Here is a 55,086-nt window from a genome sequence, read left to right on the forward strand (position 1 = left end):
TTAGTAAATAATATCTTAATTCTAAAAATAGTAAATAATTGGATTGTATCCATAAAATAGAGATGTCTATATGAAAACAGATTAGTGGAACCATAAGTGTGTCTCACGACACCTGATGACTAATGTGTCTCACGACACCTGATGACTAATGTGTCTCACGACACCTGATGACTCCACCAGACCATTCTGATAAGGATTATTGTTTCTTTTTTTTTTGGGTATTAATGTTGAATTTATACCATTTTTGTTTGTATCTATCAGACGGTTACAAAGGATATATATAAGTAGCAGAAAATGACCGAAAAACTATAAACAAAAAGAAAAAACAACAAAAAAAAAAAAATCTACAAGGCATAGACGACAAGAAAGACCACAGAGATACACGGGGTGACGGGAACATAGATTAATTGGCGGTTTTAGCATACTTTGACATTAAACTATTTCTGATATAACTGACTTGACTTTAGAAAAAACAATTCACCAACTCTTCAATTGGAGTTTGAAAACAAGTAAACGTGAGCAGATTTTTCTCTCCATGATTAATTTATACCAGTTAAAAGCTTATGCATGCATTCATTTACTATGTGTAACAAATAAAAATTAAATTAAATAATTAAACTAAAAGAAAAGTATTATTATTTTAATTTGGAGCGAGAGACTCTCAAAGGTCATATTGTGATGACTTACAAATGTCATAAGCTTCTTAGATTCAACCTTTCGCATATTGGTTTTATATTATTCTTGGCAATGAAATAATAATCCTTATTAGTTCACCTAATCTCGAGATTCATCCTATGAAAGATAAAATTAAATTCTAGACCTTGAAAAAAGGAACATATGATTTTAACCTCGACTGTTTACGCAGTTTATGTTTATTTTTGCATGTAAAAATGCATTTAGTTTTCTTAACATTTTCAATATATAGAACATGCATATTCATTTTTCCATAGAATAGTTTTATAAAATCTAAAATCATACGCCAAATGAAACTCTTTGTCTGCGTTTATATTAAGTGACTAGGATTCAACCCGCGGTTCACCGCGGGCCTCGGTTTTATGCGGTTTTCTTATAAGGGATTTGATTATGTTTTATAGACATAATTTATAAAATATGTTTTTTTTATTTTAGTCCTTTATAAATAATGATTGGGATTTTATATTGGTTGGTTGTTATTTAGTGATTAGAAGAATGTGTTTTAATGTGTTTAAATATGTGTATTAATTAGTAAATGTGTATGTAATTTTAATATAGGTAAAGCAGTTATTAAAATGTGAAATAGTAAAAGTGGTGCAATTGTTTTTGTCGTGTTCTTTTACTATATGGAATTTTATACTTTTTTTTTTTTGCATAACAAAGAGTATAACATTTATCCAACCCGCGGTACACCGCGGGTATCGGTTTTGATTAAGTTTTCATATTATATATTGAATAATGTGTAATTTATAATTTAAAATATTGTTTATATATTTTTGTGGTTGTTAAATTTTTAGTATGAGATAACATTTTTATGTGGTTAAACATGTGTATTATTTGTGTTTTTTGTACCAAAATATTGTATTAAAGTAAAAGTTGTATTTTTTTGGTATTGTAATTATTGTAATAGTGTGTTAAATTCAAAAAACAATTATCATAACCAACAGTGTTATTTACTGTAAGAACATAACAATTTAATTAAGAAAATATATTGTAAGTAGCTTTGCTTGTTTAAGATTTTTTTTGTAAATTATAAAATAATAAGATTACATTATAAAGACAAAGTAAACAAAATAAAAAATAATTTGCGTTTAGTTAGTGACATAAGTCTTAAATCGGTTTAGTCGGTTTAGTCACTTGGTTAAATTACATATGTCTTTATCTCTGTTGGTAGTTGGTACGGACGCAATCGTACATGTAAGGCATTTGCCAAATTCAGGAAACCTAATCAACCAAAATCGATTTCATCGTCTTCTCTATCTCTTTCTCTCTTCATCGTCATTCATCATCATCATGATCATCATTCATCATCATCAACATCAGCATCATCATCATCATCATCATCATCATCATCATCATCATCATCAAATCTCAGGATCTTCAAGGTGGTTCTTCTCGTTCGTAGCTACCTTCTAGACTGTGATTTCCAATCTTTGAACTCTCGGTGAGTTTCTAGGTTGGGTTTTATCTTCCTTTCGGAAATCCCGTCACACCTCCGCTTTCAGAATTAGATCAATTTCATTAGCTTATCAGTTTTAATCAATTTGGGTAACAACAGAGGATTGTCAACCTAGCAAATCCCTAATCAAGAGTTTCTTCAAATTCAGTGTGTCAATATAATCGAGCAATTAGTGAAGTAGGCGAGATTGTTGGTGAATCCTATTTTCACGTTTTACTACATGAGATATATCTTCACCTTCGATCAATTCATGTCGTTCGGAATGTTAACTATTGTGGTTAGTGATAGCATCTTCCTATCTCAGTTCTTCGATTTGTGGTTTTTTACATATAGACCAAAGTCACGGTCTTTTTTTGTTCTTTTCACAATTTGTTTTTTTATCAGAATTTGCAGATATTTAACCAAAGAAACAACAGATAAATGTTCTGTTTCTTGAAGGTGAGTTCTTCACAAAACTGGATGGTTCGATATGAAGCAGATAGTACGCTCTTTATATTCATACATCAAATGCCTTTTGGACCAAGAACTATAAGGTTAGTTGTCGACGAAGCTATATTTTAATACAACTTTTCTCATGTTATAATTCGTCTAATAAACATCTTGGCAAACATGCATCATTGGTTTAGGATCGGAATAACTTTACCTCAATCATCTCAAAGACCCCTTTGATGGTTTCTTTTGTTCCCTGCCAAATTACAAAAATAAATATTTTCATTTTAAAATGATACAAATCAATGTTATACAAACTTGCTTTTGAAGGATTTATTTAAAAAGCTTACATGTCGAAGGTTTCACCAAATTTTGTGGTGTATGTCTTTCAGGTACGAAAAACTATCACTTGGATTGGTCGTAAATGTTTTCCATGTATGCAAGACACTGACTTGCACTTACCAACCCGTTTTGTACGGCTTCACATCATCAATGAAAGCAAAAGATGAGACATTGTCAAAAGGAGAAGAAAGAGACGTTTGCTGTGAATAGAGGTAATTGCTGGATGAAAATGGTATATGAGAATGACGTTAATATATAGTGTAGAAGGAGGGTAGGGTTTTTGGCTCCAGTATCTTCGAAAATCTTGGAGAGAAACTTAAAATATCTTAAATATTAACGAAAATATATTTTTTAGAAGGTATCGAAATGAATGATACACGGATTTAAGGAAAGTAAGGATATTGAGTAGTAGGTTATAGTTAGGATTTAAGAAGAGAGAAGATTTTAGAAATATTTGATTATCAATTAGGCGAGATTCATAGATATCTTCTTATAATTAGTGCGAATATGCTTTTATAAGATACCATAAACGATGAATGGTTAGGATTGCATGTTATATTTTTGTAGATGATCAAACCCGATTACTTATCCGTTTTAGTATTTGAACCACTAATCACCCGTTTAGGAAACGCGGATCTCCGAAGGTTTAATGAATTTTTTTGACCAAATTACCCTTGGCGATTTTGATTAACAAAGAACAAAATCCAAAATTGAAATTGAAATTGAGGCCAAATTTGACCATTTTTCAATTTGTACTTCCCTTTTAATAATAAGGGGATTTAAAAAAAATTAAAACACTAAAAGATTATGATATCATTTGAAGGACAATAGTTTTGTAACATATAAACATCAAATATCAAAATTTATTATAAACAGCAGAGAAAATGAGAAAAAGATTAAAGACGAATAGACGATGAGCAAATTTAACTCTACGTCTTCATGTGTCCTTATGCTCTAAAAGTGTGGACGGAATTGGCAAGAGGGATCCTTAAGGATAAATTCTCTGCGAACTGGAGGGAGATTCTGAAACTATCTTGTGATACAAACCTAGACAAGACTCAAGACTTTATCTTACGGTATATACTTCAGAACACAATACATTCTATTTGGCAAGAAAGGAATGCTCGAAGACATGGGAACAACCGTCACCGGAAGAGAAGCTGGTGAAAATGATAGACAAGAACGTCCGAAATCGTTTGAGTACGATCCGAACGGGAGGCGACACAAGATATGCAGCGGGCATACAAGTCTGGTTTGCCACAAGGAATTTTCAAGAATAACTCTTTCAGTTTTGCTCTATGTGTTTATTAAAAACAGTCTGCATTAAGCTGTAACAAACGTTATTTTCTTTTTGAATATAATTTAACATTAAATTCAAAAAAAAAAAAATTAACTCTACGTCATGCAGTTTTTTTTATATTTGTTTTTGTCAACCTCACAACTAAATTAAAATAAGTACGATTGGTTTGTCAAACTAGATGAGAAGAATTTACAAAACAACATCAACAAACCAGATTTTTTTTTTATAGTTTTTCTTTTTCTGAAGGATTTTAAAGGAGAAATTTTTTTTTTAAAAGGTACGAAAAAGCTGGTGAATGGATAGGGGATTGTATAATCTTGACCAACTCTATAAGGTTCGTCACAAAATCTTGACAACAATTCTTGCTCAGAGAGAATGTTCTCCATATATACGAATGTAGACTACTATATACAGCCCCGGCTCAATATATTTGAGAGCCCTAGGGCAAAAAAATTTTTTTTGGCCTATTATTATATACAAAGAGAAAATTTACCTAATTTTTAAAAATTTTGCGGAGTTTTTATAGTAAAAATTGTTATTTTAAAAATTTTGGGTCTTTTTATACATTTTCTTATAAATAATTAGGCCTCTTAAAATATAATTCTCATATTAATAATATTTTTTAAAAATATTTGGGTCTTTTTTATATGTAAATTTTTTTATAAAAAAAAAAGTTCCGGGCCGTCGCACCTCTGCCCTACCATCTGAGCCGGGGCTGACTATATAAACTACAAATTCCGATTAAATCAACACAATTATTGAAACGAATTTCAGGTCAAATTTAATGTATAATAATGGGTAATTGGGTATGATTATTTGGACTCGAATGCAATATGTGAATGAGAAACAAAGGATTACGTGCCTTTTTCTCAAAGCGGGGCTGTGGACTAAAAATAATAGAAGATAATTTTATGGGAGAAAACAAACAAAAACAATTATGACAAATAGATAAGAGGAGGGATGGGGTTTGGTGAGAGCACCGTGATTGGTTGTGTAAGGTGCCACGTGTGAAGATTTTGTGTTCTATCCTTAAAGAAAAAAGAAATCATTCTTGTAATAATTAAAAAGTAGTTGAAATTTGTGTTCTGTCCTTATAAAATTGGTTACAGTTTCAGTGTTTCGCGCAATATTGAAGGTACCGCTAGAGATTTGTTAGATGTTTTTTTATTCGCACACCCGGAAGAAGTAATTGAAGGAATTAGCAACGAAATCGATCTATTCAAATCTAAATGAAATGCAATTGTTTTGTTCAGGTGAAAAAGATGATTTTTGAATATTTTAGACGATTTTAGTATTTCTTATTGTTATTAATTTATTATTATCGAACGAGTACTTTTTTCGTATATAAAATGTTATTTATCTATGTAGATATTCAATTTACCGAAAAGAGTTGTATTGTACCAATTTATTCAGATTTTCTGAATATCTAATTTATAAAATGTATATACATTTACAAGCCTACCAAATCAATAGACAAAGTTTTTGAAAAACAAATTATTGCATAGCAAATATATGGGTCATATAGTAAAAAATATATTTTAGAATTCTATATAATTATATAACATGTTAAATATTTATATATTCAACCTTGTTAGTCTCTCAATCAAAATCAGGGTCATCTCAAACTATATTTAGGTACATTTATATAAAGTATATTTCATAAGGTAAAATAATTTTCAAAATGTTATAGGTCCATTTATATGTATTTTTATATTTTTTAAAAATCACACTCTTAATTTTTATCTATATTTTTTTCAGAATCTTATTCTATATACATAATTTATTTTTAAAATTGAAATCATGTTTAACTGCTCCACTTATGTCAAAAGTAAAAACGCCCTTGATTAAAACTATCCCATTACTACTTTACTTAATTTCCACCTCCATGATCAATTGGTGTTCGACCTATAAAAGAATTTTTTTTTTTTTAATAAAATGTAAAATTTATTCGAAAAAATATTTTTACATTGCAACAGATCTTCAATCAATTTTGATATATTTTTGACGAAAAGATACCTTTTTGAAGTCTAGTGTTTATCTTAATGCGTACCAAATCATCACATAATCTTCATATTTTCCATCTTCTTGCTCTCGGATTGAAGAAAACCTATTCCGAACTTGCTCATCAAGTCATTTGACTAGTTGGTCTCCTGGAATTTTTAGTTTTACGGTGGCTTCTATTATTTTCAACCCACACAACATGTATTGAAAGGTGGAAATCTTATTATAACATTTCTATATATCTTTGTATATCTTTTGACCTTGAAAATTTCTCTAATTAACGAAAGATGTTTAATACTATATCTATTGCATGTCTCCACCGGATTAGGCAGTTGAATTTGTTGAATATATCTTCTAGTCGATTATTCAAAATTTGCAGTGTCAGTGTATTTGTTGAACGGCTTGAACCATCTTTAGCAAAAGTAATGTATTTGTTTTAAATCAACCGGTTTAAGTTTATGCATAATTTTTTTTCTTTCAAAAAGGCTAAAACATTGACTAAGTCGGTGGTAGATAAATAAATAAAAGAAAAGTTAATGATCTTCTCGAATGCATGCACTTTTTGAACTTAACAATATAAACTCACCCAATGTCAAAAGCCAAGTCTTATGACTTTTTAACTTTTACAACATTAATAAATTTTGTAAGTAGAATTCAACAAAAGTAGTTGGAACTTGGAAGTTAATTAAGTAATGGAACTTTATGATCTGCATCTGTCTATGTTCGTCACTTGTCACCACTACCAACAGCTAAAGAGTCTAGGACATGATCATGAGCTGACCTAGGAAGAATATATAGTGGGTTTCTTGTAATATTTAATAGGCTCTTGATGGACCTAACTAGTGTAAATGAAGCCCATACTTAAAAAGACTTGTCTAGTCACCAAAATAAATTTGAATCTTTAGTGATATCCTAAATAATTTTGAATCTTTAGTGAATATTATGATATTTTTAATCAAAAATCTGGGAAAATGCCTCATAAATCTTAATCAAAAATCTTACTTTTTTACCAACTATAGTATGTAAACATATGGATATATATGGTATTTTCTGTAACTTAAAAAACCCTAATTGTTGAACAAAAAAACTACTAATTAATTTGAAGAATATAAATCACTAGATTTTTTTTTCTCTAATAACTTTTTGTTACTCTCTCTCATCACTTTTTTTTTTTCTATATAAAAATTGGTTGTGCTTATTCGATCACTGTTATCTGGAAAATACTTTTTTGTTTTTCTAATGTTAAGCTCATCATAGCTGTAACAAAAATAATTTCTAGATGAAAAGATTTCTGTATAATTGACCAAAAAAGGTCCAAAAACAGGAAGAAGATAAAATTTACCAAGACATAAAAGCAAAGCTCCTCCGCCGCCGTTAGATTAAAAATCTGTAAATTTAGAGCCGTTGGGTTATTATCTCTTCGACGAATCTATAAATAGATTTTAAATTTTATTATCTTTTTTAAAAAAACATTCTTTTTTTTTTCCTTCTCCGCTGTTAAAGCGGGAAAATTCTGAGGTCGACGTACCGGTTTATTCCGCCGGAAAATTCGGGATCTCCGGCAACAGACACGGCGGAGTCCAAGATTTTGTATCTCTAACTGTTTCTCCTTTGTAATTTTGTTTTCTTTGACCAGAGAGAGATACTGAAATTGACCCAAAACCCTAGAATTTGTGCTTTTCGTTCTCCGACCTAATGGAGGAGTCTCGAGGATCTTCTGATCAAGAAGATGAACAAATTGTTCAAGTCAGGGAAGCTTTAATGTGTCCCGACGGTGAAAAGTTTGAATCTTTGCGAACGGCGAGGTTCTTAAACTACACGACGACATCTATTGACGACGATGTTTTCGACCTCCCTTTGGATGCGTTTGTGTGTAGACCGGAGGGGTTTGATCCGGCGGCGAAGATCTCGTTTCCCGGTTGGGGATCTCCGTCGTTGAACTGGATCGAGTGGGTGAATGTAATGGCGGAGTCACACGCCACGGTGTGGAAGAAATCTGGAGTTTACGACGCGATTTTGGCGTCTCGGTATCAGATTAAGAGGCATGATGATTTGATTATGGCATTGGTGGAGAAATGGTGTATTGAGACGAACACATTTGTGTTCCCTTGGGGAGAAGCGACGGTGACGCTGGAGGATATGATTGTTCTTGGAGGATTGTCTGTTACAGGGAACAATGCTTTGGCTCCGATTAAACGAGACGGTATGAAGGAGGTGGAGGAGAAGATGAAGGAGGCGAAACGTGATATCGAGGCGAGTTTGGAGAAGAAATGTGGTGTTAGCTTGTGGATGAAAGAGATGATGAACTCAGGGAATGAGATTGAGCATGAGGCGTTTATGGTTTCGTGGCTATCGCGTTTTGTATTCCCTAATTCAGGGGATGCGTTGAGAGAGAAGCTGTTTCCGGCTGCGATTCAGCTTGCTAAGGGAGTTAGGTTGGCTCTGGCTCCAGCGGCTTTAGCTAGGATTTACCGGGATCTTGGGGTTTTGAAGGAGTATCTCAGTGGTGATAGTGAGATAGAGACGGTGGTGGTGAAGTCTCCGTTTCAGTTTGTGCAGGTTTGGGCTTTAGAGAGAATCATGGAGTTGCAGCCACCGGGACAGCCAAGCCAGTTAAAGACTGGTGAACCGCGGATAGCGCGGTGGCACCATCATGGTGGTGGTCAGGATGTGTACGGCTATCCTGAGAATATCAGAGCGGTGTTGGACTCGGCCAAAGAGAGTTTCGACTATCGTCCATACACAAAACCTGTGAACAACTTCAAATTCCCAAAGTTTTACATGGAAGATGACTGTTGGGTTCGAGTAAGACCTGACGAGACCATTGTAGCTTTTGGTCGGTGTTTGAGGTTTGCTAAACTGGTTGGGTTGGATTGCATTGAACCTTATTATCCCCACCGTGTGGCATTGCAGTTTGGTTATGATCAGGATGTTCCCGGCGTAGTTCCAGCTAGAATTGAGACGCCAGAATTGGCCTGGAAAGATTATATCCGTCCAATTGCTGATGGAATGTTGTACTTTCCTGCTCGGCTTCACGAGGCTGATGTTACGGTTGGGTACATTCGGTGGTGGAAACTTTCTGTTGCGGTTTTGCAGTCTGAGGCTAAGAAAATTTTCCACATGCTTCAGGCTTCACATTCAGAACAGAAACCTGTGACTGCAATGACCCCAACAAAGGCAACATCTTTTTCCCCAGGGAAGTGGAAAACATCAGCTGCAAAATCTGAGGGAAAAGATCAAGAAGTGGTAAAGAAGAGGGAAATGGAGACAAAACGAGAGACATCTGTAACTGGTTCACAGATCGAGGTGAGTAGAGCAGATGGTCGGAGTCATGGCAGTAGTAACTATGCAGGGAGTCTCACGGGGTCAGAGCAAGCAACTAAGCATCCTTCAAAGAAGCCTGAATGGGTTCAGAGATCATCACCTAGACCCAAAAAGAGCCCTGATAGAAGTTCTGATAAGCCTGAATGGGTTCAGAAATCATCAGCTCGATCGACAAGGAGCCCTGATAAGCCTAAATGGGTTCAGAGATCATCATCTAGATCGACAAAGAGCCCTGATAGAAGCTTGGGAGGAGCAGCGGATGATGTTAAGGATCTTAAGGGAGCTCTCAGGGGCTCGGGGGGAACAAAGGGTCAGGGTCATGTCACGTTTCAGCTTCCAAGCTCCCCTGGGAGATCTCCATCCAATGCGCATACGTTTTCGCCAAAGCAAAGCGGTAAAATAATATGCTCTCATGTTCAGGTCTCAGTGTTAATTCCCTTGTTTCTGGATTGACGTCTTGCTTTTCTATAACAGATTCTCCTGTCAAAAAACCGAGAATGTTACCTCGGGTAGCAGACTTAGCCAAACAATCAAGCTCTTCTCCTCGGGGTCCAAGAGATACATCGTCTGTTCCTCGTCCTCCCAAGCGAGAGAACTACATAAAGCACCACAATTCCACAAGCTCCCGAGTTTCAAAAGAATCAAACACGTCACCATCTTTTTCTGGTTCTCCTTTAAAGAGGAAGAAGTCACCAAGATCTCCTGAAGCTATTAACTCTCGTGGTCAGAAAAATCCCCCAAGCCCGCGAGTTTCAAAAGAACCGTACAGGTCATCTTCTTTATCTGGTTCTTCTTCTTTAACTAGGAAGAAGCCACCAAGATCTCCTGAAGCTGCCAATTCGCGTAGTTACAACCATCCCCCAAGCCCGCGAGTTTCAAAAGAATTGAACAAGACACCATCTGTTTCTGGTTCTCCTTCTGCAACAAGGAAGAAGTCACCAAGATCCTCAGAAAATGTCAACTCGTGTGGTAATTCATCATCTGGAGGCAATTCTATTGTCAAGAGAAATACTGACACAAGCATCATAGTTTCCAAACAAGATTCACCAAGAAAAACTCAACTCGATATCAGCAAGGCTAATAAGTTACTAGAAGAGATGGTGACTTTGCGGGAGCAAGTTGGCGAAGATGGTGAAGTGACATATCAGATACCAAAGCAACAGTTTGAAGATCTAAGCAAAGGGGTCCATGATGTTCTACATGATCTACAGTCTATTAAATTCGCATTGAACATACAAGATCACGATGATGAATAGTTCTTGATCTCTCAGACTCTGACTAATAGACCTTTAAAGTTTTCATCTTTTTTGTTCCAACTCATTCAATACAAATACTTTGAAGTGAGATCCAAAAGCTAAACAAAAGGGTAGACACAGTATAATCCCAACACCGCAAAACAAAGACATTTTCGAGTTCTCTTTCGTTTCAAACCTGTAAAGAAACATTCTTTCGAACTATAATCCTATCAACTAAAGCTCGAAAACCGCTAAATTTACGCATAACAAGCTGCACACTGCATCAACAAAAATGTCACAAAGACTTACTGTAATAAACAGTAACCGGGTTCGCTTGTTTGTGTCACCTGTTCACAACAAAGCATCTTCATCAATAAATCAAGAAAAGCATTGTGACTTAGTCAAATTAGCAATGTGTGATCTGTTCTTGAAGCTTTTTGAGTTCTTGATGTTCGGCTTTTCTTCAAGAACAAGTTAGCAATGTGTGATCTGTTCTTGAAGCTTTTTGAGTTCTTGATGTTCGGCTTTTCTTCAAGAACAAGAGGAGCTTTGGATTGAATCGATTTTACAGAGATATCTGCAGATTTCAAGAATCAAAATTGGACAATCGAGTCAATACAGAATCTCCTATTGTTCTTACGAATTCGGTGACTACACACTCCACAAGCAATTTACCTCAAAATCCAAAAAACCAAGACCAAGAAACCAAAATCGTTGAATCAAAGATGGAGTACATCCACTCAAGGATCCAAAGCCTTGGCTATCAGATTCAGCTCCAAAAATTCGCCGGAGAATTCTTTTTCCGGTCTCAGAAAGATAAAACAATGTTCTTCGTCAAAATGTGATTGTGAAGGTGAAGAGACTAGAGAGATATATTACACGTGGCATATAATTCTGATGTTTTTTTTAGTCAAACTTGGACTTTTGTTTCTATTGAAAGAAAATGTGATTAGTTTAAAGAAAATTGGAAATAAAGGACAAATAATTAAACTATTGTCTATCTATGCATTTTATATTCGTGATTGGTCATATATACTTTAATATTGGTCATATATGATTTCATATAATTAAAATCCCAATATGCCTCCAGTCTTTTAAATTATTACTAAACTATTAAAAAAATTCAAAATTAAATTGATTTCTTTCTAAAAACAATTTGAAAAAATATAGGACAAAATCAACATTTATTTACATTATATTATTTGTTTTGCCGTAGATAATTTCATATCTTCTTCTTCTTTGATTCTCTTGCTCATCAAAGTTAAGCTTTCGTAATTGTTCTCTCCTCTCTAATAACCCCATATTAAATAATTTTTTTTCTTCTTCTTTTTCAATCTCTCTCTATCTCTCTCCCTTGGTTTCAATTTCTTTATGGAGCGCAACTATAATTTTCCGGGTTTTGAAACAAGAAATTAAGCGTAATCTATAGGAAAAAGTGTTAAGTATAAAGAAAAATTCTAATTTGTGTTATAATTTATTCACTTAGGTATAAAGAATTTTAAAGTATTCAAAATTCAACTAATTTTCCGGGTTTTGATTCACTTAGGTATAAAGAATTTTAAAGTATTCAAAATTCAACTAATTTTCCGGGTTTTGAGACAAGAAATTAAGTGTAATCTATAGGAAAAAGTGTGAAGTATAAAAAAAAAATTCTAATTTGTGTTATAATCTATTCACTTAGGTATAAAGAATTTCAAAGTATTCAGAATTCAACTTTTGTAATTTGCAGATGTAATCAAATTCACTATATTCAATTTCCATATTTTAAGATTTTTTTTTTAAAATCTAAATTAGATAGAATGTACAGAATAAAAAAAATCTTAAGAATATGTTTTCTAACATTCTTAGAACATGAGTAAATGTTAGAAAACATATTCTAATTTTTGTAGAACAAAGAACAAAATATAGAATATGTATTCTAAAAGTCTTAGAAACTAGTATTCTAAATACCGTAGAACAGAAATGACTTCTAAATTTTGTAGAACATGTAGAGTGTGTAGAATACATAATCTAAATTTTGTAGAACATGTAGCGTGTATAGAATATACATTCTAATTTCAAAAGACATATTCTAAACTTTATAGATCAAATTATATCCATCTAAAACGAAAACAAAACAATATATTTTTGACATTTTATATATCATGTCTTCTTTATCATTTTAGGAGGGGTTATTGGTTCATGGATTTATAAAGAATTAGAAATCCAAACAAAAATCATTTGTTATTCAATCATTGAATTTAAAATCTTAATTAAAATCATGTGTTATTGGTTCTATGATTTATAAATACTAATTAAAATCCTATGTTATTCGTTTAGTCATTTGTTTTTGGATTTGAGAATCCAAATTATGTTTTAAATAGATTTGAATGGAATTAAAAGAGAAAAATAGAAGGATTCAAATCCATGGGTAAACACATGTTATTTCAAAATCCATATATCTTGATTTCATAATTAATAGAGATTTTCAAATTCTATATGGATTTACAAATTAATAAACCAATAACACCCCTTTAGTACATATTTTTCTTAATTATTTTTGAAACAATTGGTTCAATCTTATGCAAAGGGTAGTTTAGGAATAGTTGATATTTGTTCATAAAATTAATATATGGACAAATACTTAAATATTTATCATTTATTTCCAATTTTCCCTTAACATAATTAATGAGCTCATCAGAAATTAAAAAAATCATTTGATAAGAAGATCAGATTCTCTCAAAGGCTCTCTCTCCCATGTGACATGTGAGGGATGATGAATTTATTAATCTTCTTTGTATCATTGACCTATTATTGCTCTCCTTTTCTCTTCAAACTCAAAAAAAGGTTTCACTTTTAATCCTCTTTAAGAATATTGTTTTTGTTCAGGTTGATCCAAATTATTTCTTTCTAGGGTAAAGTCTAGATTTTTATGTTCTTCTGATCCAAAGTTCTATTTTTGTTATCTGGGTTTTGTTCTGTTTGTCAGTTTCTTCACGTGAGTGAAGTTTTTAGCTACTCTCAATAGCTTCAAACTTTGACCAAATTTGTTTGTTCTCTCTTGTTTTCATCGACGACTCTTGACTTTGCTGAGAAGAAGTGTTTATCTTTGATCGAAATCAACAAAAGAAGAAGAAGAAGAAGAAGGAGGAGAAGAATCTGATCTGCAATTTTCTTACAGGGTATATATATACTCATCTCTTTGGATTATGGGTTTAGAATCTGTAGCTTTCTCTTGATATTGAATGTTTTACATCTAGATCAGGAATTGAAAGAAAGATGGGTTCTTTCAAGGGTCATGCTTTGCCAGGTACATTGTTCCTTGTGGTTGGAGTATGGCACATTTGGAGCTCAGTGGTTCGATTCATATCGAATCCTAGTTCATTTCGGGTTAGAGTTTGGCACCCTGTTCCTGGTTTTAATGATAGGATCAAGTACTTGGAGCTTTATGTTGTTACTATTGGCTCGTTCATTGACTTGTGCATTGAGTTTTTGTATTCAACTCATCTCAAGTTCTTTGTTGATGGTGTTTTGAATCCTTCCCACATGAATGATTTTGAGCACTCTGGGATGCTTCTCATGTTCTTCATCCTCGGATTTATCGCTTTGCTCTCCGAGAAAACAAGGTATTAAATGATTGTTTTATGATATACCATTGGCAACGCTAGGTATAGGTTGGATTGAGAAGTCAAAAGTTGGGTTATCAGTAATTATGGACTTAAATTTCGATGAAGAGTTCTAGAAATGGATCTAGATCGTTGATAATATGATTCGATTATTGATAGATTCATCAAGTTTGGTATTTTTCTTTGAAGTTAGGTTGGATCCTTGGTAGTTTTGAGAACTCAAAAGTTGTTTATTAGTGATTCTCAACCTAGTTTTCGATGGAGACAATCCTAGAGATGGATCTTGATCATTGATAAAATGATCTGATTATCAAAAGATAATGGTATATATGAATCTTGATGATCTTTGGTGATTTTGAGAACTCAAAAGTTGTTTGCTAGTGATTAATAACTTCATTTTTTGAATGAAAACAACTGTAGAAATGGATCTAAACTCATTAATAGTATGATTTGACTATCAACAGATTCATCAAGATTGGTATTTAGCTCTGAAGTTAGGTTGGACTTTGGTGCTATGAACTCAAAAGTGGTTTACTAGTGATTCTTGACTTGGTTTTTAATGAAAACATCCGTAGAAATGGATATAGATATGGATCTATATGAATTGATATATTCACAACGATGCTTTCTTTATTTGTCATAGGTTACTTCCTCTGCCACAAGAAGCTCTATGCTTAATTGCTGCAACAGCCTTTACAGCTGAATGTCTTCTCTTCTTCTTCCACTCCACAAGCCACAAAGGTCTTGAAGGTTATTACCATCTCCTCCTCGTCTTTCTCATCGGTCTCTGCGTCATCTCCTCAATCGCAGGAGCAATCTGCCCTACAAGCTTCCCAGTAGATCTATGCAATGGCATTGCAATGACTCTTCAAGGACTCTGGTTTTACCAGACAGCTTTCACTCTCTATGGCCCTATGATGCCTCAAGGCTGTAGTTTAAAACAAAACTCTGTAGTTTGCAGATCAGTCGATTCCGAAGTCTCTGGAGAGTTTCTGGCTAATTTTCAGCTATTTTCATTGGTTCTTGCTGTTCTTGTCTGCGTTGTGGGTTCATATGTATTTGCAGCTTCGAGATTTGGAGTTAGTAGATGAGAGATTTTAGTAAGTACAAATTAGGGATTTTGTTGTTTATCTTCTTCGTCTTCTCTTTATCTCCTAGTGTTTTTAGAAAAATATAAAGAAATAATCTTTTTTTCTTCTACTGCTTTTGGACGAGTTTGCATTTGAAGACAAAGAACACACACTCCTATTCACCAGTTTTGGCAAGACCAATATATATATAAAAAAAAATCAATTCGGTTTCTAATGCCTAATAAAAAGAAAAGTAACACGTTTTATACCTTGTTGTGTATGAGTCTGAACTAAAACATGGGCTATAATGCCAACAACGCCAACATAGACAAGGGAGAATGCCGATACAACCACAAGTGTAACCAATGATCCATACTTGTGGATGCTTATCTTTTGCCTGAACCATAACTACAATGGCTGCTACAATCTGGACCAAAGTTAGAGCAAGATCAAAAAAATTCCAAACATATTCATATGTAACTGGACCACACCGCTGAACACCCTCAGCCTCATTTGGTGTTTGCTCATCGGTAGTTATGTCGACGATGTGTTCCTCATTCGATGAAGAATCACCATCATTCTTGCTCAACAGAGGGTCCTCCATTTCTCACTTTTGCTTTCTTCTATTACCTCTAATCCAAAACACAAAGCATATATATACACCTTCCAAACGGTGCTATGTTATTATTATTGTAAGACCAAATCTTTAGTCTTTTAATATTATTTGGTGCGAAATTACTGTGTAAGATCAAACTCTACACCAAGACCAACGTAAATTTTAGTCTTTTACCAAGTGGTGATTGATTTGGTGCTAAATTATTATGTAAGAAAAATTTCTACACCAAGACCAATTCAAATTTCTTCAGTAAAATATAGTATTTTACCAACTGGTGCTAAATTAATATGTAAGACCAACTATACACCAAGAGCAATCCAATTTCTCAAGTAAATTATAGTATTTAGTATTTACCAAGTGGTGATATTTGAATAATTTGGTGCTAAATTACCACTGTAAGACCAACTCAGCATCAAGAACACAAAATTCTTTAAGTAGATTATAGTCTTTACTCTAAACAACTCTATAAATGCCACTTAAAAAAATTACTTTTGTCATAATTGATTCATTTAGGAAAATGCCAAATAAAACAAATAGTGAGCCAAAAATGGCATTTTAAAACAATAATCCCTTCAAAAGGGAAAAAAGAAAGAAAAAAAAACAATAATCCTTTTTGTTGGTTCCAACTCTGGCTTGCTAGGGCGACTACAGATCCGGCAAGTGCAACTACAAATCCGACAAGTACGATTATCTCGACGGAATAATCAAATAGAAAATGGAGGAAGAAACCGTTAGAGAATCTGCGTTCAACGCTGACAGGTAAGCTCTTCAATTCCTCTCTTTTAGTGTTGTGGGTTCGAAACTTGAAACTTTCTCAGTAGTATTGTGGGTTTTAGATTTTAGTGTTGTGGGTTCGATTTTGGTCGTATTAGAAGAGTATGTGAACTTGTCCCCTCTGTTTGTTTGTTTAGAGTGCAAGATATAGTTGAGTCAGTTCCTCTTCTTTCACCAGCTAGACCTCAAAGATTATTCTTCAATCAAACAAGTTATCAACAAAAATTGAGATTAGAATCGAGGTGTTCTATTGAACAGACGGTTACTTTCTTAAGGAATCAACTTTTAGCAGATGAGCTTGGATGGTTCACATAACACCCACAATTTAGACACATCGTCCATATGCATTGGGACAATACGCGTAAATTCACGGGTATGTGGACTTTACTTCTTCGAACAGCTGACATTATGGAGATGAATGAATGTTGGTTCATCGTGAATGGTGTTCCCATTCGCTATTCAATCAAGGAGCATGTCTTGATTAGCGGGTTACACTGCCATGAGCTCCCAGCAGATTACGAAAACCAATCGGACAGTACTGATTTTTCTGATAGGCTGTTTAAGGGTGAAAAAATAAATTTGGCAACTGTGTTAGCAAAGCTAGAATAAATGAGGTGATGACCGTTTAAAGATGACATTGTTGTACTTCTTAGGGACTGTCGTTCAAGGAAAGAAGAAATTCAAACAAACACTTGTGAGGCCTTTCTTGTACAAGATAGTTGTCAATCTAGAGTTGTGTAAGTCTAATGAAAAATTTTGAAGGCACTGTGAACAACTCATGGGCGTTTCCTGGTTTCATGATACCACTTGAGGTAAATTTTTGCTTCTCATGTTGAACAATTTAGTTTTGACGAGTCTTGATTTCCATATGTTCACTTATTTGTTTTCGTTTTCGTAACTATCTATATGATGCTTGCGATATTGCTAACTGTGTAGATGTTAGCATTTGAATCTATTCCAAAACTAAAGAACGAGTGCCAAGAAGATGTCGAACACGCAAACAATGCATGTCCAAGGATGTGCAAGAAGAAGTTCATAAAATCAGGTGGTACTGGATTTCCGTTGGAAAAATTTTGTAATGCTCTTGGAACTACGAAGGTTAGAACTCACCTTAATTTGAAATTACTTATCTTAATCATTATTCAACTATAGGTTTTGTGTAATTTATAGTTCTTTAAAGGATATTCATAGTATATTGGTACCTGAGTTGGATGAGCAACCTCTTCTGGCTCACATCGTAGAAGACACGACAAATGTTGACCCTATTGTTAGCAGTTGGATGCAGCTTTTAACCATAGAAAAAGTTGATATTCTGGAAAGATCTTTACGAGAAAGATCAGTCAAACCGAGTAGTGAAAAAGAGAGCCCGGCCTGAGTCTGCGACATGTGCTTCCAGAAGAAAAAGAAAACGTACCACAAACCCATTACCTGTGTTGCAAGAAGAAAACAATGCGCAAGTTCATGGAGCGTTAGCAGAAGAGCAAAACGTGTCGCAAAATTATGAATTGAGAAGAGACCTTCTGTTATTGAGAGAACAACAACGAAAAGCTGATGTCAAAATAATTACCTTGGAAAACAAATCGAAGCTACGGAAGCATCTGGTTCCGAGTCTCAAGGTTGCAGGAGTCAGAATGGTAACGAGACTCAAAATGGTGACCTGACTCAAAATGGTAGCTAGACTCAAAATGGTGACCTGGCTCATGTGCTGAATCAAGATGGTGAGCCGGCCGTAGATAATGTGCAGACTCATGTGCTGACTCAAGATGGTGACCTGGCTGTAGATGATTTGTAGACTGAAGACGGTGGATGTCCCCAAGATTGTTATCGGGATCGAGCTGACACTAGGGAGGATGGTCAAGATGATTACATATGTGAAGAGTTGATTAATTCTAGAAATCATGTCGCTAATTATAATTACTGTAACGATGATGGTGTAAATAAGCCCCTAAATGAGCCCATAGAAAGCCGGGATCAAGCTGCCTCTAGTGACTACAAGGGTGAAGAGTTGAGTGATCCCAGAAGTCTTGTCACTGTTGATAATGACAGTAATGATGATGGTGGCACCGTAAAAGAACCCCTAAAAGTGACTGAAGAAGAAGAAACCGGGATCAAGCTGCCTCAAGTGAAAACATGTTCGAAGAAGAAGAGTCCAAAGAAGAGGAGTCTGAAGAAGAAGAAGACCGGGATTAAGCTACCTCTAGTGACAACATGTTCGAAGAAAAGGAGCCCGAAAAAGAGGAGTCTAAAGAAGAAGACGACCGGGATCAAGCTGCCTCTAGTGACAAAAGGTTCAAAGAAGAGGAGTCCAAAGAAGAAGAAAACCGGGATCAAGCTGCCTCTAGTGACAGAAAGTTCGAAGAAGAGGAGTCCAAAGAAGAAGAGCCTCTTGAAGTGTCCTTAGGTAGACCAATAAGGATGAAATGACACTTCAACATGCTCTTCTTCTTCAGTCATGTTTCTAATTTCTATCTACATGCATGGAAAATATAGAAATGTGGCAAACTATTATTCTACTATTCGACCACTTATTTTATACCTAAACATTATTCGACCAATTAAATAAACTGTAAAATATAAGTAATTATAAAACAGAAATAATTAATTAAAATAAAACCATATTTTTTTTTGGCTAAACCATCACTTAGGCCATGAATGTTTGGTAGTTTTTTATTGGCTTTTAGATTCTAGTTTCTGGATTTTGGTTTTTAGTTTTTGATTTTTTTTTTGTTTTTGATATTTGGTGTAGATTTTAGTTTTTGCAAAATCTTGAACGGTAATTTGTTTAGTTTTTAGTTTTTCTATATAATAATAATTTTTAAACGTTTTTAAGTTATATATTTTAAAATAGCATATTTAAAACAATAAAAAAAGAATTGACAAAAAATGTGACGTAAATTGTTGAAAAAACCCACAAAACTTGGTTTTTGGATTCTATGAAGAAATAGCTAAAATCTGGCCAAATCTGGTTTTTCTATTTTTTAGAAAATCCATTTTTTATAAAATCATGAATGGTTAATTTTTGCATTTTTGCAAAATCATAATCTAAAAACTGGTTCCATTCAAAGCCTTATTAGGATATGATGGAAGGAAGTATAAGATAACCCTATGATCAAAACAAAAATGATTTTGTTTGTGCTCTTGCATTACTCTATAGCTGAAATAAAAGTTTTAGCAAATGCAAAATATGTAGACATTCATATTATAAAAAGTAATTCGCAACCGTGGATCAGATGCAAAATATGTAGACATTCATATAATTATAAAAAATAATTTTCAACCGTGGATCAGATGCAAAATATGTAGACATTCATATAATTATAAAAACAAATTATCAACCGTTGATTACTTTTTCAATCTAGAGTTTAGATATGTAGAAAAAGCACATATCATTACAAAAATTAGTAAGAAAAAAGAAGAATTAACAAATTACCTCTTCACTAAGACAAAGCTGGAGCATATATTATTTTTCATCTTCAAATATTATATTTAACAAACTATGTAGGTGATAGTGTTAGGTAGTATGTGAGAAGAAAAACAACTACTTATTTATAACAAATGAAGTGAACTAATAAGATTTTGGTGGGTCATGAGTTTTCATTTTAGAATCCATACGTTATCGTAGTAATTGCACAAACCTTAACTTTAAATTGAAAGTGGAGACAATCAATTAAGAAAACCATAAGTTAGATAATAATTAACATATTAAAGTCTTTTAAGCATACATATATATATACACACACGTTACAGTTCTATGTGAAGAAGAAAACGTCATCTAACTGCATTTAATTTTGTAAAAGTGATTAATTGTTGTCTTTCACAAATGATGGTAACTGAGCAATTCCGTTTTGTATATGGGTATTGATCTAATTAAGTATTCATTTCTGTAATTATGATGTAATTAAATTTTTTATAAACAATATTTTTTTTAAATGAGATGCCAAGTGGACCAATAAGTAGAGAGTAAAACCTTACTTATAATATATATATATATATATATATATATATATATGATTTTCCTAAACGAATCAATTATGACAAAAGTAATTTTTTTAAGTGGCATTTATAGATTTTGCCAATTTGTAAAATTGTAAAGACTATATTTTGTTGGGGAAAAATTTCAAGTTATCACATAATTTACTTCTACTCCATCAACTAGCTCAAAATATCAAACGATAGTTTAATATTTTCGTTTACATGTATAAAACTCTTTTTTTTTTTTTTTAAAGTTGGATATACAGTATAATGGTTTGATTGTGATATTTATGAAACAAAATAAGGAATTAAGAAACCCTCCTCGAGGCTCAGCTGATTTATTGTGAAATGGACTGAAAATTGATTACCATAATAGAAGAATGTATCTGCTCTCAAGAAGTAAGTGACGAACGTAATGTTTTCACTTTCCAATTACATTAGAAAGAGACTCAAAGCAAACCATATATAGAAGAGTACATATAAGTATAAACCCCAATGCCTCAAGTCTTTGACTTCACCTGGAAGACCTTTTTAAACACTGATCCAAGCAAAGTTGGAAGATTAACACGATAGAAGAACCAGTCCCAATGTGGCTTGATGGTCTGGTCTGGTTGTAACCTCTCTACAGGTACTTGATCATACCCCGACCTTCCACGCTCACCTTCGTGGCTTGTAACCGCTTCTTCTTTGTTCCTTTTAGCTGCTGAAGTTTCTTGTTCATCTGCAATTATAACACAAAAGAGCCAGCTCAAGGACTATAAGAGAAAAGGAGTAACAAAAGTGTTCACCATACCAAATCAGTAATTAGATGGTGTTTTGTTTGTCAGATATAAAAGGATAAACGGAAGAAGTATTTTACCTTGACCCGACGCTGGTCCTGAGAGCCCTGTTTTGCACGGGCTCTGATCTCATCCGGGTCAATCTTGGATTGAGGACGGATCAAAAAGTCCAATGGGGTTGCTTCCGGCCTCATCGTCATTTGCCTGTCTCCCCTTGAACTCTGACCAGAAGTCAGACCAGTTTTACGTTCCCTGCATATTTATCAACAAACAATGAGTAGTGTTAAACATATCTTTTAGAAGTTCATATATCTACAAATTCGGAAGATTTTTTCCATACCGAATCTCCAAGTCAAAGTCACCATCTCTGGACTCCATTGTCGCTTTGTTGCTAGGTCTATGTGAACCCCAGTAGAACAAGAAGAGAAGCTATGAATCAGTATATGAAATGTAAAAGCTAGTGAAATCGAAAAATTAAAGGTTTTGGGATATACTTCTTCACTGGTGGCCTTCTATAGGGAACCCTATCTTCATCGAGATTTCTCATGTCCTCAAACCTAGTACTCTTGTTGAAAATTGGACGAGACTGCAACAGCAAGAATACAGTAAGCAAATGATTGGAATTTGATTCCAGGGATTGGAGCTATTGGAAAAGATGTTTACCCATTTATCAACCAAATCCTTAGCAAGTCGTCTGTTGGAATTAGTTTCCTCGTCAGACTTTGATAAGAACATAATGACCTGCCAAGGCCAGAACAAATTTAAGTTCCCGAGTATAAATCCTACATACCGGTTCGTCAATTTGTATCAGGTAATGTATCCTAACCTTTCCAAGCCCACTCTTTTTCAATTGCTCCCTTCTATCATACTGGTCCAAGTCAATCGGAAACTGCAAGACAAACTCAGGAATTAATAAAGGAGCTAGAAAGGGTCAAAATCCCACAAAATCTCTCTACTCTAAACAGGAGCATACATCAGTAAGAACTCTAAGAATAGCTGCACGGATGTTTATATTTGGCAAGCTTCCATCTGGAAGAGGCTCAAGCCAATTCTTCAACAGAGTTAAAACTCCATGGTCCAGGAATTCTGTTTGAAGCTGCTTCCTGGATAAAGAAGAATATACGATATTACAAAATAGATCGTTACAAAGAAACTGTATAGGAAAACAGTAAGTTAGCAACTTACTTTCCAAGTACATCGGTAAGAAGCGAAAGTTTCTTAAGCTTGTTAATAGCAGGCTTCCCCCGTCTATTAAGTTCGGCATCTTCCTCAGCAGTAACCTCAAGCTCAGCCATCACATTCTCGACGAAGAGTGCAATTTCCGCAGGATTTCTTTCAGTCTTTTTCTTTTTCTTCCCCATTTTGAAAAGGTTATTCACCTCATCATCGTCCTCACCCTCCTCTGCCTGTTTGTTCATAACAAAAGCATTATGTATCATCAAAAAAAGCTAGACTCAGAGATGAAAATTGAAGATACACTACTCATACCTGAGGATAATGAGTTGGAGAGCGGTCTCCAGCATCACCTCCATACCTCTCAGAAGGATCCAAACCAGTATCATCAATGAAATTATCGTCATCCATAGTCCTAACACCTTCTTCATCATTCTATAACAGAAATTAAACACTTTTATTAGTCGAAAAAAAAAAAAATTCTGTCTCACACAATCTTATAACTATAACCAATCTACTGCACCTCAGGGTTATGAGCAATAGATTTCCACATCTCATCAATCTCTTCTGACTTCCTCTCGCCACGATTCGGAAACTTATGCCTTTTCTCCTTCCCACTACCACTACTACTTCTCTCTTTCTCCTTCTTCCTCTTCCTACCAACCTTATCATCATAATCAGTACCACCACCACCACCTCTTCCTCCCATAAACTCATCAAACTCCGCATCCTCCACATCCTCGTCAATCAATTCAGGAACTTCAATAGTCTCACGTTCACTAGAAGCTTTCTTCACCAACCTCTTCCTCAGTTTAGCTACTGAATCATTATCATAAACAGGTGTTTGTGACCCTTCACCATCCCAATCCCCAATATCATCAGCCAAATCTTCATCAAAATCCTGAAGTGGCTCTGTTGATTGCTCACGATCATTTTCAAAGTCATCAAAGTCCACTATTGGCTCTCCATCTACATCACGGTACCTGGAAACACAAAGGATTTCGAATCAATAGGAGATTAAAAAAATCAAGCTTTTCGTCTGCCCATGAATCAAAATACTCTCTTTGCACAAAAACGAAATCGAAATTTGGAAAATTGAAAAGAGATCGATTTCGGTAACCCTAGATTCAATCAAAGGTGGGATTTTTTTTTCTGAACAACGAAGCTAAAAATATGAAATTGAAGAGAAAGGAGGAGAATTTACGGATCATCCTCGAAACCCATTTCTTCTCAGCTTCCAGAAAATGATTCGAAAGAGAGAATTTACGAATACTTTGATCTTCGAGTTGTGTCGTGAGAGGCGAAGAGGAGGAAGGGAAGGAAGAAAGAATTTGGGATCGGCTACTATGGAAAATTCGACGGCCACGATTGAAGAATGATTTAACAGTTTAGATCTCGCCACGTCATCAATCACTGAGTTAGCAATTAATAAGAATTGAGTATTGACTTCGTGTTAACACAAGTCAAGTCTCTCTAGTCAAAAGAGACAAAACATTAGATTAGTACTTGTCGTTTGAACCGACTACAAAAGACTTTTGATTAGTTTTTAAGTAAATGTTGTTAAGGGTTGGAATCTGCAAAACCAAATTTGGGGAAGTTTATAATCTATATCACAAATGGTTAGGTGTTTTTCTGAATGATTCTATCGTTTAATCCGTATTAAGAGTCTCCATAACTGTTTCCCTTAAGAATGCAATATTGAAATCCTCATGAATATCTATAAAATCCTAACCCTCTTTCCAGAGATGCATATATTATTAGACCAGAGTCAGACAGTCCAATAAATGCATCTACGTGATCTTTTGGAGTTTGGAGTTCCACCAAATAATGAAAAATATTTATATGTGATAAAGTTTTAGTTTAGCATTTCATAAATCATATAAGGTTGAGTCAATATTTATCTACATATTCTACGAAGAAGGAAAGAAAATTGTTTGGAAATGTATAACAAAAAGAAGTAAATAAATTGATTTATTGATAGTGTTCAAATCTTGGTCTGATCTCATGTGTCTCCATTGCCCTGATCTGGAGGTCCAAAACAAGGCTAGGAACGACCATGAGACACACTAAACAGAGGATAATAGAACATTTTGCATCTGGCCCGCAGATTCTGTCTCTCCATTGACTCATTCATCTACATTCGTCAAGTGTTCAAAGTCCTAGTACTCGTGAGTCGTGACTCGTCATGATCTTGACAAATCTAGGAACCTTTCATCATATAATTATCTTGAACGGTTTAGGCTCCTATCCGTGAAACAGTCATGGTCGTTGTCTCTATACCATCTCTAAGTGTAGGAACTGATGAATATAGCATTATGGAAAGCAAAATCCATGTTTAACTAAAGAGAAACAAAATTAGTATCAACTAGTCTTGTTCAGAGGACATTGCAAAAGAAAAGAAAGCAAACTAATCAAAATAAAATGCAAAAATGGATATAAGCTAATATCGTAAAAAAGGGGGTAAGTTAAAATTAATTGTTAGTCTTCTTTTTTCCTGCGCACTGGTAGTGAATTACACCTTGTTGGTTCGCTTCCTCTTCTTATCTTTACTTTTGTGTCCTGCAATTTGGTTGATTTGCACCAAACTTGGAACATAATAAGAGCTGCAGGAGCACACAAGTGGCAAAAAACAATACAAAGATTCTTGGAAGTTTGCAGCTTTTTCAAGATCCACTGTTTTCAAATATTTATTATCTCTAATGATATAAGCAGTAGAGGTTTCAACTTCGTCTGAACTAAAAACCACGGCGACTTTCTTCTCTTCGTCAATGAAGAAACTGTCATCACGATTAGCAAACACAAAGCCAAGACCAATGGGTGGTTTCCTATCAACTCTTAAGAATTTGCTCCACGACGCGGCATTAGGATCAATCTTAATTGTCATCCATATCTCTATCACATATGTATTTTCCCAACATAACACCGCGACTGCGAGTTTCTCTTCTTTGACACAAGATAGAGTCCAAATATAATGTTTAAACGGCAGAGGAAGAATCTGTCCAAATCTCTCTGTTGTAAAATCAAAACACAGTATAAAATCATATCCAGCCCCTCCATTTTTTTTAGCAGAGATAAAATAGGTGTTTCCTTTTAACGACGTGTAGCGCTCACAACAATATATCTGCCAGTTGGGAATGACATTAGATAAACTCCATGAATTAGACTTCAAATCGTAAATTTCGTAGTAGCCTTTACGATCGAAAAACCTTAAGATTTTGTGGTTCTTGTTGTTGTCGTATCCAAGAGCATACTTGGCGCCTTCGCGGTAATCGTTTTTAGGTTGGATCCACCTGGTTTGTCCCAAATACGGGTTCCAAACTACGAGCTTCCTTTTGTTGTTCATTGTGACACATAACCAATAAAAGTTATTTTCACGTTTAGTAATAAAATGAGTTTTTCTCTCACCATTTGGCAAAGTCAAATTGAACTCTCACTATTTGGCCATTTGAGTTTTTTCTGACAAAAATGCCCTCATAACTGTGTTGGTTATAACAGTGTTGGTTTAGTTTGTTCTACAACTAAACTACGTAAAAGACAAAAATAGTTATATATATATATATATATATATATATATATATATATATATTTTTATTTAAATATATATAAAAGTTTAGAAAATCAAAATTTATGTAAAAAGAAACGAAATAGCTCGAGAACAAAGGAGAGTTGTTCTTTATCATAAAATTGAAAAAAATTTGTTTTAAATCTAGAATTAGATGGTGAAATAATTGATTTTACTTCATTATCAACTAGAGAGATTAGATCCTACCAAAAAAAAAAAAAAAACTACAGAGATTAGAGTTAAACAGATTAAGAGATTTCCTGCAAGTTGGAGGAAAATGAGAAAATTGTGAAAAATTAATTGTTCTTCCAACGTTATCGATTTAACAACGAACAATTAAACAAAACTCAAAGTGTTTAGCTTTTCAAACATAAATTATGCTAGATTTACAATACTTATATGTAAAAAACATTCAAAACATAAAGAAAACAAGATTATGAGATAACTACTAACGATGGCTGCAAAATTAGGGTTGCAGAAAAGGATTCTTAGGTTGAAGATGACTGTCAAATTACAATTTTGTCCTTCATTGAATATTTTCTGTGTACGTATGCAATTTAAGGTGTACGTAATATTTATTGAATTAGTACATTAGAAATCTTTGGTTATTTTGATTAACATTTCATAACATAGCTTACAAGAATGTTAATGTTATGAAATGTTAACATAATTTATACTCCAACTACCGAGTATGAATAACGATTACATCATTTACAATGATTTGACACTGCTAACTTAGTAAACAAACACTTATGTCTCACCATTCGGACATTAGTTAAATCGTCTAAGACGACTGAAGCTTCATCATTATCGAGTATCTCCGTCTCATAGTTAAAAATGTAGATAAGTCATTATACACTTCGTAAGACTCTTTTTCACAATCTTCGAATACCAAACTCCACACCATTACCATTCACTTCACATATACCATGCTCATCTATATTCGTGTACGTCAAACATTTATCTTTACATATTTTATCAAGTACACAGTCAGTAGTGTACGTACATTCTTACAAATCATATCTTACCTCCCAGTTAGAACTAATAGATAGTTGAATGTCACGATTCTAGTGATATTTTTTCAATTATGTAAACGTTAATTAGGGAATGTACACGTTTGTAATAAACGATTGAATTTTCCTATTGGTCCCACGGTCGGTTGAGTGTCACCAGCGTCTCCGAAATGTCCATATTTCTCAACAACAAAATCAGTCCACTTGTGTAATCGTAATCTTTGCCATTACCTTCATTACTGTCCATAGTCGGTTTTATGATATCCATCGTTTCCTCGTCTTCTTCATCAATATTTTAGCCATCCTCCTTTTCGTCGTTATTATCCTCTTTCTCCTCATCCTCTTTATCGTCCTATACTTCTTCTTCTTCATCTACATCCTCATCATTTTATCCACATTTGAAACCTTAAATATGGTTTTTGTTGTGTTTTCACCCTGGTCTTCGGGTAGTTTTATCACCATGGTCCTCTATCGTGCACATACTATTTACATATTTCTTAACGGTTGGACAAAATGACAAAAACATGTTTACACATCCCCACTACGGATAAAAAAAAATGCATTCAAGCTCATTCGATTGTCAATGTAGACAGAAGGGCATTTATATTAAATCATGATCCACATCATTCTAGGCATCCAGTAACTAATTTTTGGAATAAACTCAGTAGAGTTCAACCTAAACACCTCACATAACGTGCATGACTGACAATGTACGTCATATTTTCTATAACACGTACACACCTACTTAAAAAAAGTTCTCAAGTAAAATTTTTAACTATTCTTCTTTTATGAATCTCTACTCACTAACAATAATAAATACATGAATTTTCATTAACACATGCATCATATATTCAAAAAATACTTTACATTTATATAATTTTTTAAACGTGTACGTACACATAAGCATAATCTTTATTATGTACATATACATACGTACATGATAATTTTAATTTTAAATTTTTTACTAACAACAATTTATAGTAAAACAAAAAATTATCATTCAAAGTATATAATTTCTTTTTTAGAATATGGATCTTAAACGAAAGAAAAAAATTAATTATAAACTAAAGTACAAAAATAAAAATAGTGAAAATGTGAAAAATGTGGAAAATAAAACATGGTCTTCCGCTTCACCACCATGTAATGAAAAAAACTCATTATATACTTCGTAAGCCTCAACTGTGGTAATTAGCCGATTATCATTTAGTACTCCACTTGCTGAACCTCTAATACCACACTCGAGAACATCATCTCCAGTAACTTCGTCGCTACCATTAATATTGGTATCTGTGTACGTAACAAAATCACCTTCGCATCATGTCTCTTGCACAAAGTCGCTAGTGTACGTACATTGGTACAAACCATGTCGACATGTACGTGTTGGAGTCACGGTTGGTGTACTCTCACCGAAATGAAAAATGTTATCTCTTCCAGGTACACGCTGACTTGTGTACGTACACTCATGTATGTTCAACAGTCTGTTGAGTGTGAATGACATCCTCCTAAACATTCCCAATTCTATATTCTTCTACAATTATATCATTCCACTTGTTGTAATCGTAATCTTCGCCACTACCTTCACTACCGTCTATAATAGTATCGAGGGTACTTTCCCCCATAGATCCATCGTCGCCATGATGATCATCATACACTTATACACATCATCCTCTTCGTTGTCCTCATCCTCTTCATCCTCATATATTTTATCGTCCTCAACGTCGTCTTGCTCATCTACGGCCTCATTATTTTTATCCACATTTGAAGCCTCTACAATGGTTTTTAGTTTCTCTGCACTTCCCGACACACGGTCACTTTCAGCATCGTGGCCATCAGTCCTAACGACAGTATTCCCGTCTACCTTGACGGTTGTAATAAAAGAGACAAACAAGTTAACACTATGATCCCCACCACGAATCAAAAAGAATGTACTGATTATCAATGTAGACATGAGGGCGTTTACTTTCTATCATCATTGATATCTTTCTCGACATCCAGTAACTAAATATAGGATTGTATTCAGTGGACTTCAAACTGAAATCCTCACATAATGTACGTACAAATTCCGTGTACGACATGTTTTTCTTAACACGTACACACTGACCAAACCTGCCTTCCTCTGGTTCGAATTTCCATTCTTATTCTTTGCATCTCCACTCACATGCATCATAAATTCATCAGAACCCCATAAAAGGCAACTGAAATCATGATTTATATCTACAAAAACAAAAAGAATTTCCAACTACACACTTTAAAAATACTAATACAGTAGAACATATATAAATCAATACTCGATAAATTAATAAACACTATAAATTAATAAAATTGTCCGGTCCCAAGTCGGGCCAATGTAAAATTTGACAAAATTAGATAAGATAGTAAGATAATAATTTTTTTAGAATCTCTATGTAAATATATGGTCCCATTAATATCCTAAATTAATAATTATGTAAATATATATATATATATATATATATATATATATATATATTTACAAGTTGTTATAATAAGGTATGCTTTTAGTTTTTTTTTATTAAATGGAATTTTCGTTAGAACATATGTCTAACTTTTATTGAATAAAACAATTGGTCTATTGTGATTTTAAATTATAGTGGTGTAGTATACTCTATAATTGTATCATAAAATAGTCAAAATTTTCTGTAAGTTTTTAATTTTTGAATATGCATCATTTTCATTACAATAGTCTTATAGCAGTTAAAATATGATAATTGAGGTCATTAATAATAAATTTGAATTTACGTATATCGTTTTGTATAAATAAATTCATCTATAGTCTTTGTAATTTTATTGTCTAATTTATTTTTGAAAAAGTTTTTTGAAACTGTTAAAATTTCAAGTCCAAAACTATAAAATTTATAAATTCATTTCTTTCTAAAATTTTAAGAATTAAAACATATCTCTTTATAATTTAATAAATATTAATTTACAATAAAAATTAATAAATAGATAAATTAATATCATTATAAATTAATAAAATATCATGGTCACAACCCATGTTTAAAAAATCGCTAGGCGCTAGTCGGGCGGTGAGAGTGGGCCTAGCGCCTAGCAAAAAAATCGGAGATTAAGCAGGGATTAATCGGGGACTAGTTTTAAGGCTATTTAATATTTTAAAAAAATATTAATCCATTATAAATAAGAAATTTATATAATCTTGTTTTTAAAATTGCATTAAACACATGAAAACAAGAATTTAAGGTCAAACTTATGAATTTTATACAAATTATAAACATAAGTGGGACGTTTTAAATTTTAGATCCAAAAAAAATAAAAAATTGGGCTAGGCGCCGTCTAGGCGGACGCCTAGGCGGTCTAGGCGGAAAAAAATCGGATCACCGATTTTTTTTACCGATTTAGACAAAATCGCCGCGGTCCCCACCAGATCAGCGCCTAGGCGGCCGATTTTTAGAACAGGGGTCCCAACAATATTAATTTATAGAGGTTTTACTGTATATCCTCATTTAGCATTTGCAACAAAACAAAAAAATAAATAAAATTTTCTAGATTTTTATAATAAAAACAATGTTGTTTTCGTACAGAGTCAAGATCTAAGTGTGTTATAAAAAAAACTTCTTAAACGACTTCATTACTTACACTATCAATGCTTTTCTTGTCTTCAAACTTTGTAAAACAACAAAATCAAAACTTCTCCAGCATCACATTCGTTCATATAAATTTGTTTGATTTTTTTTCTTGTTTATCTCTTCCCTAAAATTATTCATGTACGTATAAACAAATATTACAAGAGGTAATGATGAGTTTGCATTAATTAAAGTGGGCAATAGTCATGTCTAAACTTTTTGGGCATTTAATCCTGATGTCACATAGTTTTTTAATGTTATTAAGGCTCCATTTTCACTGTACAGTCGCAAAAAATAAATAAAAAACGAAAATATCTGATCCCAACGATAAACACTGTACATAACTGAACCGTGTAACTGAACCGCGTAACTGAACCGTACACGGAACAATATATCGTTACGCTGGCAGGGGTATTTTGGTCAGAATTTGGCATAATTGTCAAAACGTGAGAGGTGATGCTCACTTTGCCAAACCGTGAAAATAAAACATGGTTTTATGCCCTGCCCTGAAAATTATCCTAACAATAAACCGTCACAATAAAAGATTTTAGACATCAAGACTTGATTAAGTAAATTGCCTATTGGCTTTATTGACGGATCAACAAACTCTTCACCGTCTTCGTTGAGGCCTATTCTATGGAGATTGAATCTCATTGAGAAAAGCCTTTGATCCATCATCGTAAACCCTAAAAACTGATGCCTTGCTTCTGCTTTACATAAAATTCGATTTTTCGATAAAGTGTTCCATCCTTTGCAAGTGGATCTCACTGCTCCTAGAGATGTCATCGGAAGCCTAGACAATATCTCTTCTACCAAATCCTGTGAAAGATCGGACATCATCGCCATTGTTTTCAAATAGAAAACTAGGGTTAACGTTGACGCTTGCGACTCTTTTACACGATTGTATATGCATAAGAAGACTTGGCTCTTTTTTTTTTTTTTTTAATATATAACTTTCACAAAGATAAATATGTGGTTATATTAGATTAACAATTTGGAAAACTGTTTCTTTCTATATAAGTAAAATGGAAATTTCCATTACGAAAGCCTTTTTTGAATCTTGCTCTATTTTTAATTTCTACAACACAACAACCATGTTATGAAAAAGAGTAACAATTGTTTTTTCTCTACAAAACCTCTTAACATATCCAAGCGCCTATATCGGTGTTTTTGAGAAATTTATTTTTGTTGTGGGATAGAAGAAGTTAATTCAAGTGGAGTAGAACTTTCTCGAACGCGTAATTTTTCTATGAAATTATTCTTAAGTAAATTGTGTCTTTTTAAGTGGTGAATTCAGAGAAGACTGGTTGTTTCAAATGTAGTAATATGATCAAAATTGAAAATAGAGACCAAAAAGGAACTTTTCTACAGCCAGTTTCTGATCAGCTAGGACTGTAGTTTCGCTAAATAGAAACAATATAACAATTGATTAGTCTTGTTCAAAGGACATTGCAAAAGAATAGACAAAATACCACAATATTAAAGAGTTGTATAAAGATTACAGAGCCTATGTAAATCCAAAACAAACTTAAGTCAGTAACAATAATTCTTATTGCTAATAATGATCAATTTATTTGTTTCTTCCATTGCTTATCCCGGAAGCGAGCCCACTGAATACAAATTTAACAATTCTCAAGAACGGTCTCGATATCAGCGACGTTATTCTTGCTCGGTTTTGTTTTCAAAATATTGTGAGGCGGTAATAGATACTGTCAGTAATGCTGGTTAAGTGAGGATGTCATTATTGATTAAGCCCCACGCAGCTTCTATCAAACTACATTTACATTACTCTTAATCCTACTCAAGTAAGTATGTAAGTTCCACTTTATCTCTTCCTACTGACTGTTTTCTCAGCCCGATGTTGGTTAGTAGTCACTTTGCGAAAGCATTCTATTTCGAATGCAGAAATCTTAATCCTCTTCTAGTACAATTTCGGTTTTAGAATGGAATAAGTTCGTTTCCTTCTAACAAAAGAGATGCTGTTCAACCATAAATGTGACCAACAACATCCTGTGACGACAGCTGAATTTCAAGTGAAGAAAGACAGCTTGTAGTGTAAGAGAACTGATTTTAGACCCTCGTTACTTTCTGTTCTTATCATTGTTACGTTGCTTCATTATATTCTTTGGAGACATTTTTTATGGTTGTGTCCTATTTTTTTAGCACATGGTTCTGATTCAGAAACAAAGTAATAATTGACTATTAATCTTGTTCAAAGGACATTGCAAAACCAAAAAAAAAAAACAATAAGATGCATGAAAATGAAATGCAAGAATTATCATCAATTAGTCTTCTTCTTTCCTTCAACTGGTAGTGTTACACCTTATTGGTTCGCTTCCTCTTCCTCTTCTTATATTTCCTTTCATGTTCTGCAATTTGGTTGATTTTCACTACACTTGGAACATAAGAGCAAGAGCACACAAATGGCGAAAAATAAAACATGCGGTCGACCTCGACAGATTCTTGGGGGTTCACAACTTCATCAAGATCCACTTCTTTCAAGCATCCATTATCACCAATGATGTAAACTATATTGTAGCGTTCAGATTCATCTAAATCGAAAAGCACTGCGATTTTCTTCTCTTCTTCAATGAAGAAACTGCCAACATCATCGTGAAACTTAAGACTAGTGAATGGTTCCATATCAACTGCTAAGAATTTGCTCCACGACACCTCATTCGGCTCAATCTTAGTTGTCACCCATATCTCCGTCTCAAATGTCTCGTAGCGGTGATATAATGCCGCGAGTTTCTCTCCATTAACACAAGATAGTCTCCCAGTCTCCGTAAAATCATGCGAAAACGACAAAGAAAGAAGCTGCCCAAATTTCTCTGTTGTAAAATCAAAACCGAGTAAGCAATCACACCCTTCCATAACTTTTCTTGCATCAGTCAAAAAATAAGCATTTCCATTTAACGACGTGCCGGGCTGATAAATTTTTAACCCCCTGATGGGAATGACATAAGACAAACTCCACGAATTAGACTTCAAATCGTAAATTTCGTAGGAGCCTTGTCCAGCAAAAAACCTCAAGATCTTGTGGTTCTTGTTGTTGTCGTACCCTAGAGCGTATGTAACGCCTATGTGGTAATCATTGCTAGGTTGGATCCACCTAGTTTGTCCCAAATAGGGGTTCCAAACTACGAGCTTGCTTGAGTGGTTCCTTGTGACGCATAACAATAAACCTTCGCAATAAAAGACTTTAGATATCTCGACCTGATTAAGTATATCACCTATTGGCTTTATTGATGGATCAGTGAACTCTTCACCGTCTTCGTTGAGGCCGATTCCATGGAGATTGAATCTCATCGAATAAAGCCTATGATTCATCATCGTGAACCCTAAAAACTGATTTCTAGCTTCTGCTTTACATAAAATCCGGTTTTTGGATAAAACGTTCCATAGTTTGCACGTGGATCTCACTGCTCTTAGAGAAGTTATCGGAACCATACACAATATCTCTTCGACCAAATCATGTGAAAGATCGGACATCTTCGTCATTGTTTTCAAAAAGAAAATTAGGGTTAACTTTCACGCCTGGCACTCTTTTTTACGATTGTATATGTGCATCAGAAAATCAGAAGACACGCCTTCACCACTAGCTAGGGTTTTTCTTTTATTTTTATTATTCTTTTTTTTTTGGCTCTTATTTTCATAAAGATTAATGTGGTTTATTTTGCATAAAAAATTATAGTTCTCCATATTAGATTGTGAAAAACTAAAAACTTTCTTACTAAGTTAGTAAAATGGAAACTTCCGTTTATGAAAGCATTCTTGCTATATTTTTAACAAGCCACGATACCAATCGAGAAAAAGAGTAATTAACTTACAACTGTTTCTATCTAAGTGCTACTCCAACCAGTGACTTATAAGCTTTGCTTGAAATATTTTATGAGTTGAACTATTGATACTTGATATTACAAACATCTTCACTTTAACAATTTCAAGCGGTTGTTACTCTATACATGTGTTTCAAGATCTCGAGTTTAAAGGGGGAGTACTAATTGGTATCGTGGTTTTTTAAGCATACAAAAGTATTTACATTGAAAAATCTTCTAACTATACACGATTATTTTTCCATCTTACGCCTTCATATCATATATATATATATATATAACGATAAAAGTAGCATGTTCTTTCTAATCTATAAATCCTAAGAAACTAAACTGAGGATAAGAAAGAAGAAAAATATACAAGTTTATGATTCTTAACTCAAAGTATGATAAAGTCAATCATGGTTTGGAGGTGGTGGATTTGAAAGAGCGTCTCCGATGGTTTATAACCCCATATAGATATCTAAACATTAAAATATTAATAATTTAATTTAGTTAATTTAGTTATACAATGAAATTTTAAGTTCTTAAATTTATATAAGAACCTTGAGGAAAAAAAAAAAAAAAAATTATATAAGAACCTCAACTCACTTAGATTTCAGAATCAAGTTAAATAGTTACAAATCTGATAATTTCATCAACAGAATAGACTCATCCGACTCTTCTGCTTACGCAAGAAGCAAACATGTTTTTAAGCTATAAAAAATGCACTAGACACATTTGTACATGTAGCAGTCGCTATAGCTAACAGTGCCAGTTCATCTCTAATCGCCCTATCCTTATCCTCATAGGTTTCAAAGCCAACAAGAATCAAAGGTTGGTAAGTAGCATAACTTCTCATCTAAGGCATCTACTGATGCAAACAACCAAGTCATTTAGAGTCAAAACTAAAGTGGTCGCCTCTAGGTTAGTAAGTAACATAACTTGATCATCCTGTGAAATAAATCAACACATGATTAAGAACGAATAAGTGTGTCAAACATCATATGATTAAGAATCCCTATAAGCATACTTAAGATCTTAATGATAGCCTAGATCCGACACCAAACTCTGAAGTTTCTTCGAGGCACACGATCCAAAAAAAAAATAACACGATCCAAGATTCGTCTAATCGTCTTACGTTTGCCTTACACGCAAAAAGGTCTCCAGTTCGATCCTGGGCAGCACCAAAATTAAAAAAATAAAAAAAAATCGTCTTACGCTTTTGCAAAAGAGAAAAAACAAAACTCACGTGTACAAAATTGATAGGACAAATAATCAAAAATGTGGGTACAAAAATGTTATCGAGGGATTTTACGGGGTTAATTTCATAACTAAGATAAAGATCTGGGGTTAATTTTAAATAGTATATTCCCTGTCAAGCCCACGCAGCTTCCTCCTCCTCTTCCCCGTCAGAAACACGACACCAAAAAACTTGTACCTCTAAAATTCCCTCTTTTGATTCTCTCAATCTCACTCTAATTTCTGCAAAATTAAAGCTTTTTGATTCATTTCACATCTCTATTTTTCCTCAGATTTCTCAAACATTGCAGATCTTCAGGTAAATTTTCCACCGATCCATAGTTTTAATTAAGTTTGAACAAGAATTCAATAACAGTCTAGTTTCTTACATTGCACAGATTCTGGAATCGTCGTAGTTCTTTAGATTTTGTGTTATTGTCTCTTTATTGGCTTCTCTGCCATTATTAACTTAAAAGCGAGGTTTTTTATTTGCATCCTGAGATAAAAATGTAACCTTTTTAGCTTCTGGGTTTATTAGTTCAAATATCTGATTGTTTGTATTTGGTAGGTTTTTATTTATAAGCAGTGAAGCGTTCACTAGTTGTTTAGAAGTTGGTGAATGTGATTAATGGGTAGTAGTGAGATGGAAAAATCAGGTAAAGAGAAAGAAACTAAGACTCCACCGCCTTCGTCTTCTTCTTCTGCTCCTGCTACTGCTGTTTCACAGGTTTGCATTTGGTGTAAATTTGGTATAGCAAAGTGGTTGTGTTAGTGTCAGGCTTTGATGTTTAATGTTGTGTGATTGTAGGAACCTTCTTCTTCTGTGAGTGCTGGAGTGGCTACTCAAGATTGGTCTGGTTTCCAGGTCTAATACGAGATTATTCTTTGTCTTTCTTGTTTCTTTGTTGCGTTTAGGTGTTATGTGACTCATGTTTTTCTTGTTGAACAGGCTTATTCTCCTATGCCACCTCATGGTTACGTAGCATCAAGTCCTCAACCTCACCCTTATATGTGGGGCGTTCAGGTATATCGAATTGTTTTTAGATGGTTTTAAGCATTCTTTTGAGCTTTAGGGGATTACTTGACGAGTCACAAAACTTTTACTATATTTATTTGCATATTTGGGAATTGGGATACATTATCTTGGTCACTTGTGTAGATTTAATGGAGAGTTTTTTCTACCATATATAGTTCGTTAGGTTCTCCATAACAATTGTGCTGATTAATGGACGTAACATCAACTTAAGACATTGTTATTTCCTTTTGTAGCATATGATGCCTCCTTATGGAACACCGCCTCATCCATACGTTGCAATGTATCCTCCAGGTGGCATGTATGCACATCCTTCATTACCTCCGGTACTGTTACAGTTTGGATCTCCGGTTATGTACTCAAATAGTGAATGTTTTTGTAGTTTCTGTTAACATGTTCCGTGCTGCAACAGGGGTCTTATCCATATAGTCCCTATGCAATGCCTTCTCCTAATGGAATGGCTGAAGCTTCTGTAAGTTTTCCCCTTTATCATTTTTTCGTTTAGAGTAGTCTGGGTCGGATGGGATCTTGTTTGAGGAATGTTTTGGATTCAGGGTAATACTGGTAGTGTTACTGAGGGTGATGCCAAACCATCTGATGGGAACGAAAAATTGCCTATCAAAAGATCAAAAGGAAGCTTGGGAAGTTTGAATATGATTATAGGAAAGAAGAATGAAGCTGGAAAAAACTCAGGAGCATCTGCTAATGGAGCTTGTTCTAAAAGGCATGTGACTTATGATTGCTAGCTATGATAATGGTGCTCGGTTGAAATTGTTGAATTGTCTGATTTGTTCTCGGTTTAACAGTGCTGAGAGCGCTTCTGATGGATCAAGTGACGGAAGTGATGCAAATTCACAAAACGTAAGTTTCCATCAATTCATTATAAATCATTGCGTTGGATTTCATTTGGGAAATAAGGAGCATTTATGAATATGATCATGGTATTGATTTTTGTAGGACTCTGGCTCTAGACACAACGGGAAGGATGGTAAGCTAATATAGCTTTTTCGTTCTCATCGCTTAACATTTAATGATCTAAATGTTAGATTCTGCTTATTTAGAGATTGGTCTTTCTTATTTCGTAATTCAAGGTGAAACAGCTTCAGAGAGTGGTGGTTCTGCTCATGGACCACCCCGTAATGGAAGTAATCTACCGGTGAACCAGACCGTCGCAATCATGCCAGTGTCGGCTACAGGTGTTCCAGGCCCACCAACAAATCTAAATATCGGAATGGATTATTGGAGCGGTCATGGGAATGTTTCTGCAGCAGTTCCTGGAGTTGTAGTAGATGGGTCCCAATCACAGCCATGGTTACAGGTTTGTGTAAGTATATCCTCCTCTTACTTCTTCTCTATGGCTATTCAAGTAGCGTGTTTGATTGTTTTGTGAATTCAGGATGAGAGAGAGCTTAAGCGACAGAGACGGAAGCAATCCAATAGGGAGTCTGCTCGTAGATCCAGGTTGCGTAAACAGGTAACATAAACATATTTCTTGAAGCCACGCTAGCATCACCATGCCTATCGAGCATGAATATCAAAAGCTTTTCCTTTTCTTTTCTGTGTTCAGGCGGAGTGTGATGAGCTAGCACAACGAGCAGAGGTTTTGAATGGAGAAAACTCAAGTCTTAGAGCAGAAATTAACAAGCTCAGAAGCCAATATGAAGAGCTTCTTGCTGAAAACAGCTCTCTCAAGGTAAATTACAATAAAATCTTCTTCTAACACATCTATAATTTGCTTGAACATAGATTGAAAGTTCATGTTTTCTCTCATACCCGTTCTTGCAGAATAAGTTTTCGTCAGTCCCGTCACTAGAAGGAGGAGACTTGGACAAGAACGAGCAAGAACCACAGAGAAGTACACATCAGGATGTTGCGTAGACCACTCGTGGTTCCGTCAACAACTCAGCTTGACTCAGAGAACAGCAGCTAACAGATCTTTGTAATTTTAGGAACCAGATTTGGTGAGGTTTCTTTAGTGTTTAAACTTTGATGGTGCGTTTAAGTAGGAGGAAGCAGGAAATAATAGTATCTTCTTTACCAAATTGTGTATATATTTTCTGCAGATTTTGTGCTTTTTTTTTTGTCTCAAAAAAATAGATTCTAGACGCATTGAGTTCAGCGATTGCGTTTGGGTGGAATAGAGAGAAACGCAAACGCTAATGTTCATCTTTATAAAGTTATAAACCCTTTGTTTGTAGAACTCAAATGTTAAATGGTTTTATGCTAATGTGGATTGTGTTTGTGGTCTGTAGTTTACTAATTTTTAAAATTATTTTTTAATTTTGCTGTTAAATATTTAGGCTATTTTCAATGTTTTTCTTAATATATATATATTTTTTGTCCAATTACAGTATATGGTATATACATATTTCCCAAAGGTATTACAGAATGGGTTCAAGATAAAGTATTCATACAATTTTCAAGATTGTTTTTCTGGGTTAATTTTTCTTAGATATTTTTAGGAAATAAAGTTTCAAGAAATAATCTTTTCGTTTGTCTAATATTTTGTTTATTTATTATTATTATTATATGCGTATGTTTTGTTTTTGACGACTCTGTAACAAAACCTGAGCCACAATTTCGTAGTCTTCTTCTCAATCTCTGAGTACTTTTCGAAATATCAAAAGAGAAAGGAAAAAAAAAAATGCAAGCCATCGGCAGCAGCCATGGGAGGAGGCTGTGCTTCAACCATTATCTCTCCGATTCCTTCTCCAAGTTCCTCTCTCCTTCTTCTTCTCCTTCCCTTCTCCCTCAGGTAATCTCTACTTCAATCTTTATTAGGTTAGGTTTAAATTCTCTCAAACGCTTTAGTATAGAATCGATTTGATTCCAGTTTTCTTGTGGCTTCGTTTTTAAATTTACAGAGATGCCATTCGTTTTGTATCCCCAAGCTTGGAAGTAGTAGTATCAATGAGAATGGCAGAGGAAGAATTGTGACAGTGAGAGCTTCAGGAGAAGAAGATTCTAATGGCAACTTTGCTCCTCTTGCTCCTGTTGAGCTTGAATCTCCTGTAGGACAGCTTTTGGAGCAGATTCTTAGAACTCATCCTCATTTGTTACCCGTTACTGTCGATGAGCAGCTCGAGAAATTCGCCGCAGAAAACGAGACTCTTAAAGCCGATTCGTCTGCTACACAAGACATTCTCCAAAAGTAAGTCTTTTTGATTCAGTATATTACTGGTTTTGAGTGAGAGCATATTACAAAGTTAGTGAAATTTTGGGAATAAGTCTCTTGCAATGGTTATGTACAGAACTTTGGCTTAGATAACGTATTGATCGAGTCTACATATAGGCTTGACTCTATTTCAAATTCACTAGAATGACCGGTTTCAGATCCTTTAATTCACTAGCATGACCGGTTTCAGATCCTTTATATCGCTTATATGCCACCGAAAACATTCTCTCTATCTAAGTCTTGAGTGAGAGAAGTTTTCACCAGCTTCTATCGATATATCACACTAATGATACATCATTTGGCTATAAGTCTCTTGCTATTTTTAACCTGAGAGAATCTAGGCTTGGATTTTGTATTGGTTGAGTTTACGTGTGGGCTTTATTCGATTTCATTCTCTTACAAGATGTCGTTGTGTGCTTGATTTGCAGGAGGATATCTGAAGTTAGAGATAAGGAAAGACGTAAAACTTTAGCGGAGATCATTTACTGTTTAGTGGTACAAAGGTTTGTGGAGAAAGGAATCTCTATGATTCCTCAGATTAAACCAACTTCAGATCCAGCAGGACGGATAGACTTATGGCCGAACCAAGAAGAGAAGCTCGAAGTCATTCACTCTGCGGATGCGTTCGAGATGATACAGAGTCACTTGTCTTCAGTTCTTGGGGATCGAACAGCGGTTGGTCCTTTAAGCTCTATAGTTCAGATAGGCAAAATCAAACTCGGAAAACTCTACGCTGCTTCAGCCATGTATGGCTATTTTCTTAGAAGAGTAGACCAAAGATACCAACTTGAGAGAACCATGAACACACTTCCAAAACGTCCTGAGAAAACCAGAGAACGATTCGAGGAACCCTCGCCTCCTTACCCGTTATGGGATCCAGATTCCTTGATCAGGATCCAACCAGAGGAATACGATCCTGATGAATACGCGATACAAAGAAATGAAGACGAGTCATCGTCTTATGGATTGAGGTCATACGTTACATACTTGGACTCAGATACGCTTCAGAGATACGCCACGATACGGTCTAAAGAAGCCATGACTCTGATTGAGAAGCAGACTCAGGCGCTCTTTGGGCGACCAGACATAAGGATACTCGAGGACGGTAAGCTCGATACTTCTAACGACGAGGTTCTGTCTCTGAGTGTCTCAGGACTTGCGATGTTGGTTTTGGAGGCTGTGGCTTTTGGGTCTTTCTTATGGGATTCAGAGAGCTACGTTGAATCCAAATACCATTTTCTCAAGGCTTGAGTTTAGTCCTCCTTGACATTTGTCCTTTTTGAGAGTAGTGAATATGTAAATGTTAAATCTCTCATCATGTAAAATCGGTAGCAACTCATATATTCGTAAAATGTAATAAACTACACTTCAAAACTTTAGATTCAAATCAAGCATTATAGCTCAAATTTCAAATCTTTACGTAGATCATTGTAGTCTTTTTTTTTCTCTAATATTCAAATTTCTCAATTTTTATCCTGTGGTTAAATTAAAGTATTCAAGTGGTTTCAAATCCCATTAATATACGTTTTACGATTTAAATAAATTGAACTTTTTGTAATGAAAATCATTAGTATATCAACTTGGACACGGTACCACAAGCGCACAAAACTTGCATAATAATTAATCTTAAAAACATTATCATTATCCAATGTGTATGTATATATTTTTCCCACAAATAAGTATGGAGATGATTACATGACACACCCCACCATATGCACTTCTCGTAACCAATTTAGTCATGTCTTGTGTGTTGTAAGGTTGTAACAACATTATTATTATTGGTTAAATATCATTTTCCAATAATTTTGTTAGAGAAAAACATCCTCAATTATTGTTATGTGGATTATGTTTGTACTATATAATATGGATCAAGACCCTAGTGAGCTGCATATTATAAGAAGCATCTTCGAATAGATAATGTTCCTAGGCTCCTAGCTTCATTTTGAAGGCATCTTTAAAATCGATTTATGTATATATACATACATAAAACTGATATTGAGAAGATAATCATAACTCTACTATATACTAAAATATTCGCAATCCAAAATAAAAATTATATAAATCCTCATTGTTTTCTTTAAGACTACATAGAGCTAAAACCTGAAACATAGATTATTCAATTATTAGAGTTTCAGTTTAAAATAACAATAAGTGTATAGTGGAGTTTAAATATTCTAAGTAAACTCTCTCACTAGTAATGATGAAATCCACATGCAAATGCTCTTGTATAAAGGTCAACCCTCTCTAGAAGATGATGCAGTTGGGTTCTTCCTTATTCAATACCTTAAAGACTTTCTTATTCTTCTCTAATTGGTTGATGATTGCTGAATCTAGACCTTGTTTTTAGTTTCCCTATTTGACCCATTTGTGTATATACGTATACAATTTTTGTTTGTTATTAGCCGGTGAATGTTTTGGAATACAATTATGGTGTTCTTAGTAAATTTAGCATCTCTATCACACCAAAAAAAAAGAAAAAGCATCTCTATAATTTAAAATGACAGATGAAACCAAATTTTAGTATGTTCTTAATGAATTTAGACAGAAAACACATTTTTAAAAAACATAGCAGCTTACCAAAAGAATTTTATTTTTATATATTCCGTTTTGTAAGTTTTTTTCCATCCTTTTTTTTTTTTGATAAACCCTATCGGCTATCCGGTCGGCCCCGGTAGGAACGCACCGTGGTGTTACATAGTGGACTGGTCCACCGTGTTAACGGTTAGGCCCTTACGGGCTACCACTCTGGCTATCCCGAGTTTGGAATGCCTTCCGACTAAGTGCCAGGGGTAGTCAGGCCGCCTGCATTTCTGGCTACCAGGTAAACCAATTGGGCCAAAGCTCAACTGACAGACTTCCCAAACAAATGTGTTTTTGTTTCCAGGGAGAATCGAACTCAGGTTTGGGAGTTTCATCATTTCCCAAAGCTTCCTTTGCCACTAGACCACAGATGCTTGGGCGTTTTTTTCCATCCTTATCTTTCCACTTCATAAATTCTTCGTTGTTGCGATTCTTGTCATCACTTTGATGTTTCTTTTTTTCCATTGTTCGCTCGACAGAACTACTTTTGGTATAAGTACATATATATATATACTTTGACAACAAAAATATAATATATAACTTAGTTTGGAAAACGGACGTCGAATAGTTTGGAAAGAGTTTCGAACCATTTTAACAACTCCTATGAACCAATTGAATGTAAAATGAATAATCTCTTTTTTCTCTTTTTATGACAACAAGTAATCTCTATATTCTAAAATTTGATCTAATTGTACCCAAACTAGTTATTGACATGTTTTCGAAAAGTAAGTTAATTAATTTATAAGATGACCTAAGGTAATTAACTAAGGTTTCAATCATCTTGGACTAATTCCTTCACTAAAGAAATTACGAAAACCACATTATACCTTAATTATGCCCGATGTAAAAGTTAAAATAATTGATTCATTTATAAATTTATAAAAATGAAAAGAAATATGCATCAAGTTTATGAAACAATTATATATAAGAATATTCTAATGGTAATGGATAATGTCAAAATAAACAAAGAAACATATGTAACGTTTGTTAGCTGAGTGCAGAAGCTAGCAGACAATTGAACACTGCGGGCCATTAGTGATTGTGTGTACAGATGGTAATGGAATCACTCTCTGTCTCTCAAAGAAAAGAGAAAAGGCAAAAAGAAAAAGAAAGATTGCTTCCTTCGTAATAGTACTATGGAAATTAAATTTACCCTCCAAATTTTATATTTTATCAGTTGACAAAAAAGATATTTTATATATTAATTAGTAAGAATATATGTGCCTTACTTTGTTATATATTTTTCAATATAGAAAATGATCGGATAAATTATAATTGTTTAATGCCAATGATATACTGTTTTTAGAAAATGATTCAACTATATGTACATTCTACACAATCAAAAAATATAAATTGTACGTAATGAAGAACCACCTTATCATTCATTCACCTCCTAGCTAAATCCATTTTTCTAAGATTAAATGATACCCCGAAAACATATTTCAACTATAACCAGTTATGAGTTTTTATACACAAATAATCAGTAGACAATTAGAATAACAAATCCGTGATTAAATAGTTTGGTCCTTCAATTACTTTGCATATATAAGTTGATTACCAGATGCATGCATAGAGGTTAGAGAGGTTGGTAAACCAAATCAACTAAATACACTTTTACTTGTTATTTGTTTTTTGACGGCAACTACACTTTTACATATAGCGGCCCTCTTCGCAAAATATCATATAGTATGTTAAATATTTCTGTCGACCAACTGAGAAAATATCATATATGTCAAACATTTCTGTCGACCAACTGAGAAAAGATTGTTTAAAATTTTTGTTGTGTTGAAGAGTTGGTAAATCCAGAAGGGTTAATTGAAATGAAGTCTGATCGTAACATTTTTGTTTCTTAAACGGTCAAGATTCGGTAATTCATTTTAGGTTATTCGATCTTTTTTTTTTTTTCTGTAAAATTAAGGGTTTAGGTTATTCGATCTTAGTTTATGGCTTCTGAATTATTCAAAAGTGAGCTCGTTAATATATAAATATCGAAACAACTACTTATATTATGATTAATTTGGATGATACGGCGATTTGGTATCTGGTGCTAACTAAAAGAAAGGGACAGTTTGACTAAAAGTTAATTAAATGCTTAAATATATACATCTACTAAAACATATAATGTTTCACTACAAAACTAATTAATAAAATGTTATGTTAATTCGTTGTCTATCTTATATTGACAACACTACCGAATCTGCTCTTGATTTTATGAAGAGTAACATAAAAGTATTGTGAATATATGAAGAGGAAGTGAACAAAAGAGGTATATAAAGAAGAAATATAACTAATTAAAGAACAAAAGAGTCTTTCGAAATTGTTACGTTTGGCTGTCCATCGTTTTGGAATCTATACCTTTTTATTAATTTAAAGTGTTGATTAGTGTAACCACCTAATTTGAACACCTACACGTAAAATATGTATTTATATGATTAATTATATTTAATGATGAGGATGACTGGTGGATTATAGACAATCTGCATGGGTATACAGATAAAGACCCTTTGGTGTCCATTTCATGCTTAGTTGTCATTTTTATTCATTTTGGCTTTCATCATTCAAAATGACATATCTACCCTTTTATTTACACCTAAATACATAGAGTATACCAACTATATATTTTATAAGCTAATATTACTCTCTATTCTTCTTTTTTTGTCACATGCTAATTTTACTTTAATTGGATATGTATAGCTAAGAAAAAAGAAAACCATTTAAAGACATGTTTTGCCAAATACCTATATACGTAATAATCTACTAAACACAATGTCAAAATTTTCAAATTAAAGGTTTTCTTTTGGTATCATAATTAATAAACTATATTGTCATCTACTCAAAATTAAATTAGGCTTCTCCAGTTTTTTCTCACACCCATTATAAGAATCATCTCAGTTTCTCTCTAGTAAAAGGATCTTAGAGCATCTCCAATGTCCAACTCTGTAATTTCCTTTATTATAGAGGAAATTATAGAGTTGGGCATTGGAGATGGTCTTAAACTGGAGAGGGGTATGTCTCCCTTTCCCAAAACATCTATATGGAATCGAACATCTTGATAATCAGTTAGGGCATCCAGTGATAGAATTCCAAAGACACAAATTTTGAATCTTGTGCCTCAAACCATATATTAAACTCATTAACTTTTTGTGATCGACTATAATTCGTGAAGAACGATAGAAAGCTTAGATGTTTTATTGTTACAAGCTTTTCAGATAAACTAAATGATATCTACAAGAACATATATACATTATATTTTGATTCATATTTGAACCAATCAGTTTTTTTTTTTTTTTTCAGTTTGATCCAAATCAGTTGGATTTTTCTTGATCGATCATCGTTATATACTCATTACTTTATTACTTCTACACACACATACAATAAACAGCTGCAAAACCGTGGCAGCCTAATTAACAAAAAAAAAAGGGTAAAATTGGAAAATAAAGATGAAGAAGAAAAAGAATACATATTGAATAACTCTCCCTTATATAAACACCACGAGCGTGGAAGCCAAAGAGCAATTTTCTCCCCACACCAAAAGAAAGGAAAAAAAAAAAAAAAAAAAACCTCTCTCTCTTATGTCAAAAGATATATGTAATCAATAAACACAAATCATAAATCTTTTTTTTTTTCATTCCCAGAAAGAATGTCTAAATCATCGTATAATAACATCTTTTTCATCATCATCTTGATCTTGGGTTTGGGTTTGAGATCATCATTAGCCTTCACGAATCTCAACAGCTTAAGCTTTGAAGAATCACTTTCTCCTCTCTTTGGAGATGCCAATCTCGTCCGTTCTCCTGATGATCTCTCTGTTCGTCTCCTCCTTGATCGATATACCGGTATATACACCTATACATATATTGACATGGGTTTTATCTTTCTTTTTTCTTAATGATGATGATGATGTCATGATGATGATCGATGATGATTATATTTGTAGGTTCTGGTTTCATATCATCGAATATGTATCAACATGGATTTTACAGCTCCATGATCAAGCTTCCCGCTGATTACACTGCCGGCGTCGTCGTCGCATTTTATGTAAGTCGCCGGCCATTTATTTGTTATGTTTTTTTTGGTTGGATTTATTTGTTATGTTTGATTACAAAAAAATGTTTTTTTCTTTTTCTTTCATCCATCTGCATGAACGTTTAAGTCTTTTATTTATTTAATTATTTGTCGAAAATTTTCATTATTATTCTTGAGAAAACTCATGAATAACCCATTTGATCTAATTCAACATCTTTTTTTTTTTTTGCCGAGAAAATCGTCATTGAAAATGGTTTACCAAACGTTTTGTCGAAGAACGTTTTTCACATTTTCCCTGTTTGGTTGCCTAGAAAATAGTCATTAATATTTCCAAGAAAATAGTTCCTATGTTTCCAAAGAAAAAGAGCACCAATCTTTAAATTCTTGGAATCTAATATTATGTTAAATGGAAAAATAAAATGAATATATTTTGATTTTGCAGACATCAAACGGGGACGTGTTCGAGAAAACACACGACGAATTAGACATAGAGTTTCTAGGGAACATAAAAGGAAAGCCATGGAGGTTTCAGACAAATCTATACGGAAATGGAAGTACACATAGAGGTCGTGAAGAGAGATATCGTCTCTGGTTTGATCCTTCTAAAGAGTTTCATCGTTATAGCATTCTCTGGACTCCTCACAAGATCATGTAAGTTTTTTTCAATCCCATCATTTCTTTTCCTATTTTTTCCGGTTTAGTTGTTTCATTAGCGTTGACCAAACCCGGTTTATCAATATATTAAAATTTGGTGGGACGAAGAAAGAATGTTTGTCTTTCACCGAACGTTTCTTACTTTTTTCCCTAAGATAGTTAATGAATCTATAAATATTCGCTCTTTTTTCTAAAATACAGTTTTCTAATTACTTTTTCACATTTTTAAATTTGATTTAAAATTTTAAAAAAAAATCAATAAGGAGTCAGCTTTTTCAATGCAATTAATTCGTCATTATTGTTAAACATCAGCTTTAGAGTTATCCTTTTTTGACACGTAATCGTGTATTAAGCCTCAGTCGTCACGCGTATTAATTTAAAGCAATCTGACTTTCTATTGACCTTCGTTTTTAAAATTTAAGGATGGAGAAACGTTAATCATAATTTTGTTTGAAAAATAGAATACATAAAGAAATGAGTTAAACTTTAATCAATGAGAATCAACTTAGGCCTCGAGTGGCAATTAAGTACTACTCTATTGAGTATTGAAGATTAATGCATTGCGTAATTAAACTATACATCTATCTTTATTAACTCATTTTAATATTAAAATAAAACATTAGTTAAAATAATCAGCTAAAATTCCCTTTTTCTCGTTAATTTTTGTTCATTATTATTATTTTTTTCATCAACAATTTAGAAATTCTATATAATTTTGGTTTTGTTTATGTTATTTTTGTCATTAACAGCTTAATTAACCTAACTTGTATAACAATTATTACAGATTTTGGGTAGATGATGTGCCAATAAGAGAAGTGATCAGAAACGATGCAATGGGAGCAGATTATCCGGCGAAGCCAATGGCTCTTTACGCCACCATTTGGGATGCTTCCGATTGGGCTACTTCCGGCGGCAAATACAAAGCTAATTACAAATTTGCCCCTTTCGTAGCCGAATTCAAATCTTTCTCTCTTGACGGCTGCTCCGTTGATCCTATCCAAGAAGTTCCCGTGGATTGTTCCGACTCAGTCGATTTCCTTGAGTCTCAAGATTACTCTTCCATTAATGCCCATCAACGAGCTGCCATGCGAAGATTTCGACAACGTTTCATGTACTATTCTTACTGTTACGATACACTTAGGTATCCTGAGCCTCTGCCAGAGTGTGTCATTGTTCCGGCCGAGAAAGATAGGTTTAAGGAAACGGGAAGGTTGAAGTTTGGTGGTACGGAGGCACGTGAACGGCGGAGAAATCGACGGCAGCAACGTCGGCCTGAGATTGAGATTGAGAGTGATCCTGACGACAGAAAACTTTTATAAGATTTGTTTGTGCCATTTTTTTTACTTAAGATTCGTTTGTGAGTAAAAAATAAAATAAATAAAAAGAGTAAAGATTTGAGAAAAAATGAATGAAAACAGAGAAATTTTGAATAAGTTAAGCCCAATTATTCAGGCCATTCGTGGAGACTAGACTCGGCTTCTCAGCCCATATTTGTTCTTCACTGCTTGTAACACAGTACACAGTGTATGGTTTTTCGGTTTGTTTTTTTTTTTTTGGTTTTACGGTTTTTAGTTTTAGAAAAAAAAAAAAATTATATAAAAATCATATGTAATTTGGTTTGGTTATAGTTCGGTTTTTATTGTTGTACGGTTTTTTGGTTTATAAAAATTGAAACTATATAAAAACCATATGTATCTTGGTTCGGTTCGGTTCAGTTTTGATTTGATTCCGATTGTTTTAGGTTATTCTATGTTTTTATAAAAACATAATACTCCCTCCGTTTCGTTTTAATTGACGTTTAAGGTTTTCTCACACAAATTAAGAAAAACATTAAATTTTCTGATTTACCCTTTATTAATATATCTTATAAATTTTTTCATTGGCCAAAACATTAAAACAATAGGGATAATATTGGAATTTTTACCAAACATTTGCATTGAAAACCTAAAACGACAACTATTACGAAACAAAATTTAAGACACTTATCAGAATGCAGATATTTAACAAGTTTATATTGTGATTAGTGTCTTACTCACATGCAAACTCTTTTTTTTTTTAACAAAATGCAAAGTCAACAGAATGATAAAACTCAGGCTTTACAAAAGAGTTAGACCTATTCCTTACTATCTTGCCACAAAAGAAATAAAAAAAAACAAGGTGGCATAAACACATGAAAGTCAAGAAACTCTCATTCTAACCAAAGTTGCATCAGATTTTGAAGCTTTCAACGACTTCTTCGAGCTGTGATTAAGTTACGTATTGTGCGATCTATTTCCCTGAAGATGGTCGACAAAGGGATGACAAGGTTGTGGAGTACGTTGTTGCGTTGCTTCCAAATCGCGTAAACAATAGCATGTCCGACAAGCTTCCTGAGAAGAGAAGGTGATCTTTCAGAAGTACCTTTCAACCAAGATAAAAGTTCTGCCCAAGTAGCAAAGAGACAAAGACCGCAGGCCTCAAGTCAAGTCTTCTAAACGCGGAATGCCAAACTTCCACACTAAAAGAGCAAAATAGCATAAGGTGATCTCTTGTCTCATCTTGAGCATTGCACAGACAACACTCCTTTGGATTATTCATTCCCCATGACACAAGTCGCATCCTTGTGGGCAATCTGTCCAATTGAGCAATCCACATTAAGAAGGTATGTTTGGGAGTGGATCCCTTGAACCACATTGAACTGAACCAATCTTTCTTAGAATCAGATGGTCTAAGCACATACTAAGTCTTTGCAGAGGAGAAGCCCTTACACTTTACACCATCAATGTTATGTACCAACCCTTACACAGTAGTTACACTATGCACTCTTTGTTAAAAAATATTATGACGACAACTTCTGTCAAGGCTAAGAAAAACTTGATTTCTTATAAAGAACAACTTTGATAACTTGATGTTTACAGAGAGAATACAACTTGTATCAAATAGAGAGACCTTTTTAGCTGACTTAGGGAACAAGGGAATGAATCAGATTTCGGCACCTGTAAATTCATCATAGTCTAAAAGACACAGAGCATCAAATTTGTTAACGCTCGCAAAAGCACCGGTGCTCGTGGGTTTACGCTCACGTTCTATGGATGTTGCACCATATTCTGTCTTCATAGCATTAAACGTAAGATCTTCTACATGATCTACAAAGGTGTAAATATCAAACCGTCTTCGGTCATCTCCCAAACCTTGGATTTCAACCCTTTGGAGAGTGTTCCTTTCGGGATTGAAGAAAAAAACATAAAACGGTTCACGTGTACGTTTCCTCGACAAAACAACTTCACCTCTAGCTGTCACTCCAACAACATAATAATTGTCTAATTCAATTAGGACTTCATCCTCCGGCAAAGTGTAAACATATTTCGACCATTTCTGTTTCTCGACATCCTCTAGAACCCACATACATAACTCACGGTTACCCCTATCAACCCAATCAATCCCACCTAATTTACCCTTATAGTTAATCAATGTAGTATCTCGCCCAATGCATTTTGCATCTATAAACTTGAATTTCTCAGACCCAACATCAAAGCAAACTATCACATAAGACTCTTCATCAATCACATAATAATACTCTTCATCAATTTTGCAAGCTAAATAATACCAAACTCCATTGACGCATATCCCTTCACCACAAACCTTATGGGATAAGGGACAACGGATCTTCCTCCACCTCATTTTTCCAGTTCCTAATGTCAAAATATTAATACCCGTTCCATTATAAACTTTATTGTTCATTACCAACACTTTGAATTGCTTGTCGATCGGATCAAATCCAAAAAGGTTAATCCTGTTCACCATCAGTTTAGGTAAGGTCGCATACTTACCCGTGATAGGGTTACATATCATACGCTTTCTATCCATAAAGGTCTCCATAATAGATAAATAGATCAAACCAGAGGTAAGGCCAAGAAAATCTGGCCACCTGGTTTTAGAGAACTTGGTATGATAATCAACGGCTACTACAAGAGACTTCTCATATGGATTCTGTGGCTGAGGCGACGAGCAGAAGCACCAGTCATTGTATCTTTTGAGGACAAAAAAGAGACGTGGACGAGAAGCGGACTTGGTCAAGAACAACTCGGTGAAATCTGGACGGAGAAGCATTGACCTCCATAGCTTCGACACGCAACGACACTTCCCGATTGACTTTGAAGACAATCTCGAGAATATCTCGAGGATGAGATCAATTGGAATAGACTCGAAATTTCCTCCTCTATTCATTGTCGTTGTATTTGCTTACAGAGGAAGATATATACCAAACTCTGAATTATAAGACGATGTGTGACCTAATTAGATGATGTTAAGTAATCTCATCATCTATTCATAGTCGGTGCTAACCTAAGGCCCAGTAAGCATGGGCTTTAAACATCAAAATAGAATGACAAAGACTTAACATTACGGAATAAAACGTTAGTGTGCTTCTAACGTGTAACACAACTAGGACATGAACATGATAACCAAAAAGAACAAAATGCTAAGTCAACAGAATAACAAAAACTCACAAGAAACCTGTAAATGGGAAGTTTCATACGCACTAAACCTGTGAAGATGTGATCCAAATCTTCTGGTTAAGCCAGATGTCGACTTGGTTTAGCTGGTTAAGATGTTGGTTCAAGATTAATGTCGGTTTGGCATTGGTTAAAGAAGGAAGAAATCACAATTGCAATAGGATTAGGAGACTCCGCTTGTCCAAGAGGGTTTTGGTATATCGTTTGTTGCACAATGTTCAAGAAAGCGCTAGGCGCTAAGCGGGCGGTGACCCAGTGCCTAGCGCCTAGAACGCCTAATCGGGACCTAGGCGATTTTTTAGGCGGTTCAGACGTTTATAACATAGCACATTATAAATATGATACTATATATAAAAGTTATAAAAATATTTATATAAAACTAAAAATTATGAAATTATAAACAAAAACTAGATAAAACATTTATTTGTATTTATATTAAACAATGTATGAATATTTATAACAATATATATAAATAAAACTCTAATTAAAATTGAAAAAATACATTAAACAAGATCTATGTAATTTAGGCGGTCAAGGCGGTTATCTAGGCGTCGCATGAGAGCCTAGCGCCTAGTCGGAGCCTAGGCGACCGCCTAGACCGCTTTTTAGAACACTACTTGCAGGCCTATAAATAGCCTTCTTCTTCTTCATTCTTTGTAACAGAAATTTTTCAATCTCTTTCTCTTGTAAAATCTTCTTGAGCTCTGGTTTTGAGCTTGAGGATAGCACTTGATTCATATAGTGGATTGTTGGATTGAATCCGGCCCAAGACGTAGATTTATCATACCGATGATTCGAACTCTTCGATTCTGTTCTTTGAATCTTTGACAATTAGTTTTGTGAGATTTGAGCTAAAGAATCTTGAGATCGAGTAAAGGTTTCGGGTCATCAAAACGTAACAAAACCTTTATTGCAAACTTAAGATTTTGAGCCAGAATACAAAATTGTAAATATATATCTTACAAAAACCTTCAAATAATTTGATATATATATATATATCGAAACGATTTATGACTCTGGTTTTGATTAACTATGTGATATATAAAGGTACCACGAAAAAGGGGATGTGTTCGAGAAACACACGACGAATTAGACATAGAGTTTCTAGGGAACATAAAAGGAATTTAAAGTCAAATAAAATAAAATGTGGATTTGAAATTCAAATAAAATGGAATTTAAAGTCAAATAAAGTGGATTTGAAACCATTCCTACAAAGAACAACTTTGATACCTTGATGTTTACAGAGGAGAATACAACTTGTATAAAATAGAGAGAGCTTTTAGCTTACTTGGGGAGCAAGGGAATGAATCAGGTTTCAGCACCTGTAAATTCATCACAATCTAAAAGACACAGAGCATCAAATTTGTTAACACTCGCAACACCGGTGCTCGTGGGTTTACGCTCCTGTTCTATGGATTTTGCACCATATGATGTCTTCATAATATTAAACGTAAGATCTTCTACATAGTCTACAAAGGTGTAAACATAAATCTCTCTTCCCTCATCTTCAAAACCTTGGATTTCAACACGTTGGAGAGTGTTCTTTTCGGGATTGAAGAAGAAAACATAAAACTGTGACGACCACATATCTGCAAATTTCCTCGACAAAACAACTTCACCTCTAGCCGTCACTCCAGCAACATTATACTTGTATAAATCAATTAGGACTTCATTCTCTGGCAAAGTGTAAACATATTTCGACCATTCTTGTTTCTCGACATCCTCTAAAACCCACATACACAACTCACGGTTACCTCCTTTGACCCAATCAATCCCACCTAATTTACCCTTATAGTTAATCAATCTAGTCTCTCGCCCAATGCATTTTGCATCTATAAACTTGAATTCCTCATACCTAACATCAAAGCAAGCTACCACATAAGACTCTTCATCAGTTTTGTAACCTAAGTAATACAAAACTCCATTGATGCATATCCGTTCAAAACAAACCTCGTGGGTTAAGGGACAACAGATCTTCCTCCACCTCATTTTTCCACTTTCTAATGTCAAAATATCAATAAGCGTTCCATTACAAACTATATTGCTCAAGACCAACACTTTGAATTGCTTGTCGATCGGATCAAACCCAAAAAGGTTGATCGTGTTTTCGTACTTCACCATCAGTTTAGGTAACCTCGCATACTTTCCCGTGATAGGGTTACATATCACACGCACTTCATCCCTATAAATACTCATAGAAGATATATAGATCAAACCAGAGGTAAGGCCAATTAAATCTTGCCAATCGGTTTTAGAGAACTTGGTATGATAATCAGCGGCTACTACAAGAGACTTCTCATATGGATTTTGTGGCTGAGGCGACGAGCAGAAGCACCAGTCATTGTGTCTTTCGAGGACAAAAAAGAGACGTGGACGAGTGGAGGACTTGGTCAACAACAACTCGGTGAAATCTGGACGAAGAAGCATTGACCTCCATAGCTTCGACACGCAACGACACTTCCCGATTGACTTTGAAGACACTCTCGAGAATATGTCGACAATGAGATCATTTGGAATGGGCTCGAAATTTTCTCCTCTATTCATTGTCGTCGTATTTGCTTACAGAGATGTTAGACCTAATTAGATGATGTTAAGTAATCTCATGGAGGGGGAGGTGGATTTGAACCTATTCATAGTCGGTGCTGACCTAAGGCCCAAGAAGCATGGGCTTTTAACATCAAAGGTCATGCACATCAAATGAGAGAGTTTATGTATGAGAGCTATGGACTAACACATCAAATAAGTAATGGTTTCTGTATTCTTTTCATTGGCTTTGATCTTTATGAAGAAGAAACTTTTTAGTGGGGCTGTGTTGTAACTTACAAACTCTTTTGTAAACCATTGAGGTTACCAAATGTCTTCCACTCCCTCTATCGTCAATGAATTGTGCCAAATGTCTCGAAATTCTCCAGCTAAATCATTGAATAATTCAATTGTCTCCAAATAAAGTAGTTTAGTAAGTTAGTAACCATATTTTTTGTTTGAAATACAATTGCTAGGAGCGACAAGAACTGCTGGCAACGCGATATGAGCATGCGCTCCCTCGCAATTGTGATGCTTGCAATGGAGATGGAAAGTGATGAGTTTTGCTATGTAGAGTTTCGGCTTGGTGCTAATTAGTACAT

At 34.2% G+C, this 55,086-nt stretch overlaps 10 protein-coding genes and 2 long non-coding RNA genes across 16 annotated transcripts; 6 read left to right on the forward strand and 6 right to left on the reverse strand.

The window, feature by feature from the left end:
• Positions 1-7,641: 7,641 nt before the first annotated feature.
• On the forward strand, positions 7,642-10,892 carry LOC110225052. The gene is made up of 2 exons (XM_021013691.1): positions 7,642-9,942; positions 10,023-10,892. The coding sequence occupies exons 1-2, from the start codon at positions 7,920-7,922 to the stop codon at positions 10,802-10,804; spliced, it is 2,805 nt and encodes a 934-aa protein (XP_020869350.1). The 5' UTR covers positions 7,642-7,919; the 3' UTR covers positions 10,805-10,892.
• On the reverse strand, positions 10,373-11,679 carry LOC110225053. Its single transcript, XR_002329471.1, has 3 exons — positions 11,459-11,679; positions 11,093-11,360; positions 10,373-10,466 (listed from the first exon to the last, which is right to left on the reverse strand). It is a non-coding gene; the product is annotated as an uncharacterized LOC110225053 (long non-coding RNA).
• A 1,800-nt stretch (positions 11,680-13,479) lies between these two features.
• LOC9329762 (transmembrane protein 45B) lies at positions 13,480-15,636 on the forward strand. 2 transcript variants are annotated; one of them, XM_021014535.1, is made up of 3 exons: positions 13,480-13,944; positions 14,023-14,388; positions 15,032-15,636. In XM_021014535.1, the coding sequence occupies exons 2-3, from the start codon at positions 14,042-14,044 to the stop codon at positions 15,477-15,479; spliced, it is 795 nt and encodes a 264-aa protein (XP_020870194.1). In that variant the 5' UTR covers positions 13,480-13,944; positions 14,023-14,041; the 3' UTR covers positions 15,480-15,636. The 2 variants fall into 2 exon arrangements, with proteins under 2 accessions (XP_020870194.1, XP_002890968.1); XM_002890922.2 differs by having other exon boundaries at positions 14,028-14,388.
• Positions 15,637-16,675: 1,039 nt separating this feature from the next.
• LOC110224556 lies at positions 16,676-18,066 on the forward strand. 3 transcript variants are annotated; one of them, XR_002329039.1, is made up of 3 exons: positions 16,676-16,833; positions 16,986-17,660; positions 17,785-18,066. It is a non-coding gene; the product is annotated as an uncharacterized LOC110224556 (long non-coding RNA). The 3 variants fall into 3 exon arrangements; XR_002329040.1 differs by having other exon boundaries at positions 17,141-17,660; XR_002329041.1 differs by having other exon boundaries at positions 17,502-17,660.
• Positions 18,067-21,128: 3,062 nt separating this feature from the next.
• Positions 21,129-24,100, reverse strand: LOC9329763 (protein IWS1 homolog 1). The gene is made up of 11 exons (XM_002893656.2): positions 23,977-24,100; positions 23,296-23,755; positions 23,088-23,207; positions 22,785-23,005; positions 22,573-22,702; positions 22,426-22,488; positions 22,263-22,340; positions 22,094-22,185; positions 21,940-21,996; positions 21,680-21,851; positions 21,129-21,541 (listed from the first exon to the last, which is right to left on the reverse strand). The coding sequence occupies exons 1-11, from the start codon at positions 23,994-23,996 to the stop codon at positions 21,443-21,445; spliced, it is 1,512 nt and encodes a 503-aa protein (XP_002893702.1). The 5' UTR covers positions 23,997-24,100; the 3' UTR covers positions 21,129-21,442.
• Positions 24,101-25,284: 1,184 nt separating this feature from the next.
• Positions 25,285-26,115, reverse strand: LOC110224399 (putative F-box protein At1g32140). The gene has a single exon (XM_021010448.1). It carries the CDS (start codon positions 26,113-26,115, stop codon positions 25,285-25,287), a length of 831 nt encoding a protein of 276 aa, XP_020866107.1.
• A 7,144-nt stretch (positions 26,116-33,259) lies between these two features.
• On the reverse strand, positions 33,260-34,490 carry LOC9329764 (putative F-box protein At1g32140). Its single transcript, XM_021013245.1, has one exon. The coding sequence runs from the start codon at positions 34,445-34,447 to the stop codon at positions 33,263-33,265; it is 1,185 nt and encodes a 394-aa protein (XP_020868904.1). The 5' UTR covers positions 34,448-34,490; the 3' UTR covers positions 33,260-33,262.
• A 1,554-nt stretch (positions 34,491-36,044) lies between these two features.
• LOC9329765 (bZIP transcription factor 68) lies at positions 36,045-39,284 on the forward strand. 2 transcript variants are annotated; one of them, XM_021014590.1, is made up of 13 exons: positions 36,045-36,319; positions 36,569-36,727; positions 36,809-36,865; positions 36,950-37,024; positions 37,270-37,359; positions 37,446-37,505; positions 37,588-37,757; positions 37,840-37,894; positions 37,991-38,021; positions 38,125-38,351; positions 38,430-38,507; positions 38,601-38,726; positions 38,819-39,284. In XM_021014590.1, the coding sequence occupies exons 2-13, from the start codon at positions 36,629-36,631 to the stop codon at positions 38,909-38,911; spliced, it is 1,161 nt and encodes a 386-aa protein (XP_020870249.1). In that variant the 5' UTR covers positions 36,045-36,319; positions 36,569-36,628; the 3' UTR covers positions 38,912-39,284. The 2 variants fall into 2 exon arrangements, with proteins under 2 accessions (XP_020870249.1, XP_020870248.1); XM_021014589.1 differs by having other exon boundaries at positions 36,046-36,319; positions 38,125-38,357.
• A 313-nt stretch (positions 39,285-39,597) lies between these two features.
• On the forward strand, positions 39,598-41,623 carry LOC9327032 (UV-B-induced protein At3g17800, chloroplastic). The gene is made up of 3 exons (XM_002890924.2): positions 39,598-39,788; positions 39,898-40,184; positions 40,637-41,623. The coding sequence occupies exons 1-3, from the start codon at positions 39,678-39,680 to the stop codon at positions 41,457-41,459; spliced, it is 1,221 nt and encodes a 406-aa protein (XP_002890970.1). The 5' UTR covers positions 39,598-39,677; the 3' UTR covers positions 41,460-41,623.
• A 4,662-nt stretch (positions 41,624-46,285) lies between these two features.
• LOC9327033 (probable xyloglucan endotransglucosylase/hydrolase protein 30) lies at positions 46,286-49,003 on the forward strand. The gene is made up of 4 exons (XM_021014714.1): positions 46,286-46,624; positions 46,726-46,826; positions 47,257-47,465; positions 48,253-49,003. The coding sequence occupies exons 1-4, from the start codon at positions 46,429-46,431 to the stop codon at positions 48,785-48,787; spliced, it is 1,041 nt and encodes a 346-aa protein (XP_020870373.1). The 5' UTR covers positions 46,286-46,428; the 3' UTR covers positions 48,788-49,003.
• A 1,322-nt stretch (positions 49,004-50,325) lies between these two features.
• Positions 50,326-51,981, reverse strand: LOC9327034 (putative F-box protein At1g30925). Its single transcript, XM_002893658.2, has one exon. It carries the CDS (start codon positions 51,672-51,674, stop codon positions 50,430-50,432), a length of 1,245 nt encoding a protein of 414 aa, XP_002893704.2. The 5' UTR covers positions 51,675-51,981; the 3' UTR covers positions 50,326-50,429.
• Positions 51,982-53,038: 1,057 nt separating this feature from the next.
• Positions 53,039-54,700, reverse strand: LOC9329766 (putative F-box protein At1g33020). Its single transcript, XM_002893659.2, has one exon. The coding sequence runs from the start codon at positions 54,503-54,505 to the stop codon at positions 53,270-53,272; it is 1,236 nt and encodes a 411-aa protein (XP_002893705.2). The 5' UTR covers positions 54,506-54,700; the 3' UTR covers positions 53,039-53,269.
• Between the last annotated feature and the right edge of the window lie 386 nt (positions 54,701-55,086).

The sequence above is a fragment of the Arabidopsis lyrata genome, assembly GCF_000004255.2.
Source record: "Arabidopsis lyrata subsp. lyrata unplaced genomic scaffold ARALYscaffold_1, whole genome shotgun sequence".
NCBI lineage: Eukaryota > Viridiplantae > Streptophyta > Magnoliopsida > Brassicales > Brassicaceae > Arabidopsis > Arabidopsis lyrata.

Excerpts from the sequence above, each read along its gene's own strand:
- LOC9329764 (XM_021013245.1), bottom strand. The coding sequence starts at position 34,447 with ATGACGAAGATGTCCGATCTTTCACATGATTTGGTCGAAGAGATATTG.
- LOC9329763 (XM_002893656.2), bottom strand. The coding sequence starts at position 23,996 with ATGGGTTTCGAGGATGATCC. Across the intron at positions 23,006-23,087 it reads CTCCAACTCATTATCCTCAG|GCAGAGGAGGGTGAGGACGA; the intron begins GTATGAGTAGTG and ends ATGAACAAACAG. Across the intron at positions 22,186-22,262 it reads AGGATTTGGTTGATAAATGG|TCTCGTCCAATTTTCAACAA; the intron begins GTAAACATCTTT and ends TTGCTGTTGCAG.
- LOC9329762 (XM_021014535.1), top strand. The coding sequence starts at position 14,042 with ATGGGTTCTTTCAAGGGTCATGCTTTGCCAGGTACATTGTTCCTTGTG. Across the intron at positions 14,389-15,031 it reads TTGCTCTCCGAGAAAACAAG|GTTACTTCCTCTGCCACAAG; the intron begins GTATTAAATGAT and ends TATTTGTCATAG.
- LOC9327034 (XM_002893658.2), bottom strand. The coding sequence starts at position 51,674 with ATGAATAGAGGAGGAAATTTCGAGTCTATTCCAATTGATCTCATCCTC.
- LOC9327032 (XM_002890924.2), top strand. The coding sequence starts at position 39,678 with ATGCAAGCCATCGGCAGCAGCCATGGGAGGAGGCTGTGCTTCAACCAT. Across the intron at positions 39,789-39,897 it reads CTCCTTCCCTTCTCCCTCAG|AGATGCCATTCGTTTTGTAT; the intron begins GTAATCTCTACT and ends TTAAATTTACAG. Across the intron at positions 40,185-40,636 it reads ACACAAGACATTCTCCAAAA|GAGGATATCTGAAGTTAGAG; the intron begins GTAAGTCTTTTT and ends CTTGATTTGCAG.
- LOC9327033 (XM_021014714.1), top strand. The coding sequence starts at position 46,429 with ATGTCTAAATCATCGTATAATAACATCTTTTTCATCATCATCTTGATC. Across the intron at positions 46,625-46,725 it reads CCTCCTTGATCGATATACCG|GTTCTGGTTTCATATCATCG; the intron begins GTATATACACCT and ends TTATATTTGTAG. Across the intron at positions 47,466-48,252 it reads TGGACTCCTCACAAGATCAT|ATTTTGGGTAGATGATGTGC; the intron begins GTAAGTTTTTTT and ends CAATTATTACAG.
- LOC110224399 (XM_021010448.1), bottom strand. The coding sequence starts at position 26,115 with ATGAACAACAAAAGGAAGCTCGTAGTTTGGAACCCGTATTTGGGACAA.
- LOC110225052 (XM_021013691.1), top strand. The coding sequence starts at position 7,920 with ATGGAGGAGTCTCGAGGATCTTCTGATCAAGAAGATGAACAAATTGTT. Across the intron at positions 9,943-10,022 it reads GTTTTCGCCAAAGCAAAGCG|ATTCTCCTGTCAAAAAACCG; the intron begins GTAAAATAATAT and ends TTTCTATAACAG.
- LOC9329766 (XM_002893659.2), bottom strand. The coding sequence starts at position 54,505 with ATGAATAGAGGAGAAAATTTCGAGCCCATTCCAAATGATCTCATTGTC.
- LOC9329765 (XM_021014589.1), top strand. The coding sequence starts at position 36,629 with ATGGGTAGTAGTGAGATGGAAAAATCAGGTAAAGAGAAAGAAACTAAG. Across the intron at positions 38,022-38,124 it reads TAGACACAACGGGAAGGATG|GTGAAACAGCTTCAGAGAGT; the intron begins GTAAGCTAATAT and ends TCGTAATTCAAG. Across the intron at positions 38,358-38,429 it reads AGCCATGGTTACAGGTTTGT|GATGAGAGAGAGCTTAAGCG; the intron begins GTAAGTATATCC and ends TTGTGAATTCAG.